This window comes from Lonchura striata, chromosome 17 (assembly GCF_046129695.1).
Source record: "Lonchura striata isolate bLonStr1 chromosome 17, bLonStr1.mat, whole genome shotgun sequence".
NCBI lineage: Eukaryota > Metazoa > Chordata > Aves > Passeriformes > Estrildidae > Lonchura > Lonchura striata.
In genome coordinates, this window is record NC_134619.1 from 3,093,180 (window position 1) to 3,164,668 (window position 71,489).

A 71,489-nucleotide genomic window follows, 5' to 3' on the forward strand; every position below is an offset into this window, starting at 1 on the left:
CCTTTTACACTTTTAACTTTTTTAATGAGTGCTGCCACCTGAAACAGAGGTTTGTGACCAGCCAGAGAGAAGGGCTGGGGAAACCAAGGGTGTCACCCTGATTCTTAAGATTTTCTAAAGCCTTCTGAGTTTACATTCTGTTGGAGAACTTTCCCACACAATTTCTGTAAACAACATATTGTTTACATTCTTTTATGGGGGTGGAGAAACTTGATGTACTAGTGGTTTGTCCAATGTCTTTGGAGAGGTGGCCCATTCACTCTCCAATCCAATGTCACCTTTGGGAAAGTATAAAAGTTGGAGTCAGAGAATAAACTTTTATCTTTACCTTGCAAATAGCAGGTGGCTCGCGTCGTGCTTTCACGTGTCTTACAGTGACACAAGGGCTTGGGGCAGAGCTGGCAGCAAACCCCAGGGATTAATGATTTTAATGACTACACATCCCTTAGCCCCAGGGGGAAACCCGAGGTCTGGGTGAATCTACAGGACATCCATCCTTCAGACACACAAAAGAAAACCCCCTGCAAACAGTCAAGTTTTCAATCGCTTTAATGTGATCACTGCAATTTGACCACAGTTTCAGAAAGGAAAAAAAAAAAAAAAAAGAAAAAGTCACACACAAATTCTCTGTGCTTAGGATTTGAGTCAATCTGTGCAGTTCTTGTTGATTGACGTTATTCAAGTTAAGACCTTCCGACCATCAGTGACGCTCTCGGCTGAAAGGCAGGACCCGAGTGTTGGGCAGAGCAGGAGGGATCCTTCTGGGGCTGGAGCTGTGCCACCCAAACTGCTCCAAGGAAGAGCTGCACCTGCACACACGCACACGGAGCGGGCGACTGCACCAGGAACCAGCCACCGCTCCACGGGACAACACACAGGTGGGGCCGTGGTTCAGAACGAGGAAGGGGGGAACCCACACAAATATCCAAAACCGAGCAGATTCATTTTCCAACATTCCAGAAGAAAATAGGAAAATTGAAATTACATTGTGTTGACAAACCCTGATTTTTTTTTTTTTTTTTTTTTTTTTTTTTTGGGGGGGGTAACAAAGCAAAAGGTGAAGGCAAATTTTCCAAAGTATTGTAAAATTTATTGTATAAGTATTGCAGCTTTTAGAATGACATATAATTGCCACTATCGGTTACTGGTACACAAGAAGCGTTTACAACAGATTTTTGTAAATTGGCATCAGAGTACATATTCATACTAAAACAGCAAAATATAGATAAGTACTGCATTGCATGTGCTGTCAATAGTTTACATAAGTTTAAATTGAACAGAACTCAAGATACAGGACTGCCTATAACAAACTCCAAAGCCAACACAATGCAACTGGAAGTTTAAGAAAATATTAATACAATGAAATGTGTCTATAAGGCAGGCAAATTAGGACTTTAATGTTGTCCTTCATGAGCTTCTATAGTACAGCAAAAATTTGAAGCGCAGTTTCTGGAAAACTTCTTTTTGTGTTTTTTTTTTTGTAGCTTTGTGTTGTACACAGAAAATCTCTGAGCAGTTCAGAGACAGAAGAGATTAAAATTCATTCTGTTCTGGTCTAGCACTGTTAATGCTACACATCTGATTCAGTCTTTTCCCAATCCTTAGGAAAAACACTGGGCTTTGATTTTTAAATTTTTTTTTTAATATAGCAGTTAGTGCAATTTTATAATTCAATACACATACAAAAGGGTGATTCTCCAGAAAGCAATTGGATTTCCTTAGACCCCACTTAAGACAGAATGAATTTTGTAACACTTATGGAAACAACACGCTGGATTAGTAAAGCTGAGTCTCCAAACCGGTGTAACCAAGGGTTGTGAAGGGAACACGTGTTTGATAGTGACAGCCCCAAATGAAACCCATCCTTCCACCCCACCAGAATCGACAAAGCCACCTTCCCACTGCAGGCCAGTGGGGTTTGGGGGCACTTTTAGGATGCTGTTTGCTGTACTGTAAGCTAAGAAACTCTGTAAGATCAACAACCCCTTTTAAAGCTAACGCGACTTAAAACTCAGAGCAAAAAGGCAGGCTAGGACATGAGGTTGCTAAGCATTAGCAGTGCTTTGATTCTTCTGTATTTCTTTTAAAATAAATCACTTTTAAGGGGCCTGAATCTCTGTGCTGGCAGCTGCAGGACACTCTAGCACCGCTCTCCACTGAGCTGCACCAAGGCCAGAGGGAACGGGGCATCAGCAAGGGTGTGCAAAGCAAATTCCCTGCCTTGGTGGCAATTTGGGACGTGGGAATGGGGAGGAAATGGACCCCGAGGCAAAAAGTAACATTAAATAGTGTAATAATAATAATAACAATAACAACAACAATAATAATAATTAAAAAAAAAGGAACAGACCATTATTTCTAAACACCCATTCAGAACTTGGAGTGGATCTGGGCCCCAGACCTGGTATCTGCACTTGAAATACACAGTTCTCAGGACTGCAAAGAGACAGAAGAAAGAGAAAAGGTAACAAGTGAGTTCTGCTGAGGAGCTCCCACTGCCTGGGGCCTGGGGCTCTCCTCACTGGAGCTGCAGCAGCCCAGGGAAAGGTGGCAGCTTGGGGTTTGTGCATGGATGGGCTGAAAGGCATCATTTGCAACAGAAATTTGGTGTTGATGAGCCACCCCATTTCACACTCATTAAGCTCCCCAAACTAGAGAAAGAGGTAAATGAAACTGGACCCAGGAACTCAACAAACTGATCGCTCAACCGCAGAGCTGGGTGTGACATTAGACAAATAAAAGCTCACACTGGGAGAGGACTGGGGAAGGAGGAGAAAAAAAAAGGGGGAAAAGAGAATTGGTTGAAATTTTGAGGACTTTCAAGCATGAGAGCTGGGTTCAATTGCACTGCATCTTCAGACCCTCTCCCACTACCCCTCTGTGCCTATCCAGCCCCTGCCCACTTCCCTGACTTTTCCGTGGGGTTTGGTGGCCGGGTGACACCCTGTGACAAGACAATCTTGTTTCTTAACAACCTCTGGTCCCCACACCACCTCTTTACTCACTGCTCAGTTTTAAACATGTGATGCATATTCCACCCAAAATCTGCTGAGGTAACCGTATTTTTTTAATAGCAAACAAAACTAGTTCAGATTACTGAACACACCCCCACCCCCCCAAAAAACAAAACAAAACAAAACAAAACACCCAACCCCAACAACACTATTCACACATTTTGGCTCAAGAGGGCAGTAGATATTATATTTCGCTTTCTCTTTTGGTTGGTATCTCGTTTACAATATCCACCACAGATTCCTACCTCCCTGGGTAGGATAATGTGCATAAAACGTGTTCAAGTTCCCTAAGAACAGTCGGAGCAGAGCAGCGGCCAAGGGAGCAGCAGGTGTGGCCAGGCACAGGGAGCTGCTCCGGGAAAAAGGGACTGGAAAAGTGAATGCAAGGTCCAAAGGAGCAAGAGACCAGACGCTGGTTAATGCTAACGATGATTTTGTGTCCCCCTCTCTAATAAGGGAGGGTTACTGTTTGTTTAATAAGGCACTAAATAGACATGTTACATAAAGGAAAGATACATTGTAAAAACTCGTACAAATTCACCAGTTTTGTACCTTTCACGACAAACTAGATTTATTCCTTTGCATTACTTTATTTTTTGTGGCTTTTCTTTTTTTTGTTTTGTTTTTGTTTTTGTTTTTTTTTTATTTTTAGGTCATCAAAATTTAGGTTATGTGACTGTAAAACTATGAAGATTTCAAGAACTGTGGAAAAGCAGTCTGAAGTATTGAGAAGGTACAGGACTAGTTCTAGGCAGAAATCAAAACAAAAAGCAAAAAGCAAAAAAAATAATGATCAAACTTCAAGTTCAGCTATTCATCATCTTCTTTAAAATATATATAAATATTGTTCAAATGGTCAGAACTTCAAAACCGTTCTCATGGTTACGTTTTTTTTTTCTTTTTCAAGTAATAAAAAAGTTGCTTAAAAACAATAGTTATTGCCTTTATATCTTTCATTTATGTCACTCTACTAGATAGCATCCTGCAGGAAATCAAATCACACCCCCTTGTAAAATCCTCGCTCTCTGTGGCTCCCTACCGACCCTTCCTTGCGCTCGGAGAGACCGCACCCGCAATGGGATTTTTCCCTTTTGCCTTCTCCCCCTCGCTCTCTCAGGTTTCCCCCTCACTCACTCGGTCACCTACAGATTCACCACGAGGGTGAGGCCCCTACCAGACAGCGAGGTGACAGAAAATGTAAACAAGAGCAGAGCAAGACAAAGCGCTTCTGAAACCAAGAGGAATAAACCACGCGCACCAATAAACCACGCGCGGCGGCGGGAGGGCGGCGGGACCTGGGGGGAGGATGTCCCAGAAGAGGTAAGGGGGGTTGCTTCTAAAGCCTTAAGCATTATTTTTGTAGCCTTTCATTAATACCACACAGGAGTAGATTCATTTCCATCTACTGTACCTGGTGCCTCTTTAGCTGGATAACAAACATGAAAAATAGCGACAACCAGGGACGGCGGCGCCGCGGGACACGGCTGCGCCCGTTTATCCCAAATTGAGGTTTGGGAGGTTGAAACAAAATGAAAATGATGTTCACCACCACCACACTTTCCACCTCGTCCTATCAATGAGACATTTAAACCCAGCTGAAGGGCAGCCAGTGGGTGCGCTACCAGTTCCTCACGAGGACTTCCACAACCACCGCTTTGGCTCCAACAGCAACCTTCAGTTGAACATGGAAAGAAATAAACCAAAATACACTTTTGTTCCTTCAGACACAGAAGTTTATTCTCAACCCCCACCACCCTCCCCTCCAAAAAGTTAGAGGTTGTCCAAAAAAAAAAAAGAAAAAAAAAAAAAAAGAAAAAAAAAATCAAGTAATTTTTGCCTGCTTCAGTCATTCCTGACTGCGGGAAGCAGGGAGTTTTCATTTTACCTTGTTACTCCAATAATCCTACCGGATGACAGACAGACACACACCAACTCCTCTTGCTTTGTAGGGAATGTATAAAAGCTGTGGCTGTCGGCGGCCACGCGCTGAGACTCTGGAAATTAAGGATTTGCATAAGCTGCAGTCTCGCTCACCGCTCCTCCCAGGGCTGGCATCTCCACTCCAGCGATCCTCCTCCCCTTCCAGCTACTTTGTTCTTCACTTCCACATAGATCCCTTAACAGGTTCATGGTAGACATGATAGAGGCTTTGACCAACACAAGCACTGACATATTTATATTAAAAAATAGTGCAAAATTTCAACATTTATATAAATAACTCTAAACCCCTGCTTTCGATTTTTTTTTGTTTTTTGTTTTTTTACAATGTAATACATGCTTTTTGAGTTGGCACTCAAAAAATTGCCATTTTTCTTCTAGTTCAGAAAACAACTTTTTGTTTTTTTTTGAATAGGCCTCTTCTAATACAAAAATACGTCTGCTCCTTACACATACACTTTCTCTTATTTTTAATATATATTTATATATTTATATTGCAGATCTTTAAACAAAATGGTTTTTGTGCAAATATTTTGTTTTTAAAGATAAGTGAAATAAACAAACAAAAAAAAAAGCATTCACACACAGCCCAACTAGAAACAAACAAAAAAAAAAAAAGACTACAGTTGAATTTTTTTCCTTTTTAAACGTCTAGACACAGCTCAATAAAGAAATGTTTTTGCAAGCTTGGTAGGCTTGTGCATTCAGACCAGACATAACAAGTAAATATTTATACACGGAGAGATGGGGAAGGGCTTCATTTTTTTTTCTTTGCTCATCTTCCTCAACTCTCTCTCTCTCTCTCCTTTTTCTTTTAGTGAGAAGTGCAGAGTGTTTAATTTACTTTCTTGCCTTTTTTCTCTTTTCATTTTTCCTTTTTTTTTTTCTTTTTTTTTTTTTTAAAAGGGATGCCCTTTTTGTTTCTCTTTCTCTTTGTTCCACGCCGTCGTCGTCGTTGTGCTCTCAAGGCCATTGATCTGTGAGGGATGGAGTCTGCTGCCCTCCAAGATGGGGGGCACCCCGTTGTTGTTCTGCTGGTGCTGGTAGAAGGTGGAGCCGGGGTAGTGGCCGATCACCTCGCTGTAGGTGGGTGGCGGCCCCTCCATCCTGCCGCTGCTGCCGTAGCAGGTGGCACTGATGCCAGAGTTACTGCTGGGCGGGCAGGGCCCCCCGAACACGGAGTTATCTATCAAGTCACTGTCGAAGATGGTTCTGTTTGGGGGGGCCCGCACGGACTCCCTGTTGAGCTCCATCTGCTGCTCGGGGTCGCGCAGCTGCAGCGTGCAGGGTCCCTGGTAGGGCGGGGGCTCCTCGCCGTCCGACAGCGAGATGGTGGGCGGCAGGTCGATCTCGTGCTGCAGGTACGGGTACGTGGGCTGGAAGCGGTTGAAGCGGTCCCTCTGCAGGAAGGAGGGCACTGCCAGGCGCTCGCTGGGCCGCGGGGTGTAGATCTGCTGCTGGAAGGGAGAGCAGAGGAAAGAGGGTGAGAGGTGGCCCGGCGGCACGGCGGCACGGCGGGACGGGCGGCGGCGCCCGCGGCGCCCTCACCTCGGTTATGCCGGTCCCCGACACGGTGCTTTCCGAAGGCCACAGGCTTCCCTCCTGCGTGGGAAAGGAGAAGAGAGGCCGGGGTGAGTGATGGCAGGGGTGTAAGCTCCTTCTGCAAACAGCTTGTGCCAGGTGTCACCCGGAGAAGACACCGCCACCAACGTGTTCCTGCCCCGTCTGCACCGAGTCCAACCAGCATCTCCATCATGTGTGCCGGGCATACGCGCTCAAGTGTTGCCACACCACCACTGAAACAGCCCCTCTGAGCAAAACCTCCCTCCCCTCGCACCTCAGCCTCCATCTAATGGACCGTTTGCAGACTGAAGGATGAGAACACCACCGCCAAACAGCCCTCTCCCATTTGCAGACTTCCCCCCTCCCACCCCCACACCCCCAGCAGGGTTCTTTCCCTGGTTCAAACATGCCAGAGGAGTATTTTTCCATTTGTGATCCATGAGCCGTGGGTGATTCACAAGACATCAAAAAACGCTCCATGAAATAATGACAAGATTAAAAAAAAAAAAAAAAAAAAACAACTCAAGAAAAAACCAACAAAAACCAACCGAAAAAAACCCTCTTCACACCCACATTCTGATGCTCACAACCACGGACATCATGGGAAAATAAAGATAATAAGTGAATAACCAAATGTTAAGCCTAATTTTGATTTGGCTAAAAAAAAACAACAACAAAAAAAACCCTGTAGCAACAGGATGATTTCAGAGTATTTTTCCCCAAAGAGTCAGTGGTCCTTGTCTTAAACAGACTGAGGGACTGAAGTGTAGAGGCTTTCTTACACTGCAAGCATCACCCTGTCCTGAGATCCAAACCTCAGTGCCAACAACCCCAAGGCATGGTGAAGCCACAATTTCCCCCAAACCCTGAGACTAGTTTACAATTCATGATCAAAACAAACAAACAAAGGTTCTTCCCATCTGCTGGTGATACTCTGAGCACGCACAGTTCACCCCAGACTTTTTTTGCCTTAGGAACTGCAATATTTAAATATTACTAATATTCACATATAGCAACATCCCTCTGGCAGGCAGAGCTGGAGGAAAACAGCCAGAAGGCTTGTAATTATAACTTGGAACTTCCCAGTTCCTTGCAGGTGAATCTCCAGTTCTGGCACTAGTAAGCCAGGCACAGGCAGAAGTATTTAGCACCAGTGGGGAAAAAAAAAAAAAAAAGCCAAGGGAAAAAGAAACCCCTTTTTTCCCTTGAAGTGTTGCACTGAGAGGCTGGTCTGAGGAAACCACACACCTTCCTCCTATGAGAACTCCTATTTCTCTACCTGCCCCAAACACAGCACACCAGCACCACATTAAAATCTCCAGAGAAACAACACATTATATCCCCCCACCCTCCTGTTTTCTCATTTTTCCCCAATGCTGAAATGTATTTTCTCCTTTGGCATAGGACCTGGTATCAGGTACAGAGAGAATCCATCAAGTTCTGGGATTTGAAGCTCAGCTCTGCACACAAACCTCAAGGCAGGGCTGGTGCCAGTGCAAGGAAAACAGCGATTTAAATGGAAATGAGACTGCCCAGAGTCTTCCCCCTTCTCCATGGCTTTTTCAGGAACACCTCCTTGGAGCAGAGGTGAAAAGCCAGCTGAGGAACGTGCTGGCTGAGCTGCAGCCCCATGGCCCTTCCCGAGCAAGACAACCAACCCTGCTTCATTCCAGACCTCGAGACTCCAACATGCAATTGTTTACACAGGCATGGGCTGTTTAGTCTGGTCCATTTTACATGGAATTCTTGCCTGCAGGGAGGGCCAAAAGATCCAAGAGGAACTGCATCTGCCACAGGACAAATCCTCCCCTCCAACCCTGTGCCCAGGCACTACCACCAAAGGCCCCGGGAGGATTTCCAGTGCCACCACAGGCGCTGCCAGCCTGTCACCTCATCCCAAAGGACTCCGAAGCAGTGGGCAGGAGCGGGAAGCACTCCCAAAATTGTGTTTGCTTTGCCGTGCCCCCGTGGCAGACTTCCTGAGCAGCGAGTACCCCGCTGCCTTCTGCTAGATGTTTTATATTTAACTTGGCAGTGGGCAGTGCCATGGCAATATCCCATCTGCTCCCCCCTTTCCTGGGAGTGATGTCAGCCAGCTCCCACGAGGGTGGCTGGTGAGATTCCTGGTGCTTCCCAGCCCTGCCAGGCTCAAGCTGGGACATCCCACCGTGGCAGGTGATGGGCAGGGCTGCTGCACCCCAAACATGCCCTACCCCTAAGTGCCCACGCACCCAGAGCCTCAACGAGATCCTCCTGCCCGTGTGTTTGGAATCAAAGCTCTGGCTCACACACCATTCATCTGTTTGTGCACATGAGGTCCAGGAACGATGCCCGGGGCAGCACGTGGATGCAAGAGTAGCAAACCAGCAGAAACAGCATTCAAATGGGATGTGCAGAGAGAGGAGGAGCAGACAGGAGACCTATTTTCTGTAGGAGCTGGATTTCTGCAGCCCTTACTACCCACCTCTCCCAGGACCCCAGCACCAACCAACCCTGCCTCTCACACTACCATGAAACTCATCTGGGGAGCAGCACAGCTGCCCTAAAAACTCCATAGCAAGATTAAAAGTGCTGGAAATCAGTAGTCAGATGAGGGAAAAGCCTAAGGGACAGGATACATCCCTGCTTTTAGCCTTTACTTTGGCCCTGGGATGGCTCCACGGCCCCACTGAGCCAAGCAAAACTGCAGGAGCAACATCACTGCAGATCCTCAGCCTCTCCTCACCCACCCTGATTTTCAGAATATTTAGGACTTGAGTCCATCTCAACAATGAGCAGCCTAGAAAGCCATAGGTTTCTGAAATGAAAGGTGAGATTCTGCTGTCTGGTGAGCAACACAGCTGTAAAAGCCTCTGCAAGTATTGCAGAACTTGCTGCAGAACCTAAAATTTCTTTTAAATGTCTTTTTAGACATCAATCTCCAACTTTTTTTAGAACTACTTGTTTTAGTGATGTCAGAGAATTTTCTCTGTAAGGCTGCATGGTACAAATTAAGTCTCTGAACCTTCAGGAAGACTCATTTTCTATTTTGGGGGACACAAAGGTACTTTTTCTTGGGGGAGTGGGATATCACAGTTACAATGGTGCAGAGAAAGTGCCATTTTAAAAGGAAGAAAAGTTATCAGTAGCATTTCTTAAATATTCTTAGTTCTAGAAAATAGAAGGTACTTGTCATGAGGAGACAGGAGTTTAAGTACAGCAAGAATGGTAATGGAGAAACACAAGAAGTAATACAAAAACTGCTTGCCAGTGAGAGCTGCATTAAAAAACCCTTTAGGGAAATTAATTTCTCCTTCAGCTGTAATTTCTGAGCTGCAGCAACAAAAAAGGACAACTCCAGCAGACCCAGCAGCATCCTGACCATGGGATGAACTGCTTTAATATTTCAGTAGATGAAAAGCGCGAATGCAGCTCCGGTGCCCGTCTGCGGTCACGACACCAAAATGAAGTTTGGGATTTAAAAAGTTCAGTGCAAGTTTAATGGATTGCATCAACCAGCATCCAGCCCAGTGTGGCCTCTGCCTGCCAGGCTCAGCCCTCCTTCAGACTGTTTTCCACGGACAGACACGAAAGGTGCTGCCTTTTAGGTCTTTATGATGCTGGATCCTCCTGTAACGAGCTCTGTCCCATCAGGAGGGTGCTGGTACCACAGGGAATCTCTGCTGCCACTCCATCAGTGCTGCATGCACAGCATGTACAGGGGAACAACCATAAAGATGGGGAAAAAAACCCCAAAAACCCAAAATTATACATTCCTATTTCTTTCCTTAGCTCCAAAAAAACCGTATTGAAGACTCCACATCCTCACTGGGGTTGAGCAGAGGCACAGAGGTCAAACACTGCTGAAAAGCAATCACTGATGTGTCTGAAGGCTGAATAAGTAACAGAGCCAGAAAATGGCTGGAAATTTTGGCTTGGTAAAATTTAAAACAGAAAAAAAACAACAATAAAGGGGGGAAAAGGAATTGTTTTTTAAAGAGTCAATTTTTCATTCATTTGAAATTTTTGGTCAATCTCCATGTGATTTTCTCTTTTATTTCCATGTTAGCCTTCTGAACTCTTTTTAAAGAAAATAAAAAGCAGGCCACTTATGAAAACAGAAATTACTGTATTAAAATAGAGGGCTTGAGCTGAACTTTGCTTTGAAAATGTAAAACTACACATTTGGCATGGTGCAGGTAAAACATTCTGGACATGATAATACAGTGAAAGAATCCGAAAATGGGAAAACAATGTTTCTGCTATTTTAAATAACTCATGTGCTCGGATGCCCACACTTTGCTGCTGCAATGTGTGCATGGGACCGTAAGAGGAACGTAAGATTTCTGGGTGGAGCTGGGATATGTGTGGGGAGCTGGGCTCTGAGCCCCAAAGCAGGGAGGTGCCTGAGCCATCTCCACCCTCACACCAGCTGGTTTAACGTGGGATCAGGCATCCCGTGGGATCAGGCATTCCCAGCACTCCCATCCCACTGCAGTGAGGACAGACCCCGAGTTGGGATCACAGCCCAGAGCTCCACAGCCCCTAGAACAAGAGGGCATCTCCTTCCCAAGGGGCATCCCCCTCACAAAGCTGCCAAGAAGGGACCAAGAAGGGATCTCTCTGTCTGCTACGTGTGGTGTGTGACAAAAACAGCCCTGGGCAGCCTGCAACTGCACTGAAGGCTGGCTTAGTGAAAGATCTTAGATATCCCTCTCAAAAAAAAAAAAAAAAAAAAAAAAAAAGAAAGAAAATGGAAAAATAGAAGAAAAAACCCCCGAGCAATCCCCTTATTTGATAGTTTTCCTGCAGCAAGTACAGGTTTGATTCAGGGGAGCACAGCCCCACACAGAGCAGCACACAGCACCAGCGGTGTGTCCAGCCTGCCCTGGCAGCCTGCAGGGAAGGGGGCATGCAGCAGTGACCTTGAGGGAGCCCTATTTAAAGGGCTCTAAGACCCTTCAGAGTGAATGCCAAAAAGGAGAAGTATCTGTACAAGATATCTCTGCACTGAAGACAAAGCCACGGAGGCAGCAGTGAACAGTACATGCTCGCCCTCCAAGAAAATGTGATGCCTTTTCTCTATACATCCTTCTAAGTCTCTCTGAGCATTTGAGGAAACTGCATGAACCAATATCTGCCTTGAGGCTGGCAAGGCTTCCCCTCAAATCCCTGTCAGAGGTACAATTCACACATTTCTCCTCGGGCTTTTATGAAGCTGGGAGCCTGGGTTACAGAGAGCCTCTTGCACATCCCCTTGGAGAGATCTCTGCTTGTTTGGCTGACAAGTGATTTCTTCTCCTTCCACCATAGTAATGGCAGCAGCGCTGGTGAAAACTGCAGCAAGTTACTCAGGATTTCCTGCTCTCTGCAGGGCAGGCAGGAAGTTTTTGTATAGTCACTTGAGACCCTAACTGGACCCAAAGACCTGGATAGTTTGGGACTGCTAAACCAAGGCATATGAACCCCAACGAGCTGGGGGTGGTGGTTTCAGGAAAGGACATGCCAAGAACAGCCTTGTGCAGTCACTTCACTAATGTAAAATCCAAACTGCAAAACTCAGGGCAAAGTCAGAGGCTATGGCTGTCCATACCTTAGCACACACAGCATCCTAAAGAGCCAGAGGCACCCCTAAAATGCCCCCTCACCCCCAAAACAGAGACAGATGATGCCAAGGCCAAACACATCCTGGCATGTGAGGCTGGAAGAGCAGGGTGGGACTTACTGAGGAGAGGTTCTCGTCTCGCCGCCTGCCCTGGCTGTGCCGGCTGATGAAGGATCGCGCAGAGAGTTTGTAGTGGTTCAGCAGACACGTGATCACCACCACCATCACCATCATCACCACCACGATTATGATTATCTGTACAAACTCCAACTCCGCTGCAAGAGAGACAGACAGATTTTGAGCCGTCGGGAACAGCAGCAGGTAACTGAGCACAAGAACAACTGAGGTGGCTGAGACACCACTGACAACACTGCACCCTTCCTGCTACAGCTCTCACACGTGGGCTCTGTGTGCCCTGAGCCCACAAAAACCTCATTCATTCAATTTTTCAGTGTCACAGAAGAGCCTCCAGGAGGGATCTTTGCAGACAATCTATACTGCAAAGTGTTTCCTGGCTACAGCACAGACAGGACTTCCCAAAGACCTCTTGGGTGTCCCCAGTACTGGGCACAAAACCAGGAGCATCCCAGAGCCTCACGTGCCTCTCTTGGGGCTGCAGAGCCACGAGCCAACATAATTTATCCTAATGAAACAGTTCAGCTAAATGCAAGCTAAATTTCTGCAGTTCTCTTCTCATCACTGCTACTCCTTCCTCTGGGGAGGACAGGACTGAGCCCCCCTCAGCACAACCCTGTGTCCCAGGGGTCAGACAGTGGTGGCCCAGGGGACAGCAGAGCACAGCAGGCAGTGGCAGCCCCTGTTTCCAAGGCTGCCCACCACCACAGGAAGAGCTCCTGCTTTTGGGTGAGACGCCAGATGGGTGCGATGCCTCTGCCACGGGGCCACGTCCCGCAGCTCCAGACAGCCCCGGCTCAGGGCTCAGCTGACAGTGGCAGCTTGAGTGGCTTGAACTGGCAGAAGGGAAAACTGCCAAAACCCCTCCAAACAAACAAGAACAAGCAAACAACAGACTATCCGGTTAACTCTGCAGGCACTTGGCAGGAGGCAGCGAGAAGTCGCTCCTAAAATTTCCTAAGGAAATAATTCCTCACACACCTCCCTGAGGCTAAGGAAAATTGAGTGCTGGAGGCAAACATTGTGCTGGGTCATTATTTCCATGAATTTGCTGCCCGAGGAGAACATGCCATTCCCAAACTGCTCGGTCACTCCCCCCAGCCCCCAGGACTGGGCAGCAGCAACTCCAGTGCCCAGCATAAATGAGGAGCCAGACAGCAAAATTCAATCATTCTGGGGATTTACAGCTTGTTTGCTTCTCAGCAGCAACAGCTATAAAATGGGAAAGCCATGCCCTAAGCTATCATGGATGCTGCCATCTGTATTTAATCCATACAGACACACACATACATATCTGCAGACACACAGCAAGGCCCACCAGACCTCAAAGGGCACCACTCATACCAGCTGGGGTGGCTTCTGCTGAGTCAGGCAAATTTACTAGGTTTTTCATGGTTTGTTTTTTTTTTTAATGGAAAGTTTTCTCCTGACAGGTGGCATTTGAGTGCCAGTAAAAGCAAATAAATGTCAAGAAAACAGTCCAGGTGGTGAGTGCTGCCAGTTACCTTGGAGCTCTTTCTGCTAAACAGCAGCTATTTCTGCCACTGCCCAAAATGCTCCAAGAGCTCTGCCCACTGCCTGCAGAAAGCAGAATTATGCCTTGAAAGCAGGAGCCTTATCTGGCACTTTGAGCTGGATGGATAAAGGACTTTGAGCCCAGATCCTTCCAGTACCCCTAAAATGCAGCTGCCTCTACTCTGAAAGGTCACACATGGAGTGGGAAGAAAAGGATTAAAAGCCAAACATTGTGCAGGAGTTTTGCCTTAAAAATGCTTTTTAGCTAGAATAAAAGGCAAGCTCTGGGTCTTTCACAGCAACCCCAACAAGTTGCCCAGTGCCACTGCAAGAGGAACAGCATAGAATAAAACCACATTCCCATAAATCAGATCCAGCCCCAAAGCAGCACAGCTCATCTGTGGAACCCAAAAGCTGCCCCTGGTGCCCTGTGCTGGAGGAACTGACTGGAACAGGAGCTTCTGAGCAGAACCCAGACTGGCCACAGGCACAAACACACCAAAACCAAAAGGGCTGGGAAAGGGGACGATGACAACCATTGAAAAAAAGGCACAAGGACTCTTCCCACGTCAGCCCCACTGTGTAGGGGTGTCCCTACACCTCCCAAAGGTATGTCCTGGTGCCAGCTGTAACTGAGCACTGAGAGCATCCCCCAGTGCCTGCCCTCCCCATGGGCAGCAGAGCAGCCACCCAGCCTGGGTGCAGGGCCCATCTCTTGCACAAATCACTATGGACAAGAAGAAACTAAGCAAAAAAAAAAAAAAAAAAAAAACAAAAAAAAACCAAAAAACCCCCAAAAAACCAATAAACAAATGTTTTTAAGAAGATGAGTCACTTCAGCCTCAAAATGCAGCATATGCTTAGGCCGTGGTAAGAAAACACAAGAAAAAGTATAAATGAAGCTGGTGATGGAAAGATGGAAAACTTCCTTTTCTGTTAAAAGGGGTTATATTTCTAAAGAAAAGCAAGGCCAAAGTAGTAAAAAAGGACAGTTCCTTTCCTAGGACAAGAGAAGCCTTAAGTGAACCAAATCTTGCTAAATTGGTCCTGATGCTTCAGTGACACAGGTGAGGTTTTGACCCAGGAAACTCCTTCCCAGGTTGTGACACACAAGATGTGCCACTTACAAATGACCTTCACCAGGCTTCCTGCACACACAGACACAGAACCAGCAGAGCCTGAAGAAGGAGTGAGAATTCCATCAGCATCTGGGACAACACACCAGTGTCTCATCCATCCCTCAGTGCCCTGGGACTGCTGTACCTGGGGGTTACACCAAGAGGTGCAACAGGAAGGCCCAGGATGATTACCAGAACAAAGGGGATGCTGCTTTCCAGCTGGGATGCTCCTCCTGCCCCATCTCTACCCCAAGCTCAGGTTCTGAGGAGCAGCCCAGCCTTACCATGCCCAGGAGCAAACCCATCCTACTTTAATCCCAAGGACATTCAGGTTGCCCAATCTGGCCTTTGGAAAAAAAATAAAATAAAAGTCATACCGAAAAAAACCCCCCAAAAAAAAAAACCAAAAACAAAAACCACGCACAAAAAAAAAAAAAATAAAACACAAAACAAAAAACCCCACACACTCAATTTGTGCTTTTCATGTTTCAAGAGACTCATACCCATTCGAGGCACCAAAGTTTCTGCCAACTCCCTCTGTTTTAACTTGTCTTCATGGGCTTCTTTTCTGCAGAAAGGAAAACAAACCCAACACACTGGAAAGCTGGATATGCTCCGTAAGATTTTTATCCAAGCAGCTCAGTCAAACTAATGAAGAAAGATCATTAAAAACCCAAAGTTTGAGTTAATATGCTATTATACGAGTGCAATTCAGCTGCTATGCTAATAAAAAGCCTTTGGGGAATGAAAAACAAGCCAAACTGCAAAGCACATAATTTATAATTCTACTGGTATTCTTAAAAACACACACACAACAAAACAAGAAAAAAAAAATACTCAACACATTTTGTATTTGGCTTCCTAATCATTGTCACTTTTCAATTAGAAGAGACCTCATTCCATTTCTCTCTGTGATTTTCCCCAAGGGAAGTGTTATAAATGCACTAGGCTTTACAAGATGGGCATATTCCGCCTCCAAATGCAAAGCAAGGTCACACTAATTTAATTTTGCATAATTTTTATTCCAGAATACGTTTCAAACTAACAGGTTCAGACACCACATTTAAGTGACACAACCTGCTTTTCCGTATTTTCCGTCTAGACGCGGCAGCTCCGGGAGCCGGGCGCTGTGCGTGCGACCGTTTTGCAACTCAGCATTTTCCCCCCCAAGATTCCCAGCACCCTAAAACGGGGTTTTCGTGACCAAGGAGAAGCACTTGTCACGTCCCATTCTTCACGTTTGCTGCTCGCTTGCCACTTCCAACCACGCGTGGCCTTGAACAAGGACTTCACAGTGGGTTATGGAGATGCATCAATGAGTGATGGGGACTCCACTCTCCTGTGGTTATTTACAAGCTCATGCCTTTGCTGCCCACCCTGCTGCCCAGTCACCAAGACCATAAAGCTCAGAAGTGTCTCAAATTGATGGATTTATGTGTGGGCCACGCTGCAGACCACACTCACAGCTCCACAGGAGATGCTGCAGGAAGGAGCTTCCTCGAGTCCTTACAGACAGAATACTGGCACCCACAGGTTTAAATTAATTTATATATTTACAAGGAGGGAGAGTGATTTGAGTCAATGGTGATGCTGGGAGCACCCTCACAGCCGTAGGGGAGGTGAGGCTGGGTTACACTTTAAATGCATTGCCTTGCCTTTTACAGCTACATTTCAGTTCATAAAATGCTTCCTATAAACTTTATTAACGCTCTTCCTTCCACACAGAGTATCTCTGCAGAAGACAAACTCTCCAAACCACCACAAGTATAGAAGAGAAAAAAAAACTTAAACCAAAACTTGTATTTTGCTGCAATCATTCCAGACACTCAGCTATTATTTACAGCTGGACAGAACAGCTTACAGGCAAGGTCTCAGCCAAGATGACCTATGCTTTCAGCCAGGTATAACACACATCTGCAGGTCAAACCAGTCATCCCCAAGCTTCAATTACAATTTCTGTATGTACTGGAATTGTGCATCATGTGAGAAGTGATGAGAAGAAGTGAAATTACTCAAGAGATAATGGCTAAGATGAAGAAATGTAGCTGTGCTAGCCATAACTCCTAAAGAAAGAAGTTTAAAAAAACCCTCACACTTTTAACACACTCACACAGTTACACATTCTTAACATGCTCACATGCTCTCTTACAAACTCACACACAGACTCTTACACATTCTTACACACACACATACTCTCCTTAAAGAGTGCTGTCCCTCTCAGAGGCTGTGGACAGCACAGAAGAGATGAAAGAACAAAGAACTTCAGATGGCAGATTACTCACCCTCGCTCATCTGCTAGGTCATCTCAGAAACAATCAGAGCAGGCAAAGTCATTACTGCACTATTTTTGTATTAGCATCTGCTACATTTATCTTCTAATACCTCCATAAAACCAGATACAAGGGCCCATCAGATTGTCAACAGTTGTGTTTGTTTACAAGAGAGCAAGGGAAGATACAGAATATGTTCTCAATATTGATAGTGCTGCTGCTGGCACTGACTGGCAGCACCTTGAAGCTGCAGCAACACCGAGGCACCAAAGGAACCAGGATCAGGCCTGTGACAACAGGCAGGACAGCTGGGAAGAGATCATTTTGGGCCTGCTTCACGCATCATCAGTACAGTTAACAGCTAAACTTCATTTCTGGATTCAGCACAGTCAATTCTGATGCAGTGAGCAGAAGTGACACCGTGCAAGCCAGTGATGACAGGCTGAGATGGGGGCAGGATGGGGCAGAAAGGCAGGGAGCAGGTGAGACTCAGAAAAGGAGCCAGTTGAAAAAAAACCATTGCTGGAAAACAGGGAATAGGGCCTCAAGAAGTCTTGTTCACAGCACCAAGCCTTGAGCTGTAACTGTTTTTAATATGGTTTTTTTTCTTCAGATGTCACCCCAGGTAATCAAGCATCACATCCTCTGAGTCACTGGCAAATGATGGCCTCATCCCCCCACCCCCAGTTTTGTTTGTTTTAAAGGAAACAGCCCCATTTCATGCTTAATAGTCACAGAAATATCAGACTGCTTGGGCCTCAGAACATTTTTTAGTGCTTAAAAACCACAGCGACTGTCCTGGCCACACCACTGGGCCTGTTTTCACAAGGTGACCTTCCCCAGCTCACCCAGCTCGGTGGCAGCTGCAGGGAGTGGGACGTGCATCCAAGGGCCACAGAGGCAGGACCAGCATGGCAGAACTCAGCTTTTACAGGGAAATGGCAAATGTGAGAGCTGGGGTCAGCAGCTCTGTCAGCCAGGATGCTCTGGGCTCCGAGCAGAGACCTGTCAGCCGGACACTTGTTTAGAGAAACTCCTGGAGACATGAAACAGCTCCCTCAGAGCCATGAGCACTAACAAGGTTCTTTGGGACACACTGACTCTCCGAAATCTTGCATATGCCAACCCCTTCTCTCTCTTCTGTGCCTACTTCTCTCACCCTCCCCTTTTCCAGGATTTTTAGACAAGGCATTTCACACACAGTCAGGCTGATCCCAGCCTACAGAGATGACTGGAAGGAGTACATGGCTTTTGAAGTTACTCCCAAGGGTGAGAACAGATGAACTGGATTAAAAGAATAAAGTCATTTTGATTTTGCACTTAAAAGACAGGTAAATTTGCTTGCTCACTAGAAAATGTTGAGCAGGGCTCATGGCCCCCACCAAGCTGAGAACATCCAAAACACCTCCTGCTTCCCAAGAGGAAGCACAATAGCATCAGGCCTGAATGACGTTTGGGCAGGGGTGAAGGCAAAACATCACCCACCCCTTTGAACAAGAGCACCAAGAGAGAGGAACACAAGAACTAGAGTTTACCATCTGCAGTCTTAAATAGACTGAGCCAGGGAAAAAAAAAAAATCAACTAAATAATGAGTGAAAAAACACAGCACACAATATCCGGATCAAACCCCACCAGCTGACCCTGAAAGACCAAACAGGTTTTGTTTGTCAGGGGTATTTCTAACAGCCAGTAAAAATAAACACATTAATAAATAAGTATTTTCGTATACTCTGGAAACACTCCTGATCAATATGTGGCTTGCTACTGTAGAGGTTTTTTTTTTCCTTCCACCCAGCAGAAACTCATGACAAAGGAAAGCACATCTCATTTATGAACTTAGCTATAAATACTTTTGCTAACTGCCATTTAGGAATTTCATTTCCTGCTTGAGCAAGTCCTGTTGAAAGAGGCAATTACCAAATTTGTTTCTAGTTATAGAAATAGATGTTTGTCGCTGCCCACATCTGTTTCGACAGACAAATTGCCAGACGCGGACGCTCCAAGGAGAGCAAGTGCTCCATGCAGGGAGGGCTTTGCCCCCTCTCCAGAAAGCAAATGGCAATTACAGGGATTGGGTTTCTGATTCCACCTTCCTCCCAGCCATGTCTCCCACTGCAATGGAGCTGCCTCACACTGGCAGGGCACCTGCAGCCTCCCGCAGCCCCATCCACCTGCATCACCCAGCGGTGCCAGAGCCTGCTGCCATGGGGACACCAGGGAACGTGGGGTGCATTTGTCACCCAGCCCAGCACAACGAGGCGCCTTGAAGGCTGCAGGTCACCAGGAGCCAGCAGGCTGCCCTGGCTGTGCACACAGGAGGCAGCAGCAGCAGGGCAGGGAGATGGCACAGGCTGTCCCACTCCCTGGGGACACCCCGGCGCACGCCAGGGACAGCACGGGGCTGTGCAGACGGGGGCTTGTGGATGCCATTGGCATCAACCACGGCCTCTCCCAGCTGAAAAAATGCTGGATAGTACCAGGTTCTCCACCCTGGCTGTCTCCTAGAAAGTTTCCATTTCCACTCATTCTTGGGGAAACCATCCACTGGTCAATTCCCGTTGTGCTCAGCCATGACCCTGTCAGAGACCAAAGCAGATCCAGGTGCCCCAGTGCCAGCACCCAGCCCCTGCCACGGTGCCCAGCAAGTCCTGTGGGAGCAGTGCTCGTGCAGGGCACCTCGAGTGAGACACAGGACAGCAGCAGTGCCTGTGCCTCCCTGCCACAAGCATGACACCCAACAACTCACACCCAGCACCCGCTCAGGGACATGAGTGAGGTGCAGAAAAGCCACAAAACAGCTCGAATTCTTCACCTGTGCTCCTCCAGCATTTCTACTCCATACCAGCTTGGCTCCCTCACACCACCTCACATATCAACCAGCACAGCCCCGAGGAGCCCCTTGACATCTGGGAGCAGTGCTGGGACCTTGCCGTGCCCTGTCCTGGGGCTGCAGCTCCCACAGGGGCTGCAGGACTCGCAGCCCCGGGCAGCAGTGCCACAGGGGCTGCCCTGGCTCGCAGACGGGTGTCGAAACGAGATTGAGCAAGCTGGCCAAAGCCACACAGGTCATGACAGGGCTGGAATTGCGACCGGATTTCCTCAGCACAGCCCAGGGCCAAAAAATGGGAAACACTCCCTGCTCTGCCTCTTCCCAAGCGCCGCTATCATCGGTGCCACTCTGCAGCTCCCGCTCGCCAGAGGAGTGACCTTTCACAAGGCAAGTTATTCCCAGGGAACAAGGATAATCTTAAGTTACAGGCAGAATTATGCATTGCAGGGAAAAAATATGCAAAATGCATGCAAATGCCCAGACAAGGCACACTGTGTCTGGTCACTGAAGGATTCAAATTCAGTTCTTGAACTGGTCTGAACTGGTCGCTACCACCAGATGGGAGCGAATGCATGTGCACAGTCTCGCAGAGATGTGAAAAAAAAAATTGTATTTTTATATATATATATATATATACACACACACACACACCAGAGTGAATGGGGGAGGTGAGTACAACCGCCCCAAATCTGACAAAATTAAAGGTAATAAATTTACTTCCACCTCAGCTGCAGCAACAGCCTGAGAAAGGTTTAAACTCCCACAGCAGATCTGCTGGGAAGTCTGTTTCGTTGGGGGATTCTGCGTGTGCAAGTTTTAGGGTGCAGACACAGAGAAGGCCAGGCACAGATGGGGTTTGGGGCCAAGAATTGGGCTGGGGTCACCTGCTCTTTCTGAACATCCTCATCCTGGAGTTCTCTGCCCTCCCTAAGAGACCCAATCCCCATCCCCATCCTGGGGTGATCTGTCCCTGTCCCCTGAGCATCCTCAGCCCCATCCCGGGGTGCTCTGTCCCCTTCCACGAGCATCCTCATCCCGGAGTGCTCTGTCCACTCCCCTGAGCAACCCCATCCCAGGGATTCCTGCCCTCCCCAAGCATCCCCATCCTGGGGTGTTCTGCCCCCTCTCCCGAGCATCCCCATCCCCATCCCAGGTTGCTCTGCCCTCTCTCCCGAGCATCCCCATCCCCATCCCGGGGATTCCTGCCCTCCCTGAGCATCCCCATCCCCATCCTGGGGTGTTCTGCCCCCTCTCCCAAGCATCCCCATCCCCATCCCAGGTTGCTCTGCCCCCTCTCCCAAGCATCCCCATCCCCATCCCAGGTTGCTCTGCCCCCTCTCCCAAGCATCCCCATCCCCATCCCAGGTTGCTCTGCCCTCTCTCCCGAGCATCCCCATCCCCATCCCCATCCCCATCCCCATCCCGGCCCATCTGCGTCCCTCCCGCCGCCCCATTGTCCCGCTCCCCCGTCCCATCCCCAGACAGACGGGGCAGGGGGGCTGCGGGGAGCCGACCCGCGGGTCAGGCCGCACAATGGGCTCGGGGGGGAGGCGGTGGAGCCCCGGCCGGCCCGGCCCGGCCGCCGTGGGGCCGGCCGTGCCCCGCCACCTGCCCGCCGGGATGCGGGATGCGGGATGCGGGATGCGGGATGCGGGCGGCAGCTGCCCCGCACCGGGGCGGGAGAGGGCACAGCACCGACGGGAGGATTATCCACGGACACAGCCTGTCCCCTTTTCACCGCATTTAACAATAAAGCAGCAGCTATGGCAACGGGGTTAATTAATGCATCGGTCTGCATAACTAAAACCCCGCACCCGCTGAAAGGCCGCCGCTCCTGCCGGGACCCGCACCCGGGCGGGGAGCGGCTGCGGGGACACCCCCGAGCCATCCCCTCCTCACAGCTCCATCCCCACGCAGCGTCCGCACACCAGCCTCTGGAAAAGAGCAGGAAAACGGGGGCCGAAGTGTCCTTCAAAAAATAAAACTGAGGGGGAAAGTGATTTTTCAGGGATGGAGGGAGTAGAGCGCATTCCAAGGCAGAGGGGGTAAGGAGATAGGGAATGTAAAGGTTTCAGACTATCGTATAACCAGAGGGGGAAATGTCTTCTCACCACAAACATGCATCTGCATGATGTCTAGACAGTCATAAAAAGGGCAATTAAAGTACTGCAGGCTGCAGTAAGCCAATGTCTCCTCTCCCAGTCTAAACAGTTGAAACATACTGCACGAACTTGGAAAAAAAAAATATATATAGGATAGAAAGAGGAAAAAAAAACAAGTTTGTAAGGAAAAATGTTTTGAAATTCAGCTTTAAATAAGCCAGTAAATTAATTCAACCTTGTCACATCTCTGCCTTATAACATATCAAATATTCCGCCTGCGTCCTGTCTAGACTGCGATAACAAAGGGCATTTAAAGCCCTGCAAGATGCGCTGACAGAGTAGCCATTTAAAGACGCAGTATTGCTTTCTCCATCTAAAACGATTTGTCAGATGGAGTTAAAATGAAAATGATAAGTAATCACTCTGGTTCACAACCATTTCAAAAGGAAAAAAAAAACCACAAAACCCCCACAGCTCCTAGATATAAATCCTACTAAAATCATTCCAATGTATCATTCCAGTGGGATTTGTCTGGCCTCTTTTTTTATGGCATTTGCTTTTTTTTAAAATTTATTTTATTAATCTGAGATGTCAGTAGCTTTCTGCAGCACATGCATTTCTAAATAGGAATGGATTAAGTTTGAAAGAGCCAGCTCCAAGTTTTAACTGATTTATTGGCATAAAATGATGACTTCTGGAGAAACAGTATTATAACCCCAAGGGTTAACAACACTGAAAAGGAATTTTTTGTTGTTATTTACTTAGAAACAAAATAATAAACTGTATCACATGAGAAAAACTGCCCAGTCCCCATCACTGACACAGTTAAGCCTGCTCAGTCCCAGTCCTCAGGAATGCAAAAAAGAAAAGAAAGTAAAAACAATGTGGGTATGCAGTGTTGGTTTTTTTACTGGGAAAGTATGTTTTTCTGGAAAAAAAAAAAAACAAAAACAACAAAATATAATCCTGTCTAACACAAGAAACACTCTTATTCCTTTCTGAGCTTTATGAATTGTTGAAGAACAAGAAAACCTCAAAATAAAATACACAGGCAAAATCACTTATCTGCTGAACAGGCCGGGGCCAGGCCACAGCCACCCCAGGCCAACACTCCCATGCCAGTGCAGCCTGGCCTGGGACTGCTTTGCTGGGACATGGCATGACCCTGTGCCCAGGGGAGGGTCACGGTGGGAGTCACCCCTGGAAGTCCAGAACCAGCCTGAGTTCAGTTCTTCTCTGCTCCTCACCCTATAACATCCCACCACCACCTCATCTGCACCTCCCTCTGTCTCCCAACCCTTGTTTCTTAATTATTATTTTAATAAGACTGTTTCCAACTTCATTGTTCATTCCGCAATAGCCCAAGGGCTACAACTGTTCATTAGACAGAATTTCTGCTTTAATTGCACTGACACAGATGTGTAGGTTATCTGGAAGAAATTACTAAAATGAGCAGTAAAGAATGGGGCTGGATGCTTTTCTTCCCTTACGGAGAGTTTAATTTAACATTACTTCCCCCCACGCCCCGTACAAGCAGCATCATTCGCTGCACTGCAGGTTTGCAGAGGAATTAACCCCAAACTGCTCCCACTGCACACAGGTGCATGAGGATTCCCACTGGGGCAACAGGGGCAGGTTTAGAGGCTCTGTGGTCTCCACCACTGCCAGTGGGATGGCCTGTGTCCCCACCATGTCCCCCACAAATCAGTGACATTCCCCTGAGAGTGGAAGCATCTGGGACCACAGATAAAGCTTTGGGTAAAAAGTTGGGCCACCACTGCTCAACATGCTCATCCCTGTCTGTGCCAGGACTGGGGTGGGAAACAGGCTCCCTTGGTCCATCCTCACCCTCTGAAAAGAAGAAACACCAAAAAATGTCATCACTTCTGCTCAGCAGTGCCTGGGCTTCGAACCCACCATGGCTGCGCAGCTGTCAAATCAGCCAGGGAGTTCACATGAACTTCCTCAGCAATTCATGTTGGCAAGAGCCAGACACATAATAGCCCTGGATTCAGAGAGAAAGAGCTGCCAGCATTATTTCTATTTAAAACCTCTATCTGAGCTTCATAGACTCATTCTTCGCACATGATACAAACACACACACACAAAATTCAGAAATGAGCCAGATCCAGAAGCATTTCACTTCACCAAGAGTAGTGCCTAACAGCAATTTCAGGTTTTGGCTCTCTGTGACTATTTAATAGATTTTAATTCAATATTAAAAAGCATGAACCTGCCAATTTTTTGTTACGTCTTCTTGCCAGGAAGAAGAAAAAAAGTTGTTCCCAACTTCTTTATCAAACCATTTCCTCCTGTGCACCTCCCTCCTCCAGACAAGGGGTGGGAACCCAGAGGCACCTTCTGGCCAAGGCAAAGCTGACAAGGGCGGGCTGGGGCAGGGGCAACATCACAGCTTCAAACCCCATCTCTAAATATGTCCAAAAGCCACTAAAAATGTCTCCTTCAGCCAAACTTGTCTTTAAGGGGGAAGGAAAATTTCACAAATGCTTCGTGTTAAAAAAGCCCGCACTAAGGGAAAATCCTTCCCTTTGTTGCTAGGGGACTTACTTGCTTTGTATCTGCTGAAAACATTTAAAATGCCACCATTGTATTTAGGAAAAAAAAAAACCAAAAACCCGAGACTGAAGCACCTCGTGCTAAAAATCAAGAGACATCAGTTCCATCCTTCGTTTGCAAGTACTTCGCTCAGGCCTGACTTCGTTTTGTGTCTTGGTCCTCGATGCTTTTTGGCAGCTTGCTCCAGACTTACTGGCAAGAGCTAAAAGGTTTCTATTTAGCTGGTGTCAGCTGAGCATCTGTGCCGGCAAGAACTGGAGTGGGGGGTGATCCCGGCTGCCTTTCAAAAGCACATTTCTCTCTGGGAGCTGCCACGATAATTTAAATCTGAGCGTGTTCGGGGAGCGGGGTGACTCCCTCCGGAGGGGCGCAGCACTCCGCGCGGGGAGCGATCCCCGATCAGCGGGGGGAAACGGAGCTGGGAACGCTCCCTAACCTGTGACCCCGACAACAAAAGGCAGGGACAGCGTCTAGACCTGCAGTCTGCCGCGGAGTGAAGGGAGCATTGTGCTGCGGCTCGGCGGCGGGGCGGGCTCCGCGGCTGCGGGCGGAGCGGCCGCGGGCAGGGCGCGCAGCCCCGGCACCGGCCCCGGCGGCCGCCGCCCCTGCCCGCGCTGCTGCAAGCCCTGCACGCCAAGGAACCCATCGCATTCCCAGCCCCGGGTTTGCCTCTGCCTCCCGTGCACACAGCATCCTCGCGCTCCTCATCCTGCGAGTCCAGCCCTGCGCGGATTGCCAACAAGAAGGAGCAAAAATGAAATATATGCTTCTTTATTTTCTGCTTTCCCTGCGTGGCTCAGTTAAAAGGGGACAAACCAAGATGTTCCCTCTCTGCCAAGCCTAGAGGTCAGCTCAACATTCAAAAAAAGCCCGAAGACCCAGCTTTAAAATACATTTCTTGTGCGACCCTGATCAAACCCCTTGGCTTTCCCACATATGAAAATATAAATACCCTAAATAAATGCCGGAGCTAACGGCAGGTTACTGCCAGGGAACTGCATGAAGAGAAAATAAAAGTCCTATTAAAATCCCTTGTTCATCTCTGCCAGAAAGAAAACACTTACCCACTACTTAAAAAGATGCATTAAAGGAGAAAGAGCATCTGGGGGGGTTAAGGACACCCCTGGCAGAGCAGTGAGGAGAAGCACTCCCGGCCATCCACTCCCATGTGCCCTCGGGATAAGGTTTTGGGGTGATCCCACACCCTGGCCATGCCCTGACCATGCCAGCACAGGCAGCAGGGACAGCAGCTGCCCCGAGCACACCCAGCACAGAGTGGGGCTGCAGGCAAACCTGGGAACCACAGATCAGAACTCTGGGCAAAACAAAACCTTTCACTATTCCTGCAGGAAAAGTAAATACCTGGAAGATGTGCTCCAGCCCAGCTGTACAGGTGTAAAACCACGGTGGCAGTGGTGTGGTGCCACCCTGGGCATCAGTGACACTCACTGGCCCAGTGGCACCGCTCCACAAGGAATGGGCAACTTTGGGCACAGCCAGCAGCCACCTCAGGCAGCTGCAGGGAACCACCCCCCCTCCTTCTGCCAGCTCTGGAGTTACAGCCTGAGACCAAGCAAAACCAGACCCAGCAACTGAGATCCTTTAAACAGCTATTAAATCCCCACCTCCTTCTGATGAGAGGTGATTTACAAACAGATGATGGTGAATACAGTGAATTCAGAGCACGAGACGAGTTTCAGTACCCTGGTAGCCACCAGATGCCGATCCTTCATCAGCACACTTCATCCACACCTTACACAACAAAAAGGGACAAGGACTTTCTTCTCCCCTTCCCTCTGTTTCTTCCTACCCCATCTCCAAGACATCACTAGTCCAGTGTCAACTCCTTCCCCAGGTGCTCCAGGTCCCTGGGACTACTGAGGCACCAACAGAGCCAGGAGCTGTGGCAGGACAGTGGATGGTGGCACCGTGGCAAGATGCCACACACCCGCAGCCTCAGCAGGGTCCAGCCAGACCTTCCTCACAGCCTGGCACCTGCTACGGCAGCAGCTCATCTCCTGACAACTGCCTGGCATTTATTTTTGGTGCACATGCACAGGGAGAATGAGAGATCCCACACTGGGATTTTTATCAGCAGTGCGCAGCTATGGAAACAAACGCATTTAAGACTAATATAACAAAATGCCCAAACCCACAACAATAAAATAAAGAATGGTGCACATTGGCATTTTCACAGGGGAGCACTGCAGTGAATGCAGAGCATGACCCAGCTTCTCCCAGAATTCACCCAAACTTTTAAGAAATCACACATTTTCATGTACTTACATGTTTAGCTACGTGAATTTTGCTTGGTGGAAACCCTCCACCTGCCCTTTGATTTTACAGAGTTCAAGGAATGCACCTCCTCCTAAATAAGATGAATAGCCATTTGTTGAGGGCATTCTCTCCTTCCCCTCTGTACCCATTTCCAAGCCACCCTCTGTCAGAAGCAGGACAGCTAACTCAAAATCCACCAGAAACTGCAGCACCTCTTCTTTTAGCCCCCATGGAGGGGACACAGTGGTGCCTGACCATGCCCCAGCGTACAGATCAGGGCAGCGGCTGCAGCTCAACCAAACTGCTCCACAAGTCATTTAGAGGAATCCAAGAGCCTGACTTCCACACCACAGACATCCAGGAATTATCAAAGAGATGGTGGAATACCTTAAAAACCCAGGAAAAAAAGCCCAGTGAAAACCAAAGGTAGTGCTGCTCCCTGTCCAGGTTTGGTGTTCTGACCCACCACGTGCAGGGCTTTATCCCAGGTGGCACAGGGATGGGCAGGGGCATCTCTCCGGGATGGGCAGGGGCATCTCTCCGGGATGGGCAGGGGCATCTCTCCCTGGGGTTCTGGCTCTGCAGGCAGCACCAGGACGCTGGGGAGGACGGGCGGTGGAGGTGGCGATGTCTGGGAATGCTGGCCCAGGCTGGAGCTGCAGACAAGGACCCAGACAACAAAGGCGAGGCAAAAAGCCGTCTGATAGAGGCAGCCCCGTCTGGCAGGCCGGGCTTTCAGAAGCCCGGGCATGCACTGATGTCTGCAAGCACAGCTCTTCGCCGGGCGCACAATTAACCCCGCAGCAAGATCGCTGAAGTGTCCTGCAGCACACTCCAAATAGTATCCATCTGGTAAGATGAAAAAAAACCCCAAGACTACAGGGGTGCAGCAAAGGAGCAAACAACTGGAGACTGCAGGGAATGACTCTACAACAAACAAAAATTATACTTAATTTTCTGTTATTTATATTCTAAGAAAACCGCATGTTTTCACTTGCATCTCTGCCTCCCTCCCCGAGGCACAAACACACACACAAAAAATGGGAAGACCAGGGAAAGCAGGAAGAGCAGCACAGCTCCAACACATCCCCACTCACACGCTTTCCCAAATCACAGCACAAGAAAACGGGTGTGAGTTTTACAACCATGGAGCAACAGCCAAACGCCTTTTGCTGGAGCAAAAACGCCCCGAGCAGCTGCTCAGAGCACTGGGACACCACAGCTACCCCTGCCCGCCTGATCTGCTGAGATCTTAAGGCATTAATATAAAATAAATGTAAATAAACCATTGACTGCTGCAGGACAGTTTCCCTACGGGCTGGTGTGAGTGTCCCAGCCCTGGGGCTGATCCCAGCCTCAGGATCCCGTGGCTCCCCTGCCTGATGTCTGTGCCAGGATAACGCTGCTGGGGGACCCGTGGTGTCTCACAGCTTTTTTGCATAAGCAAGGGCTATCCTGCTGTGCAACCAAATTGTGCCACCAGGCTCAAAATAAAGGAACTGAAATAAATTTTTTTTCTTCTTATTTTAGATTATGACTTTTACTAATTGATGCTTGATAAAAGCCTAATGAATGATTTGTAGGCATTATAAGCATGTTAAGGATCCGAGTGTGGTTATAAGCCAAGGTCATAAGTTCTATTGACTTTCCAGGCTCTATAGCAATTGATTTGCCATTTATTAAAATCATTCATTCGCCACTTGTTAACAATTTATTTAGCTGGTTCTTCTTCAGCAGGCTTGGGACACCACATTTGAGCAAAGACACCTCAGTTTTGAGGTGCTGTTATAAACTCAATTCTGAACTGAGAGACAAACCCATCAACATTATAGCAGTGTCTTTTTAAAGGGTTTTTTGCAAACGGGTTCAGCTCAAATCCAGGAGCCTGGTTTAACAGGGCTTCCAACACCCAGTTTTGTCTGTGCTGAACATGTGCATCTCTGGCCACACTCAGCAGAAGTCCCACATCTCATGACTTAAAAGGTGCAGGATGTCAACTACTTTCATAAAACAGAGTGAAAGTCTCTTTCCTCAATGTAGCACTGCTCATCAGTTTGCCAGAGTAGAAACAAATGAAAGAGTACTGGTGCTTAAAATGCCACTCAGCTTTTGAACTTGCTTCTACACTGAACAGCAGAAGAAAAAAAATCCCATCCAGGATTACCAAAGCGCAGCCAGATATGGATAGACAGAGAACAGCAGGTTTGCACAGTCAGCCTCTGCAGACACCACTGCATCCCCCCTGCAGCAGAGGAGCAGGTACCTGCTGCTCTGGGGGCCAGGCAATGTCCCACCCATTCCGTGGAGCAGGAACCGGGGTGTTTACAGCATAGCAGCTGCAATCATGCAATCAGCCTTCGTAATTAGATCTTGGCAACTCTTGAAATACTTCACTTACCCAGTTTACCTGGAAAGGTGCGACCTAAACATTCAGTGCCTGGAGACATTTGAAAGAAAAACAGAAAGGATCCGTCAGTGATGGGAGCCACCTCCGAGCGGCTGCACACACACCCCTGCTCCCCTCCTGGGGCTCGTCCTGGCAGAGCTCCCCTGGCCAGCAGAAACCTGCTCCCACCATCTCCACTGGGCCAGCAGCACCAGAGGTGCCACCACTCCTGGCTAAAGACCCCAGGCGCTTTTCCCACACCAGACATTTCCACACAAGGTCCCGTTCCTCTCTCCCCTGCTTCCCCAGGACGCTCTCCTGATCTCACCTGATGGCAATGCCAGAGTTTCACAGAGGTTTGTAAAGTTTCTGAGATCACCCAGCCCACCCCAGAGACCTCCCTGCCACATCCAACAGCGCCAGACTGCCTGTCCATGGCCCAGGGCAGCACTCTGCACTTCAAGGCACCGGTGGGCTGTTTATCACGTTCTGTATCCTCTGCAAACACACAGAGCTGAGCCCCACATGCCTCTGAGCCTGGTGAAAGCTCAGGGTCTCCTGACACCCATGATCACAGCGGGGGCAGTGCCTCTGGAGCGCTGAAGAGGAAGAGCCACAGCAAAATCTTGCACAACACCCCAGGAGCAATGCCCAGCAGATGCATTTTCAAGTGAGGAGAACAAAGCAGCAAGAAGTTTGCAACAGAAGATAACTCATGACTTCTCTCTCACCCATCAGTGTGCGACCGCCTGCAACACTGAAGGGATTACGGGACATGGATGCTCCCCAGTGCCTGGCAAGCTGACACATTCTGGGAGGGTGGGAGCTCTGCATCCCGCAGGAGGTTCACCAGAGAAACACGTGTACACAGGACCCTTTGATGAAGCCTGTAAGAACTGTCTGTCACTGATAATGGTTAATTGGTACTAATTAGTACAGTCTGATTGGAAGGAGTCCTACTGGCCTATAAAAGTGGCCTTTAACCCAAGAGCAAGGGAGGCAGATGCTGCCAGACACAGCGCTGGGGCCACGGACACACAGCCTGCTCCCCACCCTGCGCCTGCCTCTGCAGCAACACAGCAGGGGATACATCAGCACATCACTGCTCTCAAATAAAGCTTTAAAAAGTTACTTTCCATGCACCTGGGAGGACAGAGAAAACCAACTTTTTAATCCCAGGAAAAGATTAAGGATCAGACAGTCGCTGTACATTACTGCAGCAGCTAAATAACGAGGGGTCGCAGGCTGGGCTCACTGATGGGAAGTCAGGCTGATTTAGATGCTTCACATGCAGGTGTTCAAAAGGGCAAACATGAGGTGTCACCTGAATGCACACAGGCAGCCCTGAGCCTCCAGGCCCATGGGCAGCAGCACCACCACCCCGCTGGAACGGGCACCGACACTGAGCGTGACAGGAAAGGAAAGAAAGGAATTCTGCCCAGCCAAACACCAACGTGTGGCAACAAGCTCGGACCTCCTCCTCCTCCTCCTCCTGCTCAGCCAGCTCACTGCACAAAGCCTGGAAAGGGGTGGGAGGCTGGAAAGGAGTGAAAGGCCAGAAGAAGATTGGAGGCCAAAATGGGTGGGAGTCCCAAAACTAAAATGTAGAGTCTGAGAAAAAAGTGGATGCCAAAATGGCTTGGGAGACCCAAAAGGGTGGGAGTCCAAAGGAAATTTAAAAGTTGAGAATGCATGCAGCTGGCTGGATCAGGATCAGCTTTTCTCTGGCTCATTTTCCAAAAGGGTAGAAAGCAATGTCTCTCCCCTCCCTGTTCCACAGACCAGGTGATGCAGCGTGATGCCCTGTGCACATGTGTTCCCCATCATGTCTCATCCAAGATGTTTGGCCATGGTCTAGGACATGTGGGAGAAGCCATCCTGAACCCTCTGAAGTCATGCAAGATTTTAGGATGTTGCTTCTCCCCTCTCTCTTGGCACGCCTGCCTCTCCCATCATCACATCTTCCCTTTAGGTTCAGCCACGCATTTGCCAACTTTTTAAATGCAAATGAGAATTGGCACATAAAGTCGGTGCTTTAAACCTGACCAGAGCCACCCTCAGCTCTCCTCCCTCCCTCCTTATATGCATAAACTTTTTTTATGCAATCGGCAGCAGGGAAGAGATCCAGGGAGTGGCTGAGCCATGCCTGGAGCCCTTGTGCAGCCGCAGCGCTGCCAGACTGCTCCATGGGAAGGGTGGCTCAGGCTCTCTGCCTACCAGCAGCAGCATGGAACCAGTAATTACCCTGGCTGGACCAACACCTGCTCGTGGTTTTGTCTTACACTGTTTGTGCAACCCAACAGGCTGCCAACAAAGCAGGGATGTGCTTTGCCTAAACAGGTGAAAACACGAAACAGGGAACGGAGCTGCCGTGTTGGTCCCACAACGCCTCTGTGCAACACATGCTGGAAAATCACTGCTGCTTCAGCCTGCAAGGCTGCAGAGGAGGGACGAGCATGGCATGCACTGAAAAGGCAAGAAAGGAGGGAAAAGAGCTGCCCATCTGCAGAGCCCAGCTTCTGAATCCAGCCCCACACTGGTGCAGGGCACACGGATGTTCTTTGCTGGGCTGAAAAAGCTTGGCTTGCCAGGAGAGTCCTGCTAAACCCAGCCCGGGCTGCCTGCAGAGCAGAGCTGCTCCCAAAAATGCCCTGTGCCAGTTTGGAGCAGAAGTGCCCACTCCCTGCCAGGGACCCGACCCTTGTGCCCACAGAGCAGGAGCTCAGCAATGGTGTGGGAAAGGCAGCGTGGAGACCATGAGTGACCAAGGGCAAAGACCCCAGAGGAGCACCTGGGCCAGCCTCAGCCTCTGGCAGAATCAGCTCTAACCCCACCAGGTCACACCCAAAAGACGCTCTCCCCCCACCAGCAGATGGGATTTGTTGTAGATGATTTGTCCTGGAATAAAAACACCAGCCCCACCTCTTGCTGCATATTTACTGAAAGCCACTAGACATTAAACAGAGGCAAAAAGTGTATCCCAGCAACATCTGGAATTTATCCCTTCTCCCTTCTGAAAAAAAAAAAAAATCATGCTCTATTCTTTTAGAGAAAGAAAAGTGATTATATAGAATTATAATGCTGGAAGAACATAGAGAAGAGCAGAGATTTTCTTTGAAATGCTGTTTAGACAATTAAAAAGGATAGTTTCAAAGAAGCAGCAAATACTATCTCAGCTTTTTCCACCCTGTCTCGCAGTACCAGGCTTTCCTCCATGCCTTGGCTAAGAGATTCCAAAGAAAGCAACAGATTTTTTTCATCCTTGCAAGATCTTAGTAAGCTTCCTTAGAAAGGAAACCAGCTCTCAGGCCTAAATGATTGAAGATAGACCAAATAAAAAAAAATATTCTTCCAATTTCTGCCAACAGGACTTGAAGGCACCTTGATTTCTATAAAGAAAACCTGTTTTGGGATGAGCTTTCCAAAAGAGGATGTGTCAGTTTTTACCCATGAGAGCCAATACTCTCTCCCCAGACATTAGAACGGAAAGGCTTTAAATATTAAAACAGGAAAAGATTAATATGAGGATGCAAGGCCAAAATGTGACATCCTCCACTTCCCCAGGCTGCTGATCCCAGAATGGCTGGACCACGACCCCACAGCATCACCTGTGCCCGGATGCAGCTGGGGGAGCCTGGGTTCAGAGGGAAACCCTTCCCAGCCTTCCCGAGGGGGGAAGTGAAGCAGTGCTCTCACGCCAAGCCCACAGAGGTGCCTCCAGCTACTAAATTACCCAACGACTTCAACGAACTGCATTGATCTGGCTGGAAAACAAAGCTGCAGCTCTTGGCAGGTGCCCAGTCAGGAGGGTACAGCTGCATTGTTCACCTGCAAGCAGTTACAGCCACGGTCCGAGATGCCCCTTCCCCTGACACGGGCAGTGAGGGGAGAGACCGAAGGGCAAACACAGGTGAGAGGGAAGCACCTCACTCCAGACACCTCTCAGACACAGCAGAGCCTCAGCAAACTACAGGCGTGTCCAGTTTTGCAATCGAGGGCAAGGCTGTTCCTAGAACAAGCCCCATTACTCAGGCTGCTCAACCCCCATCTCCTCGGCCGCACGTGGACTGGATGCAGGATTTCATCAGGACATTAAACTCAGAAGCTGTAAAATCGCTGTGCAAAAACCCAATTATACCTATTTTCGTAACAGCCAATTTAAGCTTGTATTTAGGTCCCCTCACATACCCCTACGTTACATAAAGCATTTCTTCCACTTGAAATGTAGCTTTCTAAAGGCCATTTTGCTTAATTTAATGGATGCTTTATGTGGGTCTGCAAATCTCTAGAAACACAACCAAGGGAGACACATGGCAACAAGATACAGTGTGATCCCTTCCCGGGCATGCAGCAAGAACAGGAGAGATGAAAGGCATCTCCAAACCCATGAACCTGCTGTGACTGGAGTGCACTTGTGCTCTGAAGAGCAGCAAAACCCCACGGTCAAGTCAAAAGAGGAATTCCTGAACATCTGCACGCACTGTTAACCCATTCCAGACCGGCCGGCGCTCTGCAGGCTGCGCAGCAGGATGGATCCTTCCCTCATTCCCAGCCACCAGCTGAACTGAGCCCACTCGGGCACGCTTCCCTTGGATTTCAAAGAGAGAGCTGCTTTCTGCACTTCAAGAAAATAAATGCACTCATCTCTTTTTCCTTCTTTTTTTTTTTTTTTTTTTTTTAAAGCCGCACTAATAAAAAGCTCATAGCGAAATCTATTAAATTGAGTCTGTCCATTATGTTTATTGTTCCTTACAATTCAGGCCTGGATGCCAACTCAGTGGAGGTTGAAAAGTGTATTTATCAAGAAAACCCATGAGAACGAAGAGGATTAAAAGCTGTCAGCAGGCTAGAACGTGTTTGTAACCCTGCAGTTTGTTCTGCACCTCGCACAGGACCCCCATCAGAGACCTCTGCCTCTCTCCTTGTTTTTGATCCCACCTCTGGCTCATCAGCTGACAGGACAGCCAGCACCTGCATTCCCAGAAAAAGCTGAGGAAAGTGCAGTGTGTATATGAATAAGTCACACTAGAGAAACATAAACGCTGATTGCATTACACACCAGTGATCAGTATCATTAAATGTTACACACCTTGAGTGTGCCTGAGCAGTTGGAAACACTGAATTCAAAGACACATCTTCCCATTCAGACAAAGTCCCAGTACAGTAATGTAAGTGTAACAACAAAAATGAGATTCCTGCTTATTATGTGGAAAATAATTGCAATTTAAGATAAATTTTCCCTGAATTGTGTGAAGCAAGTGCCCATCAATCATGCTGTTTCTTCAGTGTCCTAAAGAGAGCACCTAGCAGGACAAGGTACTTTCTGAGCTCAGTGATGAACAGACTAATCTGTATATGCTACTCTGAGGTACTGAAGCCAAGGAGACCACCCTTGGTAAAGTGGAATAATGGTGGAAATAATGATAACAACACAGAAAGAGCAGGACTTGCCCCTCCAGGAAAGACATCTGCCCTCAGCGAGCCCTTGCAGCCAAGAACAGCCACTGAGTCTCGAGATCTCATTGCACAAATACCTGTGAAGAGCACAAGGGAATGCAGCCTGGTTTCAGGCCTGGAACAGGCACCAAGGACCAGCCCAACCAGGGTCATTTCAGCTGCTGAGCTTTGGGTTTCACCCCGTGAGGAACAGGCACCAAGGACCAGCCCAACCAGGGTCATTTCAGCTGCTGAGCTTTGGGTTTCACCCCATGAGGAGAGTGCCAGGTCAAAGGGTGAGCCCCATGTACCCTCAGCGCCGTGGGAAACGCTCTGCTTTGGGGGGATCTTTTGTTTTCGTAAGAAATAACGACATTAATCATAACATTAAACAGAAACCACTAAGGGGGAGAATTTCCAGGCTTGCTCAGCACAGAGCCCAGCCCGCAGGGGAGCTGCCAGCCAGCAGCAAATTCCCTGGGACTCGTCCTCGGCCGCCAAAGCCACAGATGGAAGAGTGGAAGAGGCGACGAGCAGGCTCAGGACTGTTGTAGGACTCAGCTCAGAAATGTGAGTCTGAACGCTCAGTGGTTAGATGTCTCTTGGGAATTCATCCAAATGGCACTGCTTCTCTCCCACTTGCCCTGCAGGTAAATCTCGCATGTGGCTTACACAATCTGTTGACTTAAGTAAAGCAAGGGCAGGAGAAGAAAGCTGCTCAGACATCAGGAGAGGCTCATCAGTCCTTTGGGCAAAAGTCTGGGTCACTTCCCCCTCCACAGAGAACTCAGGGTGTCAGCCAGGCCTTGTCTCCCTTCATGGGAGCACGTGCAGGGAGGGTGCAGCAGAACACAGTGCTCAAAACATCAGTGAAAGGACAACAACAATGTATTGCCAAATTCTCCCATATTTTTGGCCAGTGCTGATGCTTAAATTCAGTTTACAGAAATTGAAGTCCGTGAGCTCTGTGCTCTAGTCAAGTCCTCTGAAACCAAACTGAGCAGTGACTGTACAGGCTGCCCAGGGCTCAGGGAGACAAGGCCATGGCCACTTCCAAATCTCATCATGAGTAACACTCATCCATCCTGCTGACATGGGATGGTCCAACACACTGACACCACTCCACGCTCTGCAAGGGCAGGATCTGGCTGGATGCACCTATCTCAGGTGCAAAGGCAGCTGCAGTGTGCAAGGCTGACGAGCAGGCAGACTCTGGCACTCAGGAGTCCAGAGGGAGCCCACCAGAGACCCTCAACCAGAGGCTTCTGCAGTGCTCCTTGCCCTCCTGCTTCCTACTGCTGATCTCAAACTCTCTTCCTCACAACCATCTCCAGCCCTGGGCCCAGCTCCTCCACCCCTGAGCAGGGCAGGAGCCTAAAAGCAAAAGCCTAAAACCTGACCAGAGCAATTCTGACACAGATGAAGCCAGGGATGTTTTGTTATCAGAATTAGAAGGGGATAATTAATTTCTCACAATTAGTGAAAAGGGACAGAAGTAGAGAAAGGCCAACTTGTAAGATGCTGGTCATCTTCCCTCAAGATTTTAAACCACCACAGATGCATTTGGAAGGAAAACTGACCACTTGACCAGCACTGTGAGATGTTGCACAGCTGTTTTGCCTGGTGTGCCAATGATAAACCCTACCCTGACCATCAACACAAGTTAAGTATAAGGCCAAATTCTGTGTAAAGCTTATGATGACCATGGTCTGCAACATCAGAGACGGAGTTTGCCACGACAAATATTCCCAGTGCAAGTTCCTGATCCCTGTCTCAATCTCAGTGAAGGCAGAAGGGCTGTGAGGATGGTGAGCTCCTCAGGAGGCAGGCTAGACACTCAATCCATCTCTCCTATCAGGCCAGCGTTAACATTTAAACAGGACCTGCTGTTGTGATCTTCAGCAAGGAGCAGATGTGGTTTTGAGTAATGGTGAGCATTACTTAACCAGTTATAGTCACTAATGTAATTGACACCTATTCCATCATCCTTAATACACCCACTTCTTTCTCCGATACCATAAATAGATTAGAAAAGTTTCTGCAGATGGCCATGACCCCATTTGTTTGTGCACTTAGCCATGTATGAATCACTCTTGGCTTGTAGCAGCACTCTGGAATTACTGAAAGATAACTAGTCGGCACAGACACCAATAAATGAATCATGCTTTCCACAAGACCAAACCTTTGGGCTTTTACAGACTCCAATTACAAAGTAAGAAGAAAAGAACAAAGAAATTACTCAGTCTATTTGCACAAAGTCATGCAGAGTTGATTCACAGTTTTACAGAATTATTACTGACAATCATTTGTAGGGGGTTAGCGTAACAAACCAGCTACTTTACATATTGGACAGAATGAAGAGATGGAAAAAAATCCCCAAGCCATGTCTTGTACATATTCTTTGAAAAGTAGCCTTGATTTTTGTGCCAGTAACTTTTTTCATCCTTGGTAAGCTCCAGGCCTGGGGTTTAATCAGTTTTCATTTGCCAAGGCTAAATTCTGCTTTGCTGGGTTGCTTGGGCCAAGTTTGCAAATGTGGGAAATCCTGTTGCACCTGCTGAAGAGCACAAACCATCACAGACACAATCCCTCAGCTCTGCAGGCTTCAGCAGGGTCTCAGGAATGGTTCAGAGAACTGCCATGTGCAAAAGCTTTTGCAGAGAACTGCCATGTGCAAAAGCTTTCTAACTGCATGCTTTTGAATGTATACTGCAAGTGCAAAATTACCCAGTCTGAGGCATTTTATTAAAAAGATGTGCGAGACTGAATATACCAAGCACAAATGTGTGAACCACTTGAAAGCACTGTGGACATCCACCAACACTGACAACTTGTGAGGCAAGTTTCCAAAGATGCGCAAGGTGTCTTTACGTAACACCACAGTCTGGGACACGCTAACACACACCACACACAGTGAAAAACACACCCTCTTCTAAGTGGAGCATTAGCCTACTCCTGCCCCAGTGAGAAATGGCAAGTCTGACTACCTGGAGAAAAAGGGGACGCTGATGGATTACAGCCTCTAGCAGTGCTGCCTCTCTGTACACCTTGAAAAAGCAGCATTTTAGTTAAAAAAAACCTAAAAGTGAAGGTGGAGTAAATGCCAACCTGAGCCTGAACACAGACAGTGCCCTGGTTGTACCATCTCTGAGTGGGATGGTGACTGACATGTCTCAGGGCTACATGCTTCAAATCAGCACCCTGTTCCAGAGAGATCCAAAAACAGGGATAACGCCCCACTGAGCACAGTCACTGACAGTCTGGGAGGGATGCAAGGCAAATGTACACACAGCTCTATTTATCTAAGGCCTACCAGTACCTTTTGCATGTACTGAAGACCCAACTTCCTGGGTGAATTTACCTTGCAAATGAAATGTGTGCCCTGTTTTACACACCTGCTCCACAAGCAGAGAGCTGCCAGCCTGGTACAGCTCATCAGAGCCAGAAGAGGCCAAAACCAGCACCAGGAGAGCTGCCACACAGCTCTAAACCAATTTGGGAAAACCTGATTATTTGTCATCATGCTTGAGGCTGCTGATTTCCAATGAGAGAGATGTATAAACCTCTCCCCAAACTGATTCAAGATGCTATGGAAAAATTTAAATTAAAACCTTAATAAACATTCTCAATTCTTACTCTTCTCCATAACACATAAATTAATGCAAAAAGCTCTCTTGTATAAGAACATGTAGGCACCAACAACCTTCTCCCTCCAACAAGAGTTTATCTGAGGAGGTGCTGTAGATAGAAGGGAAGGAAAAAGTTCCCAGCAGGGTTGTCTTTAGAAAGCTCAAGTCATTAGAGCCAAGCTTTCTGGTGCAATGCAAAACTAAAAGAATGCATGTGCTAAACAGTAGTGTGTCCTTCAGAAGGGGAAAAAATAGCTAAATCAGGATCCTGCAGTACTAGGTGGATGCTTGGATAAACACTGTTTAACACACCACAGCAGAAATGCTAATGCAAGTTTAGTTTTCACACCGGAGAGATTTCAAAAGATTTGCAAAGCTTTGATAATATTTAACATCTTTACTAATTTCCTTTTTGGTGCAATCATAAATTTACCACAGTAGCCAAAAGATCTGGGATGAACTACAAGTTCTAGCTGGCTCCAAAGCCAACAAGAATAATGTGTGCTGTTACTATTTTCTCTCAAAACATACCTCTGCAAAACTGACTCAAAATGAGAAAAGAAATTGTGAAACTGTCATTACAAAGAAGCATTTAAAATGCAGATCAAAGTGCTGCCTTAGAAGCTGTATTCCTTGCCAAATCATCAAAGCTCTCTTTACTCTCAATAACTCCCCAGATCCTCTGATTTGAACGATAAATTCTTACAGATGAAATTTATCTGCTTTAAAAAATAAAACAACAATCAAAAAAGCCCAAATCCCACAAGTCCTTTCTCTGCTTACCAACTTCTTCATTAACCAGTTCATTTGGAGCCACTTTCCTGTATTACTAAATTAAGTTTCACGGATGTGTTTATGCATGTGTGTGCACACACAGAGTACCCTGAGACCTCCTCAAGTACTGAAAACTTGTCAGCCCTTGGTGGTGCATGTGTGCAGGGTCTCTCCAGCTCCCAGAGGGATGTGTGTGCAGGGTTTCTCCAGCTCCCAGCACTGTGTCCATGTTCCAGGTGCTGGCACTCATGGAGCTGCTCCCATGCTCTGTGCCAGGATCGCCCTTGCCCTGCTCCCCTACACTCCACACTCACCCATCGCTCCTGGAGGAGCTCCCAGACCACCACTGCATTTCCTGCAGCAAGGAAGCAGCAATGCAGCAGCCACTGATCAGTCCTGAAGGATGGATGTGAAGGGTCAGATCTCGCTGGTTATGTAGAATTCCTCCCTGTTCCTCCCTGTGCCGGACTCGGCCACGCCGCTCGCAGACGGAGCGGGTCTGGGATGCATTTCCTCACCTGGGACCTGCCCGAGTGACCCACCTCCTGCCACCCAAAACAGTTATAAAATAATCACCCAGCAATTCAGCCACACAGACAGGAAGAACAGTGCATTAAAACATCCATCGACTGCAATGATTCCTGAGCTTTATGGACGTCTGGGAGCGTGCTCATGGCGTGAACCAAGTCTCCACTCAATTGCAGAGAAGTGGCCTTTGTACCTCTCTCCTCACCAGCTCTCCAGCCCGGCTCTGTCACTTGGATGCAACCCGCCAGGAGCAGACACACTGTGTGTCAGAGAACGGGAGGGATAAGTCAAACCACACACCAGTACAGGATCTGCCTCCAGGAAGCAAACTGGTTGGCAGTTTTCACACGAGACACCACTGCAAATAAATTACCTTTTTTTTCACTAATTAGGCTTAGCAAATTCTGACAGCTGCTGCTACCTGAATGAAATAACATCGACAGACATGACTGTACACTGAGTTACTCAGGAAAGGAGCGGGATTGTAATTACCCTTTATTAGTGACACCATGTAGTTTGGTACTTCCTTTGGAAAGGTCTTCTCATGTCTCTCCACTTATAATTTATGTTTACAAATTCGTTCTAAAAATGGATTTATCAAACTACCAACTTCAGCCTGGGAAATATAAAATAATTAGTTTTTTTGATGAGCAACAGCAAATAAAAGTAAGAACATGTGTTTGTGGGTGTTCTTCTCTCCATTCACAAAGGAGCAACTAATTCAATATCCCAAAAATTTAGAGGTAATCCCAGACCCTACATTGGGAATTCCTGGCTTTAAGGAAAAGAATATGGTTGCTGCTCCCCACACATCCTTCAGTTCTGATGTTCTCACAACCAGGATCTGAAAACACACTATGGAGGCAAACATTCAGGGGGTGGAGGATGCCTCCATGCCAGAAGGTAACAGGACTTACTGCAGCAAACACCCTGACACTGACTGAAAAGGAAGAATGAACCATGTCTTGCCTCCACTTGGCATTATAAATGATCACCTCTGATTATACAGGATCATTCCATGTGCTGGTCCCGCTGGGCAGCACAGCACAATCCAGGTGTTCACCCACAGGAAAAAACAAAGTTTGACTATTTTCCCTGCATTTCCCTCTCTGTGTCTTTTCATTCTCCCTTTCGACATCGATTATAAAACACTAAGATCCAAATCACTACCTGAGGGCACAAATAAATTGAAATTTTAATAAAGACCTCCAAGTTTAGGGAATCAGGATTTTCCTAGGGTAAGAAAGGTGGGACACACAGAGCTGGCCCTGCAGAGTGTCTGGGTCCCCTGGGATGGCCAAGGGCACACACAGACAGCTCCTGGGCCACCATAAGTAAATCCACCCACGCTCTGCTCTGCTCCTCCAGGATCACACCTTGGGATGCTGATCTCAGCAAAAAGCAGAGCTCGCCACAGACACATAACCAGAGCCAGACAGAGGGAACTCCCTGCTTTGGCTGAGGTCAAACTGAGATGCCACAAAGTGAACATCCTCTGGGCAAGCACTTTCGGGCTTGCTGAAACACTGGGAGCAGCTCTGGCTTCCCTCCATGAGGAAAACTTTGCGGGGGAATAAAGAAGCACATGGTTCATATCCACTCTTGCCCTGGAATAAGCCATAACTGCCGATGACGGAGTGTCAGGAAAGAAATGCATTTGTCAGAAAAGCAGCGTGAAAGTGGAAAGAAGATGTGATCCCTGGTTGAGCCATGTTGGTTTGTCATTAAACCGAAGAATGTGAAAACCTACAAGTCTCGGCTTGGACAGGAACCTGCTCTCAGCCCAGCCGGACACGGCGCTGCAGCTGGGAGCTGGCCTCGATGCTGGGAGATGCAAGGACGCCTCCCAAAAATCCCAAACGCCTCGGAGAACACTCTGCACGATCACACTGCCTGCAAAGCCTGCGCCGAGAGCTGCCCCGGCGGCTCCCGCAGGGATGCCCGGGGGATGCCCGGGGGATGCCCGGGGCGGGCAGGTGCCGCTGCTGGGCGGGGAGGCAGGCACGGCGCCTGGCCAAATAATGAGTTATTTACAGCCTGTTCCACGCCGGTCACCCCTGACCTCCTTCGCCCAGCCGGGGCGATTAGAGCCCACTGCTGCAGACGTCTGGCTGCCCAGCACCGCCCGGCGTATTGGCACCGCAGCCCGGCGGCGGGCGAGACTTGTGCCCCCGCCCCCGAAAACCCTTTTATAATCCTAATCTGGGAGAAACAGAAACCAGCTGCTCCCTCCACCGCAGCGCCGCAGCCGCCATACGGAGGAAAGCCTGCGAGGAAAAGGGGTTTGGGCATCGCTTGGACAGCTAACCTATTTAGAGGGTTGTAAATCAGTTTGGTGTTCCCCCCACCGTGCCACTCTCCTGAAGCGTTCCTGCCTGGTAACTGAAAATTTTGGGTGAAAAATTAAAGGAGCATCTGGTGGTAGCTGCTCTGAGGTTCCCTCAAAGTCGTATCAGAAAGATAGACAAAATCAAGCGGCTGGAGGAGGAAAAACGCTGTAGAATGAATTTATCTCAGGGAGGCTCAGCTCTGCCCCTTCCACCGGAGCCAGGTGCAGGAAGCGATCAGGTAACAGCCCCCGTAGTGCCACCAGAGCTCTCGTGTGGCACAGGGGTGAGCCAGTGCTGCCCGCCATCAGCAGGAAATAAATAATAACATCAGTGATAAGAAACCTACCCCACCATGAAATAAGGAAGGGCAGCAGCAAGGGAGGCTCCAAGGCTCCCAGCTCATGTGAAGTCAGCACCTGAGTGTCGGGACCCCGGAGTGACAGAGGGCAGGGACAAGTCAGGGAAGGACCTTGGGAGCATCAGGCACGAGGCTCCCACAACACCCATCCCAATCCAGGCAAGGTTTCCTCCGGTGTCATTCACCATTCCCTGTCTCTCACCCCCCCATCCATAAGCAGCACCTGCCTCTTACCAAGCCTGTCACATGCTGACAAAGATGGGGGAAAAAATTATAAACTATGCTATTTCTAAAAAGTCAAAGAGTGAAATTAAAAGCCTGAGTTGTTCCAACCAAACCTCATGCCAAGAGTTAGACTGGAATAGAAGCTTTTTCTTCAAAAGACATTACACATTTTAATTAACAACTTTTATCACAACCATGAGCCTTGATCAGACACAAAGTCTCGTCCTTGGGATTCTGTGGCACACAGTTTATGTTCAGCAACTGGCCGACACAAAAAAGAACTATATCTTCATTATATATACACTGCTATTGGTATGCACATCTAGCCTGGCCTGTTAAAGTCAGGGAAGAATAATGGTCTATTCAGTACCGGTAGTGTTAATAAAATCAGGCAAATCCAGCTTAGTTTTGTCTGAACACGAATGAGATTAAATCAAGATTAAAAGTGCATACAGTACAAAGGGTATGGTTTATGCTAAATTTCAGAATGAACACATTTTCGTACCAGTATAAAAATGCCTGCAGACTTCTCCGGGGTTCAGACACCTGATTTAAACAAGGATGAAGCTGGAGAAGGAGAAGGCAGACGACACTGGACAAAAGCCATCCAAAATACCAAGGGACAGATGCTCTGCAGCCCCGCTGGAGGTAACGGGGCAGATCCTGTGCTAGCAGAAACAGGCACAGCTCAGCTGGCTCTCCCTGCACGCACCGAGCGCCAGCCTGCCCCGTCGCAGTGCCAGGCATATATGCAAAATCCAGACTCTTTCCCAAGTTTTCCTTTTGGGCCATTTTGCATTAGGCTGTGCATGGTTTGAATCTCAAGGCACTGAACAAGGTGCTAAGCAGGGTACAATCCTGACAACCCTCCTGCTCTCTGGGATGCCTTGAAAACCTTCCCTCTACAGGAAATACTGTTTGCTTAAAACTGCCAAAGAGCCAAACTCATTCCTATCCCCTCAGCAGTAATATTCCTTCTCTCTCACCTCCGTGCACTTCATTTCCAAGAGGGAAAGAGCACACGGAGAAGTGGTGAATATTTAGGTCAGGCACTGCCCTCACTGCTACTCTGCGAGGGTTGAAAATATTAATGAAAAAACCCAAATCGCCCTTCGGAACAAAAAGCCCCGAGGGGCTGGAGACGGGGAGAACAGGTTCCCAAACACAAACCCCACTCGAGTGTCCGGACCGCGGGTACCCAGGCGAGGGTGATTTTCACGGGGGCAGCGCAGACCCCCGGGGGAGGATGGGGAGCGCCCAAGCATCACCCCCGCAGGATGGGCAGGGGCACCGGGGCACCGCGGGGAAAGGGCGAGACGCGGGCGGTGATGGAGCCGCGACGGGGAAGAGCGGAGCTCTCAGCCCCGGTGCCGGCGGGGAGCGGCCGATCCGGGGCAGCTCCGGCAGCCCGGCCCGCGCCGTGTCACACCCGCACCGACATCCCAGCGGCAACAGATGAGACAGCGGGGCTCGCACGGAGGGGAGGAAAGCCGCTCCGGGAAAGCGCATCGCAGCCAAGGGTCCCGGCGCCGCCGGGAGCCCCGCGGAACTTCCCCGCCCGCGGCGGGGCCGCCGGCGCTGCCGCACCCCGGGCACCTCCCGCACCCTCCCCGGGAGCAGCAGGGCTGGTACTTACTGATCTCCATGCTCTGGAACAAAGACCTTTTGCAGTTGCATGTGCAGGACACATTGGGCTGAATAGCTACGGCCGTGCTGTTCAGCCCCATGAAGTTATACATTTAAACACACACACAAAAAAAAAAAAAAAAAAAAAGGAAAGAAAAAAAAAAAAAAAAGGAAGGCGACGGCGACACAAAGAACTTCCCGGCCGCCGAGCGCTCCCCGGGCAGCACCACATAAAGCCGGGGCTCCTCCTCGGCGCGGGGGGGCGGAGGGAGGGAAATGCAGCTGCGATCAGAAATTGGAAATAAAAAACCCGGCGCGGCGCGGCGCCCCCGGCAGCGGCTCCGCTCGGCCCCGCGGCTGCTCCGCGCCCCTCCGGCCCGGGAAGCGGCAGCGCTGGGCCCGGCCGCGGCAGCCCCGCACTTTTGTGGGGCGCGGCGCGGTGGGAGCGCGGTGGGAGCGCGGCCCGCCCGCTCCCGCTCCGCTCCCGCCCCCCGCGCTCATTCACGGCCACGGGGACGCGGCCGCGCCGCCGCCGCCGCGGGCGGGACCGTGACGTCAGCGCCAGACGGGGACTGCCCTGCCCTCCCCTTCCCTCCCCTTCCCTTCCCTTCCCTCCCCTTCCCTCCCCTTCCCTTCCCTTCCCTCCCCTCCCCTTCCCTCCCCTCCCCTTCCCTCCCCTTCCCTCCCCTTCCCTCCCCTTCCCTTCCCTTCCCTTCCCTTCCCTTCCCTTCCCTTCCCTTCCCTTCCCTTCCCTTCCCTTCCCCTCCCCTCCCCTCCCCTCCCCTCCCCTCCCCTTCCCTTCCCTTCCCTTCCCTTCCCTTCCCTTCCCTTCCCTTCCCTTCCCTTCCCTTCCCTTCCCTTCCCTTCCCTTCCCTTCCCTTCCCTTCCCTTCCCTTCCCTTCCCCTCCCCTCCCCTCCCCTCCCCTCCCCTCCCCTCCCCTCCCCTTACCTTCCCTTCCCTTCCCTTCCCTTCCCTTCCCCTCCCCGCGCTGCCCCAGCGGGTCAGGCTGGAAGGGAACAACCCGGTGTCCCCCCTCCCGGCTCAGGCAGGGTCATCCCCGAGCACAGGGCACAGGATTGTGTCCAGACGCCTTCTGGAATATCTCCAGAGAGGGGGACTGCACACCCTCGCCGGGCAATCTGTTCAGTGTTCCTTCACCTGCACAGAAACAAAGTTTTTCCTCATGTTCTGGTGGAAATTCCTGGCCATCAGTTTTGTAGCCTCTTTTGTAGCTCAACAGCACGGAGCAGAGCCTGGTCCATCTTCTTGGCATCCTTCCTTTGGATATGTACACATATTGATGAGGTCCCTTCCCAGTCATCCCGTAAGTCCAAACAGGCCCTGCTCTCCCAGCCTTTCCTTGACAGGGATGCTCCAGTCACTACTGCACCCACCCACCCGCGGTGGATTTTTAAAGTACCACCTGCACTGAGCCCACCCAGGTGGGGCCAGTGGCACCCCCAGCTCCCAGCCTCCAGCAGGACCTGGCAGAGCTTTGCAGATCAGTTCCAAAAGCACCAGGATTTGTGTATCCTGCTGGAAAAGCAACCAAAAGTCAGGCTCACCCCACAACACCCACCCAGCTGTGGGGGCCCTACACAGCCAGTCCCCAGTGCAGCATTTCAGACATATCAAAAATTAGAAAAGAGATGTGGGGGATAAACCTGTAAGGGCCAGTCTGGCCATGGCTGAGCTCAGTGAAAATTCCCATTAGCTCCCATGGTAGTGCCAGTGGTGCTGCTTAGAGCTCAGGAACTATTTCCACTTTTGTTTCAAACCACACACTGTAAAATGGAGTGACCCCATTCACTGCAAGACAGGTAAAAGGAAAAAAAATAATCTCTTCCCTAAGGGCTCATTGTGCCAAGGTTTAGATGAGACAGATTTTTTTTTTTTTTTTTCTGGGAAATAAACCTGTGAAAACAAAGGTTTATAATGAAAATGCTGAAACAAGCTTAACTACAGTGGTGCGAAGTAGCTGCTATAATACTTGGTGAATCCTGTTACTGGGAGATAAAGGCAGCTTCAGTTATCTTCTAAGAAAGCACATTTCCCTGTAACTGTTGATAGCTCTGATTTAGGATTTGGGAGTATCTGAGGCATCCCCAGCCGGGCCTGCATTTCCCAGAGATGCTGTTGGAAGATGCACCGAGGCGAGGACAGGCGACCAACCAGCAGAAATCCTATTCCTACAAAGCTGAAGCAATCACAGAAGATGGATGGTCTCAATATTTGGGGTAGGGACAGTGACACTCATTGGTAAGGTTTAACCTTTATTTCCCTGCCCAGAAAAGGAATTTAGTTGTACATGACTACTACAAACTAATGTTAAATACCCACCCGCACTTTACTCGTGCAGCCCCATCCAGTCCTGTGAAAATGGCTGGAGAGAAGGAACAAGGAATTGCTGGGTTGTTTAATCTTTTACTCTTTGCCACTCGACAGATGGTAACTCCCAACAATTACTAATCCAAAGGAAACACGGAAGAGGATCGTGTGGCTCAGACAGAAACAAGCTTGGAGAAGTTTGTGCTCCCCAGCACTGAAAACACGTGAATTATCCAACAAGTGCCATTCCCAAAGGCAGGGGAAGGTGCTAGGGTGGCAGCAGAGGTGGGAATTGGTGTGCTGGGAGATTAGGGGCAATTGCATGAAAAAAATCTGTGCTAGAGCTGGAGATAAAGCATTTCCAATCCTATTTTATATTTTGTTTCCTGCCTCGGTTTCCTCATCAGTAACACAGGAGGGGTAATCGTGATTCCTTCAGGTTATTTCCGGGGGCTCAATTTATTTTGTGGCAGTGAGATTTTTAGAAATGCTTTGTGAAAATGCGAAGGAAGAAACATTACCCCTGTCACAGGGATACTGGGCCCACTAGCCCCAGAAAGGACATCAAGAAAGTTAAAAGCCAGACACTCACAGGGTCAAAATTCTGAAGACAAAATCCAGTTCTGATATGCTTTATCAATCAACCTACTTTTATTATTTATCTGGAAATATATCTTTATATTACATTTAAAACACTTGGTGGTTGAACATTAGCGACGCTCTTCCAAAGGACCTTTCTTGACTGGCCAGAAAAGGTGGCTGGAAGCTTATCTGAGCCTACCAGCTTGCAGCTAACATCCTTTGCACTTAAAACACATAGCACTGCCATAAATAAGCCAAGGTGAGGACTGCACGTGTCCCCGTGTCATGTGAGGTCCCAGCTGGCAGCACCAGCCCTGCCACCGCTGCCGAGCCCTCTGAGCTCTTCAGCCATGTGGATGTGGCCACAGTTCACGTTGGATGCAGAATTCTTGGATTTTAAGACAGTTGGAACACCCTTAAACAGTCTCAAGAGGGTGAATGCAGCTCCAAGCAATGGATTGTTCTTCTGAGGCAGGTCAGTTCCTTGAGTGGAGGGTCATTCTCTGCAATTTCTGCTGCAGCAGGCACAGCTTTGCCTTCCAAAACGCTTTGCCATCCAAAAGGCATCACCCCTGGGCACAGGGACAGGAGATGGGGTGCCTGAGCAGTGGCACTGCCAGCACCCCGTGCCCAGGCTGCCCTGGAGCTGTGGCAGAGGCAGCTCCAGCGGGGGGAGGCTCCTGCCCTCACCCCATGAATCAGCTTGTTCTAGGGGGAGTTTTTACAAGTTCACAAAGCTCTGCTGGATAAAGGCTCCCGATTCAGGTGCAGGCTGCTGCAAGTTCACACATCTTCCCAACCTTCTTTAAAAATAAAGAAAAAATAACTGTTTGCAAGTCAACGCTGGTTTAAAAAATGCTGTTTACCACCATCTCCATTTCATCTGAACGACTCATGTGGCTTTAAGAATAATCAGCATTTTTCCACCATGATCTAAGAACAAATAATTAAAGTCATCCCAGATGGGCTTGTAAAAATTAAAAGTACATCAACTAACTTAAATGTTTCACCCTGTTCTTTGTAGTGACACCATCCAGCCTGCAGCCCAATGCATTTGTCAGAGCTTCTGTCCCAGCAGCGAGTGCTGCTCATCTGTGGGACATTTCCAGAACACATTGTTGTTGATTTTGGCTCCTGTGTTGTCACTGATCAGCTTTTTTCCACTTCTTTTTATGTTTTCCCTGGAGACACCTCAGACGGCTCCGGGATGAGTCTGGAACTGCGAGATCTCCCTTCGCTTCCTGGGTTTGCTGTAAAATTTCAGAGAAAGCCAAGTTTGCTCCCTGGGCCTCGGGCTCTGCAGCCATGGAAAGGGACACACAGGAGCTCCGAGACCATCGGGGATCCTTGGACAAAATGAAGGACGTGGGCACATCAGGCTGCCATGGCTAGTCAGGGATTGTAACGTAATTTCGCTCAAAGCCAGACTAGAAGCCAGGCATTTGCCTGTGCAGACACATTTAAATATTTCCTTTTATTCCTCACTGCAACACTCCAGCATCACTGAGATCATTACAGTGCAGCGCTATGGATAAATTCATAAAATGTAATGGAAAAGCAAGATCCATCTGAGAAATAAGTAACCTTAAGAGTCAAACGGTGTTCAAGACAACCCAAGGAAAAACAAAACAAAAAGAACTCCACAACTCCCAAAAGCTTTGTTAACTAAACAGTTGTCCATTAAAGAGTCCAAATATTTCACAGCATTAGTCTTCGGATTAATGTTAAATCGATACGCACTAACGCAATAGGGCAATAGTTACCATGGTGAATAATTCTATATTTATTTTCAAGCAAGTCTTATTTCTAACAATTCCAGACATGGTTTCCACTTTCTGGTGACTAACCTCTCAATTTAAGTTTATTTTTCTAACTGCTTGGTTCCAGAAACTCAGGTTTTCTCCCCGGCAATTAGAACAGGATCTCTGCTGCCACAGAGGAGAACAATGCCATGGGGACATGGATGCTCAGCAGCTTTAGTTAAGGATCCCACTTAGGAGGTTTTATTCCCAACCAGGAGGCATAAAAAGTCAGTATTTGTTTGTAATGAATTTTTTTCACGGAAGGCACCAGAATGGAATGGAAGCCACCCATTCTGTCTTATTTGGGGCCTGATATAACTCTGGCTGGCATCGCTGCAAAGACTCCACCCTACCTTTACATTTTATTGAGGCACTGGTGGGAAATACATCACCCTCTGAATTCACAGCTCCCTGCCTGAGCACACTTCATTTCCTCGTGCTAGAGAAACCACGATGGCACATGTAAAATAAAACAGCGCCGAGGGAAGAGTTCTAACTGCATCAACATCAAACAATCCCTGACTTTTCTTAAGGGAACAACGGGTTTTGGAGAGGGGAACGGCGCTCTGGAAAGCAAACAAAGGTGACCCTGAGCTCTGCCCCAGCCAGGTGAAGACTTCAGGCTCATCCGAGGAAGCACCTGAGCGATGCGGGAAGGCAGCTCGGAACCGCTCTCAGCGGAGCTTTGGAGCTGCGAGCAGCTCATGGGTGAACTGCCCTTGTTTGATGCCCATCTACACCCACCCACCCCGCCGCAAAAGCCCCGCACACGCCCGTGTCGGCCGGGACACATCGGCTGCGCCTTGGGCTTCCGTTCCTTGCTCGGGGTGAGCTCGGGCAAAGCCGGGCTCCGCTCTGCCCGCGGGGCTGCAGCAGCTCGGGATCATCCCGGAGCCGCTCCGCGCCCGCACGGGCAAACCCCGGGGAGGACGAGGAGGAAGCGGCTCTGAAGATGCCCTTGCCTGAAGTCGCCATTCAGCGGCAGCACAGGGCGAGCCCCAGCCCTCCTCCCGCCATCACCATCACTGGCGGGGTACCACACGGGTATCCCCAGGAATGCGCCCCTGGCCTCGCATGGAAAACCCAGCGGGACCGGCTCCCAGAACCGAACCCGCCTCGCCCGGCGGGGCGCGGCCCCTTTAAATCGCGGGGCAGCCCCAGATGGCCCCGGTGCCACGGGCAGGCGTTGCCCCGCCCCCGCCGCCAAAGGCCGCGCGGGATCAGCCAATCAGAAGTGACGGCGGCGGCCGCGGGGCGCGAGGCAGCCAATCAGCGCGGGGGGCGTGGCGCGCGGCCGCGCGGGCGGCGGCGCCACGTGGGGCGGGGCCGTGACCGCGCCGTGACCCGGGGCCGTGACAAAGGCGCGGCGCGCGCCTTCCCGCGCCGCCGCCTTAAAGGGACAGCGCGGGCCCCGCGCCGCCGCCGCGGCCGTGCCCGGGCGGGGCGGCCCGACCGCGACCCCCGGCGCCGCGGGCTCCGCGCGCCTTGGGTGTGCCGCGGCACCCGCGGCGCTGCCACCGCTTCCTGCCCCGGTCATGAACCGGCTCAGCCGCCCGTGCGCGCAGCGGGCAGGGACACACGGCATCGCCTCTGCCTCTGTCGGGCGGTGACCGTGCCCTGCCCCGAGCTGGGCACAGCCGGACGGACGGACAGACAGCCGGGGCTCTGCCTGCACCGGCCGGGCGCACAGACAGCCAGGGCTCAGGCCAGGCAGGACGGACAGACACGCAGGATTTGTCTGTGTCCACCGGGCAGGACAGACGGACAGACACGCAGGGTTTGTCTGCGTCCACCGGGCAGGACAGACGGACAGACAAGGCAGGACACTCCGGCCGAGCCTGCCCGGCCCGTGCGCTTAAACTCCGCTTTCCTTTAGGCTTGACTCATTTCCATCGTCCCGGTGCCGCTCCGTGACAACCCCGGTGTGACAGCCGGGGCTGCCGTGCCCGGCCCGGTGTCCCGGGGCCGAGTCGGTGCTGCCCTGCCCTGCCCGCCCGGTGCTGCCCGGCCCGGCTCGGTCCGGCTCGGTGCTGCCCTGCCCGGCCCGGCTCGGCCCGGCTCGGTGCTGCCCGGCCCGGCTCGGTGCTGCCCGGCCCGGCTCGGTCCGGCTCGGTGCTGCCCGGCCCTGCCCGGCCGGTGTCCCGGAGCCGAGCTGGCCACCGGGCCCGGTCCCTGGGCAGGGTGGCAGCTCCGAGCCCCGCTGCTCGCACCGGGCACGGCTGACACCGTCGGGAGGCTTCGACACCAGCGAGACAGAAAAGCAAACAACCGGCGGGGCTAGGAAAGAGGGAGGATCCTGGAACACAAATGCTCCCATAAATGTCTTTTCCATAAGTCTATTTACTCAGCTGCTGAAATGATTTCAACTGAGTGATTAGTCTTACACGCTAAAACCCAGCCATCCATTCTCTTCTTCGATGGTCCAAAATACTACATCTGCTACTTTATCTGCAGTCTATTTCCCCCCCTTTTGTTCCAGAGAGAGCCTTTCTGCAGTATTGGATCCCCAGATGCTCTGTATCATCACAGTTTGGGCTCAGAGGTGAATCACAGATATTAAAAGTGGTTGTTTCAGTCCCGCTCGGCTGCAGAGAGCTGAACCCTCCCTTACAAAGAGACAAAATGGATAATTTGAGAGCCTGCTTTTCAAAGAGAACGAAGAGGAAGTGTTTTAATTTCAGATGAGAACACCCTTAAAATGTACATTTGACCTCCTGTACTGCCTTGGAGTGTTGTAGCCCCAAACCCAACGTGCTGTTTCTGGGATGAGGCTCTCTGGGGGCTCCTCTGGTTCCTAAAATACAAACCAGGAAAAATAGAGGCCTTGAAGACTTTGTGTGAGGGCAGATCATCATCAGCCTCAGTGGTTCCTTGAGCTTGAAACTGTCTGTACATTGTATATTGTACATCCAGGTGATGTCCAATAAAACAACACAGGATGTATATAAAACATCACCCTCTGTCCATTACCAATAATCTCCAGTTTTACTGGAACATCTAAAAAAGCCAAATTTTTTGCCCTTCTTTCCCAGATCACATGGAGTCTTGTCTGAGCCTGGTACTGCTTGGCACAAAGAGAACTTACAGGCACATCTAATTAAATCGTATGAATCAGGGATATTGAATTGTTGAAGACTTATTTTTCTTCTTGTTGTTATTGGAGTTTTTGGATTTTTACTGATTCTGATAATCTACGAAATTATAAATTCTAAGGTTTAAGAGAAAACACAAAAAAGACACCATTTTGGGGCTCCAGGGAGCATGTGTAAATCTGATTTTCCAAATGAAAAGAGTTATAACATCAGTTAAAACCTAAAGGCTTCACTTTCTCAAATCTTTTATGCTAGATTTTATACAGCTAATACATCGCCAATGTTTCCAAGGAAACCAATATGCCCTGTTCTCTCTGAAACAAATCTCACTATTAAAACAATTAAAAACTTAATCTGCGTTCTCCTCCCTCCCTCTCCCTCTCTGCTTTTAGTATTATCGCATGCATTTTAATTAAAAACATGAGTGCAATAAATTTTTTACACATACGTAGGCTACAGCGTAAATTACCTAAAGGAACCTTGGCTCCAGAGCGTAATAATCGGGAACGAAATATATCATAACAATTGAGCAAAGCCCAATTAACAGGAGCCCTGACGAATCAATTACAGCCCCTGCTCATCTCTGAAGTTAAAAACTCAGCCTGGCTGTGGGGAGATGGCTTCAGGTGTTGGAAGTGGAGTGCACAAAGCCTGGATCTCAGCTGGTGGCACAGTCCTGGCTGGAGGAAGCTCTGGCCAGCCTGGGAGGAAAGGCAGCTCCCACAGGGCACCACACCGGGCTGTTGGGAAGGAATGATCCCGAATTTTCGGGCTCAGAGGGGACTCCTGTAAAAGATGTGTAAATGTGGTGCTTAGGGACAGGGTTTAGTGGTGGCCTTGGTGGCACTGGGGGAATTATTGGATTTGATGACCTTAGAGGGCTTTTCCAACCTAAAGCATTCTGTGATTCTATGAAATGAAGCCAGTGAGAGCCCCAGCACCTCCATCTGCACCCACTCACTGCAATGTGAGAGTGCCTGCAGAAAGAGAGGGCTTGGAAATCCATCAGTGATAGCGAGCATTGACAATCTGACAGGGCTTCAGAGCAGCTGTCAGAGCACCTCCCTCCCAGACTGAGCGGCTTGGCATGGATGGGTCAGTTGGTCCCGTTCTTTTGAGGAAGTTCTGTGTTCTGCCAGGTTTCTTTGTCTGAGATTTGGGGCGTGCAGGTCTGAGGTCAGTGCTGGAGGCTCCTTCCTTCAGCAGGAGCACAGCCCAGGGACGGCAGCCCTTGGACAGGCTCTGCTGCACTGCCTGAAGCCTCTCCTGGTTTGTTTGTGTTGACTTTGAGAGCACCATTGCTGTCCCCAGGAGCTGGAGGACAACCAGGAGCTCCCAGTGCCAGCGCTGAGGAGCTGAAATCCTGGCTGCAAGCACAGAGCTCGGGCTCCACGCTGCCAATGCTTTGCTGGTCTGATCTGAAGAGCCACGAGGATCCAGCGGGGCTTTGGGGTCTGTCTGCTGAGGAGAAGGAGCTGCAGGTCAAGAGGCTCCTGGAAAGAGGAAAGGGCTCCAAGCAGAAGTGAATGGCAGCAAACACAGCCCCGCTCTTTGTTTCCCCATCATTGTGCTCCCAGCTCGGCCCCTCTGCTCCCCTCGCGTGCGCCACTTCCACTCCCGGGAGGAAGGGAGCCGTCGGCACAGGGATGTTTCATGTGGATCCAAGAGCTGAATCTGGCCCTGCCTTGTGTGCTGCCCCGGCTCCCCGGGGAGCAGAAGGGAAATGCAGCCAGAGCTGCTTCCTCCACCATTGTCTGAGCGCTGGGACATCCTTCTGCCCGAGCGGCCGGGGCGGGCAGTGGGGATGGGGCGTCTGAGAAGCTTCCAGGCTGCCTCACGCCTCCGCACAGGGCTGGACTGGGAAACTGGAGTGGGGCCCAGGCTCTGTCCTCCCTCCCTGGGATTCCCTCAGGCATTGGGTTGCCCAGAAGATTTAGGGAAATGAATCCTGCTCGCTCCTTCACACACATCTTTTAGGGTACTGCGTGTTGCTGTGTGCTCTTTGCAAATGCAGTTTCCTGTGAAAAAAAATCCCAGCCTTGCTAACATCCCACATGTAATGTGATACATTCCCATTCATACACACTTCCCACCACTCCGACATGCTGCACTGTACAACCAGAGAGACAGAGAGTGTACGGCACGTCTGCACTCAGAAATACCAAATTCTTCTGGCGTGCAGGGGGTGACTTGGGGTTATTTGGGTGTGTTCCCCCCCTCTCCCCCCACCCCATCCTTTTCCAGAAGAGTTTGGAAAATTACTTTCCACCATCTGCCCTGCCAGAGCTAGGAAATATTTGGAATACGTTCCATTCTCCTAATGAACACGCAGCAGCAGGGGTGCTGCAAATGAGAGAGACAAAATCTTTCTAATGAACAACAAATGAACTAGAAATCACATCTACATAGCTTCAGCTTTTGTTGCCTATAGCTTTAGGGTGATTCATGGAGACAAAAATCAATGAATGTGCTGTAGACCCAGGTCTAGCACGGCGTGCAGAAGTCTTGTCGTGACCCAAGCCATATTTGTTTTGGATACAAATACAGACTCTCACTAGCTTCCTTTTTCCTTTAATTGACAAAAAAGTAGGGGAAGAATTTAAGTATGGTTCCTACAACTCTTGTTAACGCTCTTCCGAATGTGTTGAATTTATAGGACACCATCAAATGCATATTAGTATTCATGACACAAATCACATTGCTTCCAACTGGTGTATAGAGCTGTATCATGCTCTTTTGTTAAAAAAATAAAATGCTCCAACTGAAGAAATTAGTGGTTCTTTTTCAGAGGAAAAAGGGCCAAAAAGCTCTGTTTGATCCACATTCTTCAGAGGCTGGGGGTGGTTGTTGCTGAGCACAGACAGGGTGAATTTCCAGATCCACCACAGCAGAAATTAAGGGCTTTTCTCAAGGATGTGCCATTATGAATATGCAATTAGCTGCTCTTCCTTTAAGAGTTTTGCCTGCTGCCAACCAGCCAGACGTAAGCAAGCTTCCACCCAAGGCTTTTGGTGTCAGAAATTTGGATTTATCAAGTGGAAGCCTCAGTTCAAGGCTCAGAAGCTGCGCAAGGGACAGTGTGACCCATCCCAGCTGTCCTTAGCACAGGAGAAGTGTGAGGAAAAAGGCATTCCTAGAGCTGCAACCGATCCCATCCTCAATAGCAAAACCTCTGATCAGATACTGGGACTTTCCTTCAAGCCTCCTCAGAGGCGGATTTATTTTCCTACACCAGACCACAAGCTCTAGCCCAGAATACTCTCGGAGTGACAAGTGCCAGCAGAGAACTCAGCTCCAAAGCTGAGGCATCTCTCAGCTCCTCCCTTAAAGGAAAAGCCATGGGAGCCCAGGGAATGCTTCCAGCCTGCACTGAAAACCATCCCACTGGCCCTGGCAGGGCATGAGCAGCATTGCCAAGCCAGCAGATGTGAGTGCTGGAGCAGCTTTTGAAAGTCTGGGCGGAGAGCAACCCCATCCCAGGGGATAAATTGGTGGCCAGGTAGGTGCTGCTGCACAGGGACAGAAATAGCTGCTCCTCTCTGCAATCTCTGCATCCTCCCTGGGGTGCAGGAAGATTGGCATAGAAGGCATTGCACTGGCTTTCCTCTCTGCACCTGATCTTCTCACCTGGTTGTGTGCTGAGGTGCTGATTTTTCGGTGTGTGCCCTCGTTTTCTAAGAGCCTGACTCTGCAATTCCTTCAAGCATTTAACCCGCAAGAAAGTCAGCATTTTCCCCAACAAGACCTTACATGAGCAGGCATCCTTATTTAATACCAACTTCCACACACCCCTTCACCTTCCTTGTCTCCCATTCCTTGCAGTTTCACCCTCTGAAAGAGCACTTGGATTCAGCACCTCAGACTCATTAAATAGCCACTTACTTTTTCCCCTTGTGCCTGGTCTCTCACATTAAAGCATGTATTAAAAGGAAAAAAAAAAATAGGAAAAAGAGAGAAACAGAACGTTCCTACAAAAAAGCAATTTCTTGGCTGGCCATTTTTTTTTTTTTTTTTAAACTCCCCTCAATATGGCAGGAGATATTTATGTCTGAACAAATCCTTCTCCCTCCCAATCAATCCAGCTTCCCTTGCTTCTGCAGTGCAGTCACACTGTTTCTATCAGTCTGCTACTGTGAAAATTAATGTGACAACACAAAACGCAGCATAATGACTAAAGGTGTGTGAAATAGTCCTGGAGAAATACAAAGTGACTTCAAATGCAAGGTATTTCCTCCTTCCCCTTTCTCCCATCCTACAAGCTGCTGCAGTTCTGAAAATGGGACAGTTTTCAAAGAGACTATATTTGCAGAGCAAAGATGGATGCTATTTTTATTGCAAATTAGCAGATTTTTTAGCAGATCCAACCTCATTTGCAAGTGAAAGTGACTCTACTTACCATGCAGATATAGGTCTTATGTTGGAAACTCATGGAAATTCATGTTTTGAACATACTTAGAGAAGAAAAAAATAGCCCCTGCCTTTATTTCTGGCTGTGACTTGCTCCAGTGAAGCAACACCAGTGGGGCAGCACGTCTTGGCTGAGTTACTACATTCTGTGAGCAAGTGGGAATGAACCTGAAACAGTTTTTGACTGTGCTCTGTGAACTTCTGGGGGCTGGGGACTTCGAGGAGTCCACAGAGAAATGAGAAAAGGTATTCAGCTGTTAGAGAGAGAAATTTTCTATCCAGGGATCCACAATTCCCTTGGAAAGTTTTATATATATGCCCAGCTGGGGTTGTCCATGGTCTGCACTGATGTGAAAAACTAAAATAACAATGTAGTAAACAGTAACAGGAAAAAACAATCAGTTAACAGGTAGTTCTGCAAAAAAAAGCCCTTTCAGAATGCCAAAACTTTTCATTAAATTGGAAAAAAAAATCTGGTGAGTCATTTAAGTCAAGGAAAACTGTTGAAAAAAAATAGGGAAATAAAGTGCTGCATTTAAGTGCACTGAATCCAAAGATTTTTCAGTGGGTTTTGATTCTAAATGGTATTTTTCAATTAGAAGTCAACCTACAACTTGAGGAAGGTAAGCAAAAGGTTAAACAACTCCCAAATAAGCCAGGAGAAACAGTCATTACATCCCAAATGATGCCAGTTGTGTCAGGTCCAAATCCACATTACAAAAATTACCAAGAAAAAGAACTGGGGGAGTGAGAGAAAAAACTGTGCACACCTTTAAAACCCTCATACAACATCGGGGCTGGATTCCTAGAAGTGCCAGTTTGAATTTGGTTACAGCCCCACCATGAAAATGAATTAAGATGAAATAAAAAGTTATAAAAATATTCATTTTAATATGGGCACTGCAAGAAGAAAGTGAAAAATAGAACAGCAGGCAGGAAAAGCTGAGAGCTCCTATTTCAAGAAGTGATCTGAAGAGAGCAATTCCTACCTGCCAGATTTGCACATGCATTCCTTCAAGGCTGAGCTGTGCAGCAGGTGTGGAGCTGTTTGTTCCTCTCCTGGCAGCAGCACGGGGGCAAGCAGCAGTGCAGGTATTCAGGGATGGAACAAATCCTTCTGGCAGATGCCAGCTTTGCAGTGCTCTGCTGTACATGGAAAAGCAGAAGGTGAGTGTCAGCCCTGCTGCTGTGTTGCAGCCTGACGGGCTCAGCTCTTTCTCCTCAGGTCCCTGGGTGTTTTTTGGGGGATGCAGCTCCTTTTTCCATCGTGCCCCATTAGATCGGACACACCACATTCCTGAGCGCTGCTACTGTGGACTTCAGTGAGGTTATTTTCACCACAAGTGAGTTCAAAGTCAGAGGTAAAACATGTTAAAACCACCCAAATTCATCTTAAAAAAGACACAAATATTTAAAGCTTGAAGTTACGAAAAGGAAACAAAGAAAAAAAAGTCCCAGGGGCAGCATCCCAGAGCTCCTCTGTGAATACACATTTCACATCAGGTATTTTAATGCTCCTTATACCTGTCCCAGACACCAACTCATTCCCCTTGGACTGAGGGCACCCTTGGACTGGAATCATGCTGGTTGCACTCCTACCAACACTGGCTGTGCTGCTACAACAGAAATTACATTTTGAAAACTGAAAAACACATTTCACAGTTCTTACAGTCCTTATTTTCCTTAAGATAGGTACAGGGGATATATTTCCTTAATGCTGACAAAAAGATCAGAGTATTTTTTTGTGAGCATGAGGCAGCTGATCATTTGTAGCAGGCATGAATTATTGCAGTGTCTCCATCCAAACAAGTGAACATCTGTATCCCATTTTCAGTGGCACCACGAGATACCTGGCGCAGCCCCAGAAGGGAATGTTTAGCTACAAGGGTTTAAAATATGCATTAATTTGCTGTTGTGTTATCTTCTGGTATTCTCAGCTTTTGAAAAAAAAAAAACAAACCCTAAAGAACTTTATCAGTGAAGTCCTCCCACTGTCTATTTGCCTTGCTTGGCCCAGAATGAAATGAATTAAGTAAAACAGTTTTGAAAGCCTCATTTGTTTTCCCTCCTGAGGAGCAATGCTTATGGAAGCCAGTTGGAGCAGGACTCTGGGGAGGATGGGACATTTCATGTCCCTCCCTCTGCTGCTGCTTCTCTGCAGAGGGGCACTGTTAGTTTATTCAACTCTCCCAAGGACAGGATCACTGGGAGAGTGATTTTCAACAATCCAAGGGTGGGAGGTCTATGGAAAGGAAGTCTGGAAGCTCTTTTAGTCCACTGTTGCATCCTTGGCTTTTGAAAATACGTTTTTGTTGAAAGCAAGGTGTGTTTTCCCAGCAGATCATTATCTACAGCCATCAACCAACTCGTGCAAATCTCCAGGGCAGGAAAGCTCATTTCTGTGGCTTTCAGCTCAGCCATGAGCTTATATCCAGAATCTGCTTGGGATGAAAAAACCTTCTGTTAATGAAATTATGTTTTTCTTAGTTGCTTAAATTTACCTGGTCCCTTCTCTCTGCAATCCCAGCTGGGTGTTCCTCATCTCAGACCGAAGCTCTTTTGGGGTGATCCCTATTTCACCATGACTGGCACTGGAGGCAAGTGGAGTGGGGATCACCCCAGCAGTGTCCTCAGCTGCTGGTTCAAGTCTGTCCAGCTCAGAAACCATCTTTCATCTTCCACCCGACCCCAAGCTTCAAAGAAATCACAGATACCGCCTTTAAATCCTTCCTTAGCACGCCCCATTTCTATTTCTATTGAAAAGGGAAAAACACAGCCTCAGCTGTGTGCTGTGACTGCTGCCTGTGCAATATTCCTCACATTTTTTCTCCTATTCCTTGGCTGTTTACACCCATTTGTAGTTTCTCATCAGGGCTATGGGGAAGGGGATGCCCATTTTCCCTGCATTTTACAAGCACTGGATTTGGGGCTTTACTCCAAGCTGCTGGAGCTCTTTGATGGTTACTACCAGTTGTACTACTGCTGCTTTGGTCAGTCACAGCGACTGCAGTACTGTGATGCCTCAGGTTTAGCTTTTCTATTTTTCAGGTTCTGTGCTGCTTTAGTTTGTAGTTCTGAGCTTCACATTATGGGATGGTGAGCTCTGTGCACAGAGCAGGGAGACAAAACAATTCCTGCTCCAGCTGGGCACCAAGGACAAATGATCCAAACCTCAGCCCAGGAGCACAAACACCGTGGGCTGGAGAGAGAAAAACAAGCAGGATGGGACTGCCTGGGCTGGAGCTGGAATGGGACAATGAACTCCAAGGTGCCAATGGAGCAGAACTGATCCCAGGGAGAGCCCCCGGGAGCGCTCGTGCATTTTGGGACCATTTTGGGTCATTTGGGTTCATTTTGTGCCATTTTGGTTCATTTGGGTGCAGCCCTGGCTGGGCTCTGGTGCTGCCCAAGGTGGATCCATGGAGGAGATCCTTTGAATAAATGCTATTCTGCAACTCTGTCCAGCCTCTAGGTCAGCCTGCACAAGGCATCACTGACTGCCTTTCTACAGGCAGCCAGCGCTCAGCCACCACCCCATTTGCCAGAGGGACTCCTGAAATGGAAGCCACTGTCACCTCAGCACCCAGTGACAGTTTCATTAACACCTTCTCACTATGTGACTCCTCTCCAGTTTAACTCCCCGGGACAGGTGAGTTAGGCAGAAAGGGGCATTTCCCCTGGTAAATTAAATATATTCTGGATCACTTTCTCTAATATTTTGCTGCACATGGATGTCACTCAATCCTTCAGCTACACTGAGAGTGACAAAATGTGCTCGGCGTGGGCTGCAGAGCGGGGGAGCAGGGTCCCTGCTGAGGCAGCTGTTCCTGCACATTCCTGCTGGGCACCCCCTGTGCTGGCCACACAGGAGGAGTCTGCAGCAAACTCCTCCAAATGGGAAGATGAGAAAAGTCCTTGAGTAACAACTTGGCCCTTCTCCATAGCTGGGAAACTGAGGCACCCAAGGCAGATGACTGCATCTAAGCCACAGATGGCCAGAGGGTTTCAGGCAAAGCTGGGCACCGAGTTTTGATCCAAGCTATTTAGACCACACATCATGTCTGATGACTAAAATGATGGTATTAATACACTGCTTCAAACTCTGCTTGGCTCTGGAATAAGAGACAATTAAAATGGTAGGAAAATCCCCATTATTAAATGTCCACGGTGAAGCTGAACTGACAAATAAGAAACAAATTCACAAATACCAGTAAACAGCATGTTGAGCTATAGAAATAAAGAGGAAAGAGGTAAACAAGGCCGTGTCTTCATAGAAAAAGAGAGTTACACCAGTACAGCTACAGCTGCCCTGGAAACCTCTCATCTCAGGGCAAGGAGGCCTTTTGGGCCATGGCTTGAGAAATTAGGTGGTCTGCAATTAGTCTTGCTTCTAAGTGTCTTCACTCAGGAGGATATTAAAAAAAAAAAAAAATCTGTAGAATTTAGAGTCACCCCTCACCTAATACTGAGAATTTTCATAGACAAAGCGGAAGCCTTGTCACAGCCCCTGTGCAAAGAAACTCTCTCCACTTTTTGGAGGATTCTCCATGCAGGATCCTCTCCCCGAGTGTTTACTGGTTGTTAACTGTGCTCCCTCACAGCCTCCAATCTCGGAGAGCATCAAAGAGGAAGGAATGCCACTTGCCTAAACGTGATAGACTATTGCTGCAGGCAGGAGTAACTTGTGCTGTCAGTGTTCAATTAGCACCAAGTTAAACTAAATGTCTTGTGAATATTTCATAACGATCTGCCAGCATCGTATCTGAACTCTCTGGCTTTTACCAAGCCATTTCCCTTCCAAAGTGACATGATGTGGAATTAAAGAGGAATGATGAGCCAATCTCACTTGCTCGAGTATCTGCTCAAGAATTACGCTGTATAACTAAAAAGTAGTAATAATTTTTTAAAAGCATAAAATACCCCAGCAACAACTGTCACCTAAAATTATCCTTTGATAATCAACCGTCTTTGAAAAAAAGTGGGAGTTTACTCTCAGTTCTTTTTCTGACTCTAAATTTATTGCAGCTTTCCCATTCACGTTGTGAGTTGCAGGAGCTGATGTAAGCTTTTATATTTCCCATTTGTTTTCCACACAAAGCCGAGGAGTTAAATGGGTTGGAATAGACCTTAAAAGCCAGGGCTAACCGTAACTTGAAGTGCTGAATCTGTGGCAAGCAGCACCAGGTGAGCTGCAGGAGTGAGCCAGCCCGGGCCCTGCTGCGTGCGAGAGGCAGCAGCTCTGAGCAGAGCTCGCTGCGGGATCTGGGGCAGAAAAACAACCGCACACAAATGCAGATAACTCCGTGCCGCAAACCAGCACCATGCAGACACGCAAATCCCAGGCTGCGAAGTAGCTGCGGGATCTGCCTCACCTGCCTGGGGGTCCGGGAGCTGTCCCCAGGGAGCTGAGTCAGGCTCACAGCAGGAATTGGAGCATCCACTGAGCCCTGGCACAGCAGGAAAGCTCCGGAGGCAGCAAAATCTCCGAGGCCACTGTGCTGATTGCTCACAGTCCCCTCTGAAGGACAGAGGTCTTCTCCAAAGAGGAAAGGTGCCACAGGGCACCAAGAGTCTTTCCAGCCGGGGCTGCCAACAAGGAGATCGGATGGTTCCAACACTAATGGAGCAAAGCCACCACTTCACATCACCTCATCCATCACAGCCCCAGATGATAAATGATCTGGGTTTGCACCAGCCTGGGCTGATGATGCTCTGCAAAACAGCCACATTGTCCAGCTCTGCTTGCTGAGGAGATGGTCCCCTCAACGGAGGAAGGGCAGGCTGAGCTAGAAACTTCTGCTGGCCTGGCTGCACAGGCTGGGATGGGTGTTCCAGGGAAGTTCCTAGGCAGGAGCAGAACAAGTGCTGAGACAGGGTTTTAAGTTAACTCAGCAAGTGAAGAGCAATAGTGAGTCTGAAATAACCTCAGGACTGAAGCATTTCCCTTGGCCAATGCCAAGTGACCCATGGCTACTCTCACCCAGCAATGCTGCCTGTGGGTCTGGAGTTTCATCACCTTGATTTTACAGGAAAATAGTTACCACTTACTAGCTATCTGCCCATAAAGAAACAAAAAATAAAAGTCACACCTCTTTTGGTAGTGAAGGCTTGGTAAGAAAAGCCACAAGGGAGCTATTCTACAGCACTTAATGCAATAGTTACCTGTTGCTGCAGCTGTATTGATGGAACAGATAAAGCTTACTCCTATAGGCGGGATCTGGGCTTTGCCATTTTCAGAATAGCATAATAGATAAATGTATAGCAGCTCTTCCCCTTGGTGCTTGCCCAGTTTGACCACTCACCTTGCTGGCACAGCCCCTGCAGGAGCGTGGGACCCACAGTGCCCGTGGCACGGGGAGCTGCTGCTGGCCCTGCAGAGTCACTCCTGGCCCAGCCAGCCCAGCTGGCAGCAGCAGCTGGGGCACACAGCCAGCCACAGCCTCCCTTCCCTTCTCCCCAGGGCCCTGCAGGGCTGCACCCCACAGCCCAGGTGCCAAGGACTTGGCTCCATCACACACAGCTTCTAAAGAAGGGTGCCACAGCAGACAAACACACAAAAATACCCTGGGAAAGAGTGGGGGAGATGGAGGGAGGAGGGCCAAGGGACTTCAGAGATACCAGAGACACCTGGAGAGATAGACCCAGACCTGGGGGAGAAAGGCAGACACAGCTCTGTCCTCAGGGCTGGGGCACTGCTGTTAAACCCTACACCAAGACATGCCAATTAACCCCCCTCCTTCCCAGATAATGAGGGAGTTGGCTCTGCTGGAGAGGGGGATTGGCAGGAAGCCCCATTCCCTCCTCTCCACACGCACCTGAGCGATCTGCATGCTGCCTGTGGGGGATGAAGCCCAGTGCAATGATGTTTAAAGGCTCCCATCATTTGTTTAGCAGACCTGAAGACCTACCAGCATTTAACTGCTGCAGACATCGATGTACAACAAACAGCAAACCAACCCCAAGTGTGGCTGGGCTGGAATATTAATCCATCCCTTCAAGGGCAGTGGAAACAGGGAGGATCCCAGAGATCTCTGGAAGGGAGGACTGGGCTGTGGACAGGCAGCCTCGTTAACACCAAGCGCCCCAGCCCCTCCCAGCTACAAACACTGACATTTACCCTCCCCAAAAGGCTGAACTGATATCCTGATAGTGCTGCTGGCACCCTTCCAGCACATGGTTTTGTACATAAACCTGTTGGGGTTTTTGACACAGTCACTTGTCTGAGTGCCAACATCTGAAAAATAACTCAGGAGGCCTCTTATGGCTGTAAATTTGAGGCTTTGGGGACTTTTTCCATTTTTTTCCTTGTTAGACCATCACAAAGAATGCAAATACTGCTAAAGTAATGGAATGGATTTCCCTGATTGTGTGTTCAGCTGTACAGCAGTTGCCAGGGTAAATTCAAGGATGTGCTTTAAAATGCCAAAATATATTAGTAACACTCGTCTATGAAAATAATGATAATAAGAAAGGGATTTATTTGTAAACCTTACAGAGAAAACACAATTCATCCCATATTTTGCTGTGGAAAAGTCCCACATGCATTGAACCTTCAGCTGGTGAGCTGAAAATTGCAGGAGCTGGAAAAACTCCAGGGGCTGGAACACTCCCAATGTCACCAGAGCATTTCCGACCCACCCAGTCCCACTGGCTTTTAGCAGGTTGTTAGAAATAATCAGAAGGCTGTAAAAATAATATTTCTGCCTTGATTAACGTGATGTTCCAGTCTACTGTTGGGTTTTGTCCTTGATAATCAGAGGGCAGAGGCTGATGCTGAGTGTGCAATCACCAACCACCAGTCTGTGTGTCAGCCCCCCAGCTCAGACAGAGAGGAAAAAAGAAAGGAAAGGGGTCCATGGGGAGATCACAGGATAAATAATTACATCACTTTAAGAAGGAACAGCACATGTGAAGAAGGGGCCCTGGCAGGACAGGGAGTGAAGAAGGGCTTTGCTGTTCCCTCACCTGTCAGAGGTGCTCATCCATCCCCAGGCACAGGGAGGAGTGTGACAGTCACTGAATTAGGGGCCCTCAAAGCCTGAGCCTGTGCCATGGCACGGACACAGCAATGGTGCCACAGCACCCACGGGGGCACAAAAAGATTCCCAGGACTCCCATTGCCCAGGCAAGACCCCAGACCTTGGACTCCAGAGAGGACTGGCCAAGGATCAGCTCCTGCTCCTCTGCACGGGGAGGTCTCAGTGTCCCTTGTGTCCCTCACCTACTGCAGAGGGTCCTACAGCAAACCCAGCTTTTCCTGCCAAACACATTCCCCTGGCTCCCTCTGGCACTGCCAGCAGGGTGAGGTGGGCACTCCCTGCCTCTCCTTGCAGATATCTATGTTTGGAACCCATGAAAAATCCTTTTTTTTTTTTTTTTTTTTTTTTTTTTTTTTTTTTTTTGTTTTGTTTTTTTTCTTTTTTTTTATAGTTCACCTGGTGCCTCCAGGTTTCTGTGAGATATTTTATTGCATTTAGTGTTGTCAAATGGTGACATTTCTGAGTGTAAGTCATAGGGTTGTTGTTAATGCCAATTTAATGGTGCTAAAATGATTAAATATGGCAGGCTTTTAAATAATGAGGTACATAAAAGGTGTTAATAACCTCTTAAGTGCTTTAATAATATTCTGTGCTATCATAAAATGTTAGTAATTGGACCTCTTAACTTTCATCTGCCATAAAGTAATGAAAGAAAAAAATCTCAACAGAGGCACTGAATGGCTGAAGATTTTGCTTAAATAAAAGAAAAAAAACTGAACAATGGTAAAACTGAGCCCTATTTGTTAGAAAAAAGAAAAAAAAAGAGAAGGAATTAACTGGAAAGCCCAGTGGAACATGCATTTTAATATCATGCAAATTCTTAGCATCTCCAAAAAATGTGTTTGGTGTAAGGTACTGCAAGAACAAAGGATCCCAATGAAAGCATGATGGCTCAGTGCTAAACCCAGCATCCAAGAAGTTGCTGAGTCTGACATGAGACAAACCTGTGTGTCACTTGTGGAGTTAGAAACAGCAGTTTCCTTGTACAGAGGATCACAGAATCTCCTGATAACAGAGCTAAGCTCAGCCCAGGCTGTTCTCACAGCTGAGCAGAGCTTCTTACACAGGTTAAAACCAGATCTGATCCTGGGAAAGCTCTTCTGGGACAGGCAGGGCTGCAAACCCCAGAATTTCAGAGGAAGTGGAAGTGATAAAGGCTGAAGGATCCCTCAGTGCCCCCACAGGTAATGAATTCTCAGAGCTGAGCAGCACCCACTGAAGCACGAAACTGGATTGACCGCATGCGGAACAGCCAAATGTAATTACAATTCTAAACAGGGAGGCCAAATAGGAATATCTAAATAAAATTTGGACAGGATCCTGGGTAAGCAGCAGCTTCAACAGAAAAGGCCAGAGGTCTGTAAAATCCTCTCCAGGCTACTGCTTGAATCCCATCCAGTGAGCAGCTAGAGGAGCTGCAGCAGTGTCCATGAAATGTGCTGACACTGGGCTGGTGTTGCCTTAAAAGGCTCCCCAGGATAATGTCCAGGGATGTTCCTCAGGTCCCCTCCTCCCAAACAGCAATCCAACCCAATCAAATTATTGTGGGAAACCTGCATCAGCAAAATAACTTTCATTAATGGATATTTGCAGGTTCCTGGCTCAATGGCTCTCAGGGAAGCCTTTTAAGGTCTCTTTAGCTGCTGCCTGATGTGCCTTGCTTTTCTTTATTGCCTGTTAACATGTGCACCCAGTTCCTTTAAAGAACAGGTGCTTTGAACTGACTCTAAAATAAAGGGAATCAGAATTTTGGGGCTAACTAACTGTTGAAACATGGGGCACTGTGATTTTTGCCAGCCCCTATTTATAACATTTCATCACACAGCAGGGAGGAGGCACAGGCCCACGTGAGCCAGGCAGCCAATGCTCAGCAGGAACAACAATAGTGAGCAACAAAAGCCAAGAGTTTGCCCATAGGCATTGAAAAATTATAACGAGCAAATCGATTTTGAGTAGTCTAAATTTGCTTGGAGATAAATCAGGAGCCGAACAAATGCTCCATCTAACAGAGAAATGATTCACCAAGTGCAGTGCTCCTGGAGCCGCAGAGAATGCTCTTGGCTGCTCTGAATGCTGCCTTTTTATCTACTTATTTATTTATTTCTCAGACAAGACCATTATTATTTTCTTGTTACAGGTCTAGTGCTGATCTCACTGCAGTCAATGACAAATTCTCCATTGGTTTCAATGAAGGGCTTGGTTTCCTGAAAGCAATTTCTCATCCATACCTAAAGTACTTCCTCGACTCTCATATTTAAGGGAGAGACTCTGCTCCCCACCCATCAGCACCTCTCCCCAGCACAGCTACAATTTGCAAAGTCCCTCCATGTCCCACTGCAGGCCCCAGCATCCCAGAATAGGATCGTATTTCTTCTTAGAGAGATGCTCTCTGCTTCATTTGATGTGCCCATTACTTGAAAATTGTCTCTCCTTTTGTCCATTAGCTAAATTCTGGATGAGCTTATTATTCTGCTTTGGTTTGTAACAATCCCACTGGATCCATCTCTATGCTTATTAGGATTTTAGAAATGCAATCTAATTTGTGCTAAAGCATACAAATTCGGCTCCCCTATGATCTGTGCTGTTCAGCACCCCGTTCCTCTGTCTGCAGCACAGCTCTGACCTCTGCACAGCAGTGGAAGGAGCAGTGATGGGGTACAGGCCAAGCAGGGACCCTCACTGAGAGAAACACCTGAGCTCTGCTGAGCCCTGGGACCAGAAGTGAAACCAATTGGTTTATAGGCAGCTCTGTTAAATTCCTTTTCAACTCCCCATGAAATACTTATTTCTTCAGCTTGACTGGAAATCATCAAGCTCCTTCGGGTGGCTCTGAGAGCAATCTATTTTGAACAAAGTTCCTGGAATCAAAACATGGGCAAAGCCAAAGAGATGCTCATGTGCTTTTACACTCATTCTCTTGTGGTTTTTTGTCTCACACCAGTTCAGACTGCAGCCAGTGTGAGTCCCAGCCCTGCTCTGAGCACAGAGAAACTCAGCCAAACAGCTGGCAGGGCCTGGTTGATGGTGTTGATTGGGTAAGTTAATTAAGAGCAGAAGTTATTTTGAGCTAGTATAGGTTAAAAAAAAATAAATATGCAGAGCAAGTGTTTAATTTTGTGATTGGATAGCTTTGGTTTCTGGAGAAACATCTCCAGCCATTACACTGAGCTTCAGTGTGGCTGCAGCACTGCACAGCCATGGCACAGACTCTTCCAGTTTCCTCCTGAGAAGTCTCTCAGGACATCCCAATACCTGAAAACAAGTCACCTCCTCTGGTTCCCCACCTGAGCTTTGTCCCATTTGACCAGGGATCATTCTTGCCCCACCAGAGAGGAGCCAGGACACGGGACACGGTGATGCCACCACAAGGAAAAAGCTTTTTCTCCCTTCATTAGGTCAGAGTCTGGAGTGGGCTCTGCAGTGGGCAAGGAGAGCAGAAGGATGGCCTCCAGCAGCTCCTGGGAGCTCCCAGAACAATAAGACCCATGGCAGGTCAGTGGCACTGCCACGATGATAGAGCCACCCTGGCCACCACATTGGGCAGCCTGGGCTCTTCTCGTCAAGGCTGAGTAACAAATACTTGGTTTCTCCAAACTCCCTACTAACTTCTACAAGCCTTGTCCTCCTAAAGACTCTCTGAGTACCATTTAGTGCTTAATAAATGCTCTGCCTCATGAAAAAGAAGGAGATAAAATCAATAAAGTGCCTGCAAAGTTGCTTTGTACCGTCTCGCGTGCATATTTAGAAACCCTCTCTTCCCTGCCACTCACCTCATGGATCTATTCTTGGAGGATAAAAACTGGGATATACTTTGCAGCCAAAAGTAAAGTCATAAAGAAGTTTGCTCACGTTCCTCGACACATGAGATATAGAGTTAATTAAAAATTGTTCTCTGTACAACAGGTTTGTTTCACTGGAAAATGTCACTGATGTAAGGCTGTTCTACTCTTGTTGCCAACTACATTGAATTGACTCCATTATAAGCTTACTCCTCCCCCTTTCCCATTACTTTTCTTCCAATAATAAACCAGAGAGGTCTTAGAGCCCACTTTTTTATTAGAAAAAGTGCATTAGGATTAGCTGGGTTGGAGCAGTCATTTTATGCCCCTCCAGTCCCTGTTTATCTGTGGCTCTACAGAAGCAGCAAATACTTGCTCTAGTCCTGAACAGTATAAATGAGATTTTTGATCCTACAGGCATGGTGCTGTTAAAAGATTTTTAATTAGATAAATACATTTTATAAAAAGATTTTGCAGAATAGTTGCCTCTAGCAACTGTAACAATCTTGAAGCTTCATCTTCTAAAAGGAAAGAAAACTCTTGCAGGAGGCTGGTTGTGTTATATAAAAATGAAAGATGGTACTACAGAATTAATAGGAAGGGGCCAATGGAAATGCAGTCCCACTCCTGGAAATGGGAGTTTGTTTTATTACTGACTTCAAACAGCACCTGGATTTGTGCTCTAAATTTTCCAGCCACATTGCCAAGTGTCAGCCCTGGGCTGGAGGAGTAGCTGGACCAGGCTGGAGGGAGATGTTTCCACAGCTGGGCTCTCCCTGGCTGTGCCCTGCTGCTTCCCCAGCTCTGGGCATCCTCACCCAGAGGATGTCACCATAACCCCCTCTGCAGCACAGAGCTCTCTTTCCTGGCCTGCCAGCCATCCTGGAAGTGTCCTTCAGCTCAGGGAATGCTCTGGTGGCTGTCCCTCTCTGCCGGAGGATGGAGAGCAAACGTCATCCCGCGGGCATTGCATTCCCAGGGCTCCCTGCCTGCAGGCACAGAGGAGGGGATCCCAGCCCTCCTGGTCCCACCAGCTGCCAGGGCTCAGGAGGAGCAAGGTGAAGTGTAGACATGTGCCCAGCTCATGCCAGGGATAAGGGAACTGCTCCCTTTTCCATGCAGCTCAGAGCCGTGGCAGGGAAGAGAGGGTTTCTCCTAGCCATGGCTCCGGGATGCACGGCCCCAGAGCCTCACTGCTGTGGGGCAGCAACTCCACAGGACTTTCCCTCTTCCCCTTTCACATCCCAGTGAGTGAAGCCTCACCATGTGCTGTCAAGGTAGGGAGTTTTATCCCTGCAGACTCAGTGCAGGATAGCAGCTTAGCAGCTGGAATGGGAACTTTTCCATGCTCACCCCCATAGTCAGTATATTTAGCCCTGACCTAGAAAGACCATCCTTTCTAGGGCTGAGTTGTGATTCAGACAGTCTGCTTGCTGAGCAGAGACTGCCAACTGTGCCGAATCATAGCTGATTAGAGGTGGGAGAGAGCCTGAAAAACAATACACCCAGGCAAACGCAGTGGGTTTGGAGCACTTCATGGAAATTATATTTAACACCATTCTGGTGGCTTAAAGAAAAGTTAAAACAAACAACCCTCGCACCTTCCAAAATAACCTTACCTGTCTCTGGTGGGAGAGGAGAGACTGGCAAAGAGTTGCTATTTTAAATCACAGTGGAATGGGGTAAAGAAAGAATACACATGTAGGTAGATCCATACATAGGTATAGATACATGCACATACATCTCCAGATGAAGCAGGGGACCCATTGTCTGAGAAAGGAAGGGTGGACAGAGAAGCAGATATTTTTTTTGCATTTTAGGGGAAATTCTACCTTGAAGCAAAACAAATTCAATTGTGTCTAAGGGGAAACAAGAACAAAAGAAAAAAAAAAACCAACATGAGAAGGTGTCTGGAGACATTGTGCTCATACAGAAATGTCTGCTGGCATGTCAAAAAGTGTCCCATCACCCAGCGTGGGACTGGAGCTTGTATCCCACAGGTAATTATCCTCTACCTGCAGACACTCTCAGGCCATCCCCGGGATTTGAAGAAGAAATCTTATCTGCAGGCCTGTGAGAAAGCAGGAGGCACATCTTGTCCTTAAACATCAGTAAAACAACCAGGGAGTTAAACTGGAAAACACTCCACAGCCCAGCCTGGAGACAGCAGAACAGGAGACTAAACACAACAGTTTAACAAATAATTACAGGTTCTTTATACAGCCTAGAATTTGTAATCCACCTTCATCCACTTCTCTTTGCAAAGTTTAGAATTACAATGCCAAAGGGATCACAGGGAATCATGAAATAATGTCCTGCATTTGAGTGCAGAGCAGACAGTCTCGGATGGTTTTAGATACTCTTTTCATGAAACGTTTACCATGTGGCACCCAAGTGTTCCCTCCATTGTGCCTTGGCAAACACAGCGGACACGCTGGTACAGGCACTCACACAGACAGGATGTTTGCAGACATTAAAAGTGATGAGGGGAAAAAAAAAATTCCCTGACCTGGATAAGTTCTCCTCGATTTAAATTCAGTAAAGTGTGGGCATTGAATATTATCTCCATAATAAATTTGCCACGCCATAAAGCAGAGTGGGGAATGAAGAAGTGATATCTTGCATTTCAACAAACGCTCGGTCTCTGAGGACCCCCACCATCCCTTGGTATGCAGGAATACAATTTATCATCTGTATTTTTCATCTTAACTGCATGAAGAAGAGGGTGTTATGGCAGTGGTGCTGGACTGATATTTGGGGAACTGTGAATCCATTACCTGCAACAGACTCCCTGACTCCTCAGTAAGCCCCAGCTGTTTGGTTTCCCATCTGCATTTCCATTTCAGAGAAACTTTAAATGATTGTCAAAAATATCTGAGGAGTCAAAAAGGAAACAGAAAATATCTGAGGTCAAATAAAATATACTGTTTGACTATAAATAAAAAGGAAATTTTATATTTTAAGTGGGTTTTCAACACTTATAAATAATTCTGGTCGAAATTGCAAACTGGCAGCTTATTTAGAAACACCTTTAAAACCATTTCACCTTTTTAATATTTTTTCTCCTTACAAACTATTTTGTTAAATTAACACTGGTTTGGGAAACACTGCAGGGTTGCCTGCTCTGCATTTTTTGCCCCCATAAATGACCAACAGCATAGATTCAGATCTAATAATGAAAATTCTTTTAACAAAGTATATAACAAAGGCTTTACTTAGGCACAAGCTTAAATAGTTTGGTTT

At 48.4% G+C, this 71,489-nt stretch overlaps 1 protein-coding gene across 3 annotated transcripts; it reads right to left on the minus strand.

Moving 5' to 3' along the window:
- Positions 1 to 1,068: 1,068 nt before the first annotated feature.
- PMEPA1 (prostate transmembrane protein, androgen induced 1) lies at positions 1,069 to 44,379 on the minus strand. 3 transcript variants are annotated; one of them, XM_021553607.2, is made up of 5 exons: positions 44,227 to 44,379; positions 29,323 to 29,361; positions 12,220 to 12,374; positions 6,501 to 6,554; positions 1,069 to 6,406 (listed from the first exon to the last, which is right to left on the minus strand). In XM_021553607.2, the coding sequence occupies exons 1-5, from the start codon at positions 44,327 to 44,329 to the stop codon at positions 5,852 to 5,854; spliced, it is 906 nt and encodes a 301-aa protein (XP_021409282.1). In that variant the 5' UTR covers positions 44,330 to 44,379; the 3' UTR covers positions 1,069 to 5,851. The 3 variants fall into 3 exon arrangements, with proteins under 3 accessions (XP_021409282.1, XP_031362418.1, XP_021409283.1); XM_031506558.2 differs by having other exon boundaries at positions 1,069 to 6,409; XM_021553608.3 differs by lacking the exon at positions 29,323 to 29,361 and having other exon boundaries at positions 1,069 to 6,409; positions 44,227 to 44,377.
- Between the last annotated feature and the right edge of the window lie 27,110 nt (positions 44,380 to 71,489).

Coding starts and splice junctions, on each gene's coding strand:
- PMEPA1 (XM_031506558.2), bottom strand. CDS start 44,329: ATGTATAACTTCATGGGGCTGAACAGCACGGCCGTAGCTATTCAGCCC. Junction 6,555..12,219: donor GAGACGAGAACCTCTCCTCA/GTAAGTCCCACC, acceptor TTTCCCACGCAG/GAGGGAAGCCTGTGGCCTTC. Junction 6,410..6,500: donor CGGGGACCGGCATAACCGAG/GTGAGGGCGCCG, acceptor TCTCCCTTCCAG/CAGCAGATCTACACCCCGCG.